Source organism: Pelmatolapia mariae, linkage group LG23, assembly GCF_036321145.2.
Source record: "Pelmatolapia mariae isolate MD_Pm_ZW linkage group LG23, Pm_UMD_F_2, whole genome shotgun sequence".
In the NCBI taxonomy this organism is placed as follows: domain Eukaryota; kingdom Metazoa; phylum Chordata; class Actinopteri; order Cichliformes; family Cichlidae; genus Pelmatolapia; species Pelmatolapia mariae.
The window spans coordinates 30,522,589-30,594,677 of NC_086246.1; the positions used below are offsets into that span (position 1 = coordinate 30,522,589).

Here is a 72,089-nt window from a genome sequence, read left to right on the forward strand (position 1 = left end):
ATGTCTCTGAGCAGTTTGTAAATTCATGTTTCGGGTCACTGCCGCTCAGTGATTCCTCTCAGAAATCAGATGTTTTCTCTGCTGCAGCAAACTAAGTGCACCTGACATGAACTGAAGTGTCTCAGCTGAATTGAGCTTCAGAGAAACCAAACACACAGATATGCACCATGAACTTGAAAAGACAGAAAAACAACATGTGAATTCTGGAATAATCTTCCATCTTTAAAGGACCAAATGCAAAACTTTTTTTTTTTTTACAAGGAATCATTTAAAACAGTTTAAAACATCAACTGATTAAATCCATGAATCTGAAAACGTGTTTCTGAGTGATAGAAACAGACTGAACTATCTGTTCAACAGTCAGTCCTTCTCTAACAGGAGGACACTCTGTACACTCAACTCAGCACAAACACACTGAGGAACCAGAAAACCAGACTGTAAATCCAGGATAAAGAGGTTCAGTGAATTTGGTGTTGAAGGTGTGGAGGTGGATCGGAGTGTCAGAGGAGACTCTGTAGAAGGACAGAGTGCCAGCAGGACAGTCCACATACACTGCTACTCTGTTAGAGACAGAGGACGAAGGGGGGTACAGATATGTTTCTCTGTTACTGTGTAAGACAGAGTAACCCTTAACATCAGAGCAGAACAGGCTCCAGGACTCATCATTCCTTCCAAATACGCAATGTTTACTGTTTTCACAGTCTTCACTATCTCCTTTCCTTTTGATTGTTCCGTAACTCACTGATATATAAACCTCCCCTCTCCACTCGACCTCCCAGTAACAGCGACCAGTCAGACAATCTCCACACAGCAGCTGAGGATACCCATTGTCAAATCTGTCTGGATGATCAGGATGTGACTGAACCTCCTCCACATGTGTCACCTTCCTGTTGTTGTCAGAGAGTTTAAGTTCTCTGTTTACTGTGTTTGTGTTGATTGTGAGTTGACAGGAATCTGATGGAGAGAACAAACACAATCCAGCTGCAGTTATTGATCCATCATCTGTTCATTGATTGACACTTTGATGATGACTCCTGACATCAGAGATGTGAATGAGTGATTTGACAGTCTGAAGATGGTTGAATGTGTGCTGCTTTGTTTTCATGAATCACATTAAAAACACACTTACACTTCCTCAGACCTGGTCTCAACCATTGTTCTCCAGCAGGCTCCACCCTGAAAGGAGGAGGGGGGTCAGACCAGCACAGTCTCTTTCAGCATGCACACATGGACATTACATCACTCTCATACACATACTGTTAGACACTGATAAAGGAAAAATCTGGACATGTCCACTTCAATCCATACATGGATTAAATTACTGATGAGTTGGATAATGACACAAATGTATTCATAAACAGTATTTATTCGGTGTGTGTATTGTACAGCCTGACTTGTTGTCAGGATGAAGGATCTGCAATTGCACTCAGTCCTGCACTGTGGCTGGAACAGTTACTGCTGGATGAGTTGCTCAGGGATTGAATCCATAAAGTCAAAGTATGGCTCCAGTAATTTCTTGATCAGTGCATTGATAAGATAAGCACTTCAATTGTGTGTGATCATCTCGATCCTTTATCTCCTTTGACCATGTATTAGAAAGTGCCTGGAAACTTTTACAAAGCTCTGAGAAAAAGGCTCAACTTTCATCAGCCTCTTAAATCAGCTGCTTCATATTTTAGTGCAGATACAGTAATTAGTTTTTTTTCCTTTAAAGGGGACAGATAGCATTAATCACTCTGTCACCTGTTCATTTGAAGTGCAGCAGAAATGTTCCTGTTTTAAACACAGTTTGGGAATTTTTTTGTTCTCATATCTTTGATGTGTTGCTCTGAGAGTTGTGGACAATCACTGTTGGAGTGCCCAACAGTAGGCAGGTTACTGCAGTTCCTGATAAAATGACTCATATTCATCACTGAAAGGTTCTGTTGTTTTAAGTTAATGAGATAAGAGCCTCTCTTGAAGTGAAAACTCAACTATATGGAAGCAATGATGTGCTTAGTTTAATGCAGTTTGAGCTGAGTTAGATTTGAAACTGTCTTAAATCTCCACGTAGCAGCCCACATGCATTTTAGAAGCCTTGTATCTCTCTGCGTCTCTCTCTGAAATTAGAGCAGAGCTTCAGCAGCTTGTCTAATTAACTTCATTCAGGCCAGACTTCTGAAGCTAAACATAATGAGACAGCAGACACTTCATGATGTTACAGTTCAAATGTCTTTTTACCCTTATGTTAAGTGTGATTAATATTTACAGTGAAAATGGCACAAAATACATCAAGCTGACCATTTTAAAAAAAATATATATATATCAATAAGGAATGATACTTTGGACAGATGTGAATCTATAAAAGGATCATTAAAGTGAAAATTACATGAACTGATTCATTCATTATTTTCAATTAAAATGATCTAAAAAGGTGGTAAAGAACTGTGCACGGCTGTATTGAATTAAACATTACTGATTAAAACTGTGACCTTCAATATCTCAACATTCCCGTTATGTTTAATGGTAAAGGGCACCCCCCTGTCTTTGATCCCACTCAGTTTTCTTCTAACATCCATAAACCTGAATGATCTGTTGGATCATGTTTGACAAGCCAGTACATTTAAGCAGCAACAGTCACTACGTCACTAAAAGACAAATTTAATGTCCTTTAATAAGAACATTAGACATGTAAATAATCCACACTGCTTTTCAGGCAATTAAATAAATTAATTGCTAAATTAAATAACTCTGTGAGTGTAATGTTCATCTGGAGTGAAATTAGTCTGTGGAAATGGAAGATTTTTTGTAATGGCGTTATTAATTCATAATTCATTAATATTTGAAATTTATGGGATTCTCACATGTTGTGCGCATCAGTATTTTTTGGTGATCTACTAAATCATTGATTACAGATCAAATTTATTGGCTAATGTGGAAATCACCAGAAGGTCCTTTTATTTTGAAATCAGGTCTTAGTTTCTCCTGCTGTAATACCTGGTACACACTGAGCAGACAGGGCATTAAGACCACCTGCCTAATATCATGTTGGTCCCCCTTTTGCTCCCAAAATAGCAAACAGTTGTGATGTGCTGTGTATTCTGGCACATAAAAACTATATCTAACCATATGTGGTTATATACCAGATTTAAGTTTTTTGGCAGTTCAAGCTACAGTGGTTTGTCCGTTAAATGGGACCACAGGGCCCAGTCTTTACCCAACATGCATCAGTGAGCTTTAGTCGCTCATGACCCTGTCGTTGGTTCACCACTGTTACTTGCCTGGACCACTTTTGATAGATATTGACCACTGCAGACTGGGAATGCCGAATAAGAGATGCTCTTATCCAGTTGTCCAGACATCACAATTTTGCCATTGTTAAGCTCTCTCAAATTGTTACATTTGCCCATATTTCCTGCTTCTAACTCAGTGTTGAAGACAAGGTATTCACTTGCTCCCTGATCTATCCCACCAACTAACAGGTTAGTGTTATTCACTTTACCTGATAGTGGTCATAATGTTTTGCCTGATCTGTTTAAACATATAATACAAAATAAGCTGTTTTGACTGCAGTGAAATGCTGGTTCAGATGCTTTTGCTCTTGCTTTAAAAGTTGTTGTTTTTTTATGTTTTTGTGTTGCTTTAAATCCCATTATTCTATTTTGTGAACTGATTTAGCAAAACCACTGACTTTTGTTTATAAAAAGTGCAATAAATAAGTAAATAAAAAATGTTTAATTCTGTAAGCTTGCATGCTTCAAAATGTGCAGAAAACATTTTCCTGTGGTTCTACCACAGTTCTGATTATAAATCTTTACTAATGACTCATTTTTAATCAAGCCAGGCTGAAATGTTCTCTAAATGGTGACCGCCAATCAGTGTAAGTTACTTTAAAAAAGTTATTAATTACTAATTACTTAAACAAGATTGTATTTAAAATACTTATCTAATTACTGTGTCTGGAAAGTAACTTAATTACTCAATAAGTAATTTAACTAAATACTTCTTAAAATCCCTATAAACCTTGAGTGGACAAACAATAGAAATTAAACTCTTTAAATAATTTTTTTTTTTTTTAAAGACGGAGACTCTACAGTACGCAGCGGTAGCATGTCTTCCACAATGTAGCCTGCAATCATTTTTTAAGCTCACCTTCAGACGCTTTCTGTGCTGCTGAAGTAAAATCAAGTTTTGCCTGCTTAGCAGGAGTTGCTGTGGTGTTATCCATGGATGATGAACAAGGATCACTCAGAAGTGTTCATCCATGCTCTCGTGTCATGCTATTAACAGCGGCCGATAGTTTTTTCTCCCCAGCACATAGCTTACATATTACTGTAATGTTCTTGTCTGCTTGTTTCAGAAAAGTGAAGAGACGGGAATATGTCCATTTCATAAAACAGCCACTTGCTTCAGCCCAGTCCGACATCTTTAGAATACGACTATGCAGCAAACTGGCCCGAAATGACGTGCACCTGCACTACAACGATTTTAAAGCGGCAGAGTTTACTTTTACCTTTAGAAGATAAATTATTGAAATTAAATAATGATATTCAGCGAGTTTAATTATTTTAAAATGTAACGCAAGTACATTGTAAGTAACTGTAATTAAAATACCTAAAAATGAACAGTAATCAGTTACTCTACTTTTTCAGTGGAAAAGTAATTTAATTACAGTAACGCGTTACACCCAACACTGCCGCCAATAAATACCTCTTGATCTTTGTTTAACGAGACTGGTGTTTTTGTTATAAGCAAAGGAAAGATTGTTCTTAATGTGTTATTGTCCATGTCACATCTACATGAAACAAACAAGAGCTGAGTGAAATACACAGAAAATGTTTCCAGCTCTTTCTCCTCTATCAGATATTCTTTCCATACCTGAGAGTGTCCAGTCTCAAGTGTGGCTCTTTTAGCAGCTTCATTCCTGAGTCTCCTGGATGATTGTAGCTCAGGTCCAGCTCTCTCAGATGTGAGGGGTTGGAGCTCAGAGCTAAAGCTATAGAAGCACAGCCTGTCTCTGTGATCAGACAGCCTGAAAGACTGCAGACACACACAATAACAATCCATATAAAATCATATCCATATTCAAGTCCATTGATTAAAACTATTTATTTTTTATAAAGTGAGAAACATGCAACGGATAACAACCTTACCTCATGTAAGGTGTAAGGAGTTTATTCCAGCATGACTAAAATGTGGTGGAATTATATAAAGTGGTCTTTAAGACAGGATGTTGCTTGATTATTCAAGACTACATACAGAGGGTAAAATAAGTATTGAACACATAACTTATTTTTGAAGTAAATATTTTTCTAAAGGTTCTGTTGGCATGACATTCTCACCAGAGTTCAGTAACAACCCAGTCAATCCACACATGCAAAGAAATCAAACCACTGAGATTCATAAATCAAATTACATGTGATAATGAGAAATGACAGATGGAAAAAAGGATACACCCTTACTGAAATTAATTTAATACTGTGTACAAAAGCTTTTATTGGTGGTGACAGCTTCAAATTGCCTCCTGTATGGATCTACCTGCATGCATTTCTAATGTGTGATTTTGACTTCCAAACAGTCTTCAAAATCCTGAAGGTTCTGTGGCCCCATCTACAAACATGGAGCTTTATTTATTTATTTATTTTTTGATAGATTTTCAGTTGGATTCATATTTGATATGTTTTTTAACATTTGTAAGACCCATTTTATATGTAATGTAACAGGATTGGAATTATAAGGAACAAATCAGAGTTAGCATTAGTGTTTCCTGTGACAAAAAGTGTTGGATACAATAGATTGTGAAAGTCAAGAATAAACATATTTATAAGACTAAAGGAAGGAAACTTTGAAATTATTTTGTCTTCTTTTAATAATATGAGTTCCACTCAGTGTTTATCACAGTGAAATTCGGCTGTGTTATGCATTTGCAAGGTTTAATACTATTAATAAGTGTGAATGTAAAGTTTAGGTAGCTCTTGTAAATTATGGTGACACATGGCATTGATGAAAAAAAGTAAAATCAATTACATCTAATTTGCGTTGCAGGGGATGTCACATTCGACATTAGGTGTACACCTGGATAGGTCAACAGTCTATCACAGGGTAATCAAACACGCTAAGTTTTTTCACCTTTCTTGGCCATTTTACTTTGTGATATTATGTTATATTATATTATATTATCCATTTTGCTTCCACTTATCCTTTTTCAGGGTCACAGGGGGCACTGGAGCCTATCCCAGCTATCCTAGGGCGAGAGGCAGGGTACACCCTGGACAGGTCGCCAGTCTGTCGCAGGGCTAACACCTATACACAGACAACCATTCGCACTCAAATTCATTCCCACTCCCACACGGGCAATTTAGAGTTTCCAATTAACCTGGAGAGTGTTGTTCATTATGTTTGCTGTTGTGAAGGAGTTTCTCCTCACCATGGATTCTGTGATCATCCACCACTGTTGTGTTCTTTTTGTGTTGCTGAGCTCAACAGTGTTTTTTTTTCCTCAGGATGTACCAAACTTTAGATTTTGCCACTCCTAGTATTGTAGCCATTTCTTTGATGGGTTTTTTTCTGTTTTCACAGCTTAAGAATGGCTTGTTTCACCTGCATGGAGAGCTCCTTTGACCGCATGGTGCTTGTTCACAGCATAGTCTTCCACATGCACTCACCACACCTCAAATCGGCTCCAGGCCTTTTCTCTGCTTAATTGATAATGTCATAATGAAGGAATTGCCCACACCTGCCCATGAAATAACCTTTGAGTCAGTTGTCCGATTACTTTTAGTGCCTTTAAAAAGATGGTGGCACAGGTTAAAGAGCTGAGATTCCTAAACATTTCATCTAATTTTAATGTGGATCCCCTCAAATGAAAATGGAGAGTCTGTACATTATGTCCATGTCCATTATATAACTATAATTTAAATATGTTTAGTAAACAGGTAAAACAAAACAAAACAACTTGTTTAGTGTCCAAATATATATGAACCTATCTGTATGGATTGAAAATACCCATAAATCTATACTAACTGGTGTATGTTCAGTATTGTGCATATCAGTAATTTTTACCAATCAAAACAAACGTGACCATGAAAAATATTTAATTGAAGTAATTCAGAGTCTAACAATATACTCAAATGTAATTGAAAAGTGACTTTAGAACTCTATATATGTTAGTGTTCATGCACTAATATTATTCAGATTAGGTCATCTCAAGTGGTTATCAGTGGACAAGTCTGAAACCTGACCTGAGAGTTTCCAGTTTGCAGTATGGACTGTTGAGGTCAGCAGATAAAAGCTTCAGCCCTGAATCTTGCAGGTTGTTGTTACTCAGGTCCAGGTCTCTCAGACTAGATGATGAGGAACTGAGAAGTGAGGCCAGAGCTTCACAGCTTCTCTCTGAGAGGTTACAGCCACTCAGTCTGAAAAACAATGATATTTGTGATTAAATTAAATCACTTCATGTGTCTGAAATTTGTTAAATATAAAACACTTCAAATTTCTCCAATGAAAACACAATTATGTATATATAATTAAATCAAAACTAGCGAGGAGCTGCTGGATTTAGTCATACTAGTCCAATACCCACTGGCGGACACACTATTGATGACTTTCCTAATCCTGATTTCTGTGAAAATAATTCTTATTTATCACATGCTGAAACTTGGTGGAATCCCCTTAGTTCATCATCTATCTTAAAAAAGCAGTTGTAACGCTTTCCCTTTTCAGTCTACGTTTTTCTGATTGGACAGTTTCAGGACGGTATGCTGAAGAGCAGGATTCAGCCGTGTAAACCTACTACAAACTTTTTAGCTTGTTATAGTAAATGAAGTCTTCTCAGATTCTTTTGTAACTTTTAGAATCTGTTTCTGAAATATGATAGTGGACAGCAGGAACATTCACAGCAATGAAGATCAAGATAGAATGTCTTGATACATTAAATATTACACCTTCAAAACACTAGTTATGAAAAAAGTGTCCCTATTAAATTGCATATGTGAGGGGAATAAGCTTAAATACTGACTGAAGTGGAAAACCTTTACTGTTAGGAAACACCAATGGTATCGCAATGTGTAAAATGTAGTTCTGTAAAGACTCTGGCTGTGGTAGCCATCCACTAAGATATGCTTTTCATTGTTCTGCTGCAATATCTGATTGGGAGGGCTGATGATTGTTTAATTCAATAAATTATATATAATAATATGTAATAGATCATTTTGAGTTTTTTAAAGGTCCAGCACCAATTGACTGGGTTTGTTTTACCCTATTTGAGTAAGTCCATGTTTCTGCTGCTTGTTTTATTCTGTTAAGTAAAATGACCATTTTAAACAGAAACAGATGAGTCCATATTTACTTACAGAGCTTTGTTGGAGGCTTTGACCACAGGCAGCAGTCTCAGAAGAGCCTCCTCTGAAGCATTGTATTTCTTCAGATCAAACACATCCAGATCCTTTTCTGATGACAGTAAGATGAAAACCAGAGCTGACCACTGAGCAGGAGACAGTTTATCTGTGGAGAGACTTCCTGATCTCAGAGACTGTTGGATCTCCTCCACTAGAGAACGATCATTCAGTTCATTGAGACAGTGGAACAGATTGATGCTTTTCTCTGCAGACAGATTCTCACTGAGCTTCTTCTTGATGTATTGAACTGTGTCCTGATTGGTCTGTGAGCTACTTCCTGTCTGTGTCAGCAAGCCATGTAGGAGAGTCTGACTGGCCTGAAGTGAAAGACCCAGGAGGAAACGAAGGAACAAGTCCAAGTGTCCATTTGGACTCTGTAAGGCCTTGTCAACAGCACTCTGGTAGAAGTATTTATCTGTTTCAGACCGATCAGATGTTTTTTGTTGCTCCTTAAGCAAGTTGACTCCAGAGTTGATAAATGTCAGATGGACATGAAGAGCAGCCAGAAACTCCTGAGCACTCAGATGGACAAAGCAGAACACCTTGTCCTGGTACAGTCCTCTCTCCTCTTTAAAGATCTGTGTGAGCACTCCTGAGTACACCGAGGCTGCTCTGATATCGATGCCACACTCTGTCAGGTCTGATTCATAGAAGATCAGGTTTCCTTTCTGCAGCTGATCAAAAGCCAGTTTTCCCAGAGACTCAATCATCTTCCTGCTCTCTGGACTCCAGTGTGGATCTGTCTCAGCTCCTCCATCATACTTGACCTTCCTCACTTTGGCCTGAACCACCAGGAAGTGGATGTACATCTCGGTCAGAGTACTGGGCAACTCTCCTACCTCTTTGGTTTTCAGCACATCCTCCAGAACTGTAGCAGTGATCCAGCAGAAGACTGGGATGTGGCACATGATGTGGAGGCTTCGTGAGGTCCTAATGTGGGAGATTATTTTGCTTATCTTATCTTGCTTATGCTGGAATCTCTTTCTGAAGTACTCCACCTTCTGTCGGTCAGTGAACCCTCTGATCTCTGTCACCATGTCAACACAGTCAGGAGGGATCTGATTAGCTGCTGCAGGTCGTGTGGTTATCCAGAGGTGCGCAGAGGGAAACAGGTTACCCCTAATGAGATTTATCAGCAGCACATCCACAGAGGTGGACTTTCTAGGGTCAGTTACGATTGTAGTTTTGTGGAAGTCCAGAGGAAGTCGACACTCATCCAGACCATCAAAGATGAACACAACCTGGAAGTCTTCAAAGCTGCAGATTCCTGCTTCTTTGGTTTCAGTAAAGAAGTGATGAACAAGTTCCACCAAACTGAACTTTTCCTTATTTAGCACATTCAGCTCTCTGAAAGTGAATGGAAATATGAACTGGATGTCCTGGTTGGCTTTGTCTTCAGCCCAGTCCAAACTGAACTTCTGCATTAGCATTGTTTTCCCAATGCCAGCCACTCCCTTTGTCAGCACTGTTCTGATTGGTTTATCTCTTCCAGGTGAGACTTTAAAGATCTCTTCTCGTCTAATTGTTTTATCTTCCCCATCTGATTTCCTGGATGCTTTTTCAATCTGTCTGACCTCATGTTCATCATTGACCTCTGTAGTCCCTCCCTCTGTGATGTAGAGCTCTGTGTAGATCTGATTCAGAAGGGTTGGATTTCCTTCTTTAGCAATCCCCTCAAACACACACTGGAACTTCCTCCTCAGAGTAGATTTAACTTTTTGTTGACAAATGTTCGGGAATTCTCAAAGAACACAAAAAATATACTCTTAAAATATAAACTTCATCATGTCATACTTTCAGAAATAGACAAGTAAATATAAATTTAGAAAAATCTCATATTGTTCTTTCAAAATTTTAAATATTTAGAAAAATCCTCTTACTGCTCTGTAGATACGCAGCCAACTCCTCCTGATTATTTTCCCTCAGTAGATTCAGCATGATCTTTAGAAAAGCCTCTGTGTTTTCCTTCATCTGTGCTTCATCCTCACCCTCCAACAACTCCTTATCATCTTTCTCACTATCTAAGAATTCTTGTTTACATGGATATAGAAGCTTCTGGATCTTATTTATCTCATTCTTCACAAAAGTGATCATAGTGTTCTCCAGCAGCTGGAAGAGATTATATGAATGATCCAATCAGACTAAACTAACAAAGCCAATCATCAGAAATATGGACACATTGACAATACTTTCTTCTAAAAAGTGCAGCTTGGAGATAACTCAATAGATTTAGAAGTAGTTTTACATTTACGGACCATTAATGTGGAGTCCTGATGTGTTTGATCTTGTTGAGCAGACTGAACAGTGGGAAACTCTGAGCTCTTCTGGTCCACTCTGGGGAGGAACCATTTAAAATCATTTCAAGCACAGGGGTGAAGTTCCAAGAAGTCATATTTGACTGTGATTCAGGCGACTCCTTGTCATGTTGTTTAAGTTTAGCAGTCCTACTGATCCCACAATCAACAGCTCAGTGATTTGCTTTGGGTGCTCGCTGTGTTTTGTTGTGCTTCAGTAGTCAGAGAATGATTTATTTACTGAACTTTTAATCCTTGCTGATGTCTGACAGTCCTTTCCTTCAACTGAAAATATGTTTTACTGTCCACCATTCATGGACATAAAGATTATTTTCCAGCTGAATTTTCATTATCTGGCTTTCTTTTGACAGAAAACATTCTGAAAGCCCTCAAGAAGTCACTTGGACATTTGCCCTAATTTTAATATATCAGATTAAAAATTTTCAAAATATTACGAAAACCCAGACACACAATAAATATCATCAACCATCCAAACTTTGAATAATCTATGACTGTCAACCAGAAGAAACTGAAACTACATGAAGAAAATGTGTTTTTCTTTCTTTATAGGGCTGTTCGATATAATGATATATATCGGATGACAATATAAAAACGTCTATCGTTTCATTTTACGCTATCGTTTGTTTTGTGGTGTCGCAAAATAAACTGTTTACAGCAATATTTTTTCATCGTTTTTATGGTCACTGTAGTGGCTATATTAATTTCTTAAAGTTCTCTCTTTCTCTTATATTTAATATAACCACACTATGGACGGACAAGCGCCTGTTTTTATGCGTTGTCGTTAGCAACAACGACGGTAAAACAATCGTGTGTCCGCTTGTTTATTTTCCACATAAACCTTTCACAATAAAGCTCAAGATCCTGTTGAGACTTTTCAAAATAAACTGAATCACGTGAAAGAGTATGCAGAGTATTTACGGATGAGAAGCAAAAAAGAGCCGTCAGGTGCTAAAAAATAAACCTTAGACTCAAACGTTAGAACAGGCTTTTTTTACAGCACGCTGTGTAATAAATACTCACAAAGAAAACGGCGGCCATTACAACTTATGTCTAAAAATGTATCGTTTCATGCATTGGTGAAAACACTCCAGGTACACAACGCTCAGCTGGAAACACTTCACGCAAGTCGAGCTGCCCGAGATTCATAGAATTTACATAAAATGTTAAATTTTTGTGATTTATATCGTTATCGGACGATAAATGTCTTATATCGGGATATGAGATTTTGGTCATATCGCACAGCCCTATTTCTTTACATTCAAAAAACCCCATGAAGACTCAAATAACCCAGTAAGTACATGGCTGCAAATAACAAATTGTGAAACTTTCAATTAATTTTTAAGTTAATTTAATTTTTAAATAGTTAGCTTTAATTAAGGCCGGACAAGGAGAGAACACAGAAAATCTGGAGAGACAGCAAGGAGAAGACATAGTAAAAAGCCTGGGGACGATTCATACGCAGACCTCTGCAATAGAACAAGAGTGGACAACAGAGGAAGATTATTTTTAATTTCCAGACATCCTGTGACCTTGAATTGGATCAGTGGAAGGAAAAGTTATTAATAATAAAAAAAATATGAGTGGGAAAAAGGGACATGGAATTGAACCAGCAACCTTTCTCTTGCCAACCAAATGAGTTAATTTCTATGATGACATATAAGCACTGGTACTCTGGATGTTTGATCCCTTTTCTAATAATTCACTGCTGCATTCTGGGTAAAATTTCAACGGTCCTGTCACCACATGAGATGGTGGTTGCTCAAGACAAGTTACATTATGAGGAAAGCACCCAGGTTCTTCTAAGCGAGATTCTTTCTGTGTTAAAATTATTTTCCAAAATAGTTATTTTTTAAAATCTTAAATCTAAATGAATTCTGCCCTAATAATTTTAAGTTCTTATTTGGGTTTTTTACTCTTTACTTACTTCTATCATCAGACTACAAACAATGATGACTCAACACAATCATAATTGTGCAGATCGTTTAAACTTCACTGTTTAGGGACAGGCAGCGGACTTCATGAAGTCTTTTTTTTTTTCATCTATTTATTTTTTATCTTTTAAATTCAATCTAAACTAAAGTTATCTTTTTTCATTTGTTTATTTTGCCTTTTGTCCATGTGAGAAAGTGTGAGAAATGAACACCATCCAGAGAGCAAAGGCATGAATTTAAATTTTATTGATAGTCCTCCCATGAGTAGCAGATTAAATATATATGTTCATGTTTTATAAAATGCAGGACTTTTACTTAGTGACTTCCTCTGAAATGAATTGTAGAGACCATCATCCAGCAGTTCATTTAAAACAGTCACCAACCTGACAGTGCTCAAAAAATAAATGTTAATAACAACTCACCTGTCTTTAGCAGAAGGTTGTTGTCCTTTAAAATGAATGAAGTAATTTTTAGACGTGTCACTCTTTAAGGACACACAGCTGGGTTCAGGTTCAGGTTCATCTTTACGTTTAGTTCCTCGTTGTTTCCTGTGAATAATGATGGGGCAGTGATGTGAGTGCTGAGCTGTGACATGGATAAGAGCCATGGCCAGTTAGAGATGGGCATCTCACCTCTTAGCTTTGTTCAGGGCCTTTATTAAAATATTTTAATGACTTTATATCTCAGTGTGCAGTGTGCTCTCTCTCTGCCGATATGAGTGGAGCTCAGTCTCTGTTTTTCTCACTTTCACTCATCTACACTACAGTAATCATTCATATAAGATATTTATGTATTTATATGTCTCTTTAAATATTTAATCACACTTTTGATTTTAGTGTTGAATTGATTGGTCTATATTAGTCCTCACAATCAACAGTAAAAATAATAATGAGATTGAGGGTATTGTTTTCTTTTACACATGTGCATCTAATAAATTGAAGTGGTAGTATCAAAAACATTAATTCAGGATTCGATAAGACTGAGGCCTTTACTCTGGTTAATAAAAAATGATAATTCTTGCACCTGGCAAAACTGAAAAGCAGCAGAAGCAGCCTCATGTGGAAACTGGGGTGAAATGCACCAAAAGTTGTGGTCATGTGACCTGGGTGTTTTGAACCACACTTTGGAGCAGTGTTTCGAAACATCTGTGCTTGGGAAGCTCAAGACAATGTTGAAACCTCTGTATCAAGCTTCCCATCCCTACAAATAATAAAGAAGGAACAGCTATGACTCAGGTTCTTTTCTGGCATGGGTAGGATGGCCTTTCCCCCCACTGTTTATTCACCATCCACACACTGTCTCTTAAATACTAACCAAAATGGTGTGTGTGTGTGTGTGGTTTTTGTTTTTGTTTCTTCTTCTTCTTCTTTTTTTGTGCTTTGCTTCCTTCTGTAGTGGCTTACTTTGCCCTAAGAGCTTGGTTATAAAAAATCCCTCCTTTCTACAGCGGCCTCATTTTGTCACAGTCCTGATTCTGACACCAGCTCCCTAAATTAGTATTTCATCTAGTCTTCCTCTGTTTGTATTGTATCCTATGAGCCAGGTTGTGAAACAAGAACGAGTATTTTGTCAAAGCACAGTATATATTGATTACCTCTCTACAGCAGAACATCTTCCTTCTTTAAAATCAGTAATAAAACCCTTGGAGTTGTCGCTCTTTAATGACACACAGCTTGGATCAGGTTCAGGTCCATGTTGATTCCTGTGAAGCAGTTAAATCAACTCCCAAAGAGCTCATGTTACTAAGAACTCACCTATCTGCAGTAGAAGCCTGCTGGACTTTAAAATCAAAGGGAAGATCTTTAGAGGTGTGAGATGAATCACTGGAATCTGAATATGAACTGGGGTCAGCTTCAGGTCCAGATTGGTTCCTGTGAATAATGACAGTGCAGTGATGTGAGTGCTGAGCTGTGACATGGAGAAGAGTCATGGACAGTGAGAGATGGTCATCTCACCTCTGAGCTTTGGTCTGGCTCTCTCTGTCTCTTTTAGAGGGAGGGACTCCCTCCTCTCTGTCCTCACACTGATCCATGCTGCTGAATTCACATCCACATCAGCTCACACACACTTTCTACCTTCACCTGCAGAGGAAACACAAATCATTCATGTGCACATCAACTGAAATCCTCCTTTCCATCATGTGTGCTGTCCAAATACCAGCTGCTTCTTTTCTGCTTCATCTCAGTTTCAGCTGAATGCAGTCAGACAGCAGTGTGAGGTAGAGGAAGCTGCCATCAGCTGCTCTACTTCTCCTATCAGTCCACTAGATTGAGCCATGAAACACACACGATGCATTCACTGTGACTGGAAGCTGATTCATGATTCAAAGAGAAACATCTTGTAGTGTTCTGTTTCTAATTTCTGTTATTAAAGTAGACAGCCAGGCACAGGTGTTACTAAGTATTATTTGGATTATCAATGAATCTTCTAACTTTTTTTTTTTTAACTTATTAAAGTTAAAAAAATTAAGTGTTAATGGAGTATCAGGCTGTTCGTGATAAAATGAATAATTTTTCAAAACCTTACAGCAGATATTTGTTTAAAAACAAATCATCAGTTGTGTAAATAGTAAGGGTTTATTTACTATCGATTAATCATCTGATCACTGCTCTATAATCACTCCTCCATGTATTTTCAATGTATGTCAGCATTGATAACACACAGACGTCACATAAACACTGACACCTATGATCATGTTAGTTAAACACTGCACACTAGCAATAAGTTCATCTATAGTTAAACCAGAATGATCATGGATTAAATGTTTGATGAATAAAATACATAAGTTAATAACCTGAACAAACTCACACATGATAACAAATGCTATTTTAGGACTGAATCAGCAGCACACTGTTGTGTTTGACTTTAATGGTGAGACTACAGTTTTCTTCTGGGAAACAAAAACACATAGATTCAGTGTCAGGATTAAACATTTTAATCTGATGGGACCGAGTTCTGACTGATGGAAGGTCCATGAATCCCACAGTACTCAGCTTTCCTGCATGCACAATTACAGGGATAACTTTTTCACTAAGCTGACTTTCAGACATTTCAAATTTTCTTTTGCTGCTCAAAAACAAACACAAAAAAATATGAACAATTAATCTGTTCAATCACTCACACTCATTATTTTAAAAAAGCTGAATATTCACAGCAAAACAATACAGTTGAAGAAAAAGAAAAACCTCCCTTTAATTAAGACAAAACAAATGAAGAGTTCCACTAAAAACCTGTTTGTGTACAAACTGACCGAAGTGTCAGTTCAGATGTAATTTAAGAGCTTCTTCACTGTAAAATCTAATTAGTTCCCAGAACTCAAAAAAATTATGGAAACTCGTTGCCTCAAAAAAATTGAGTAAAGCTTAGCTAAAAATGACTAAGTTAGGACAACTTATTTATTTTGAGTACTCTGTACAAGCTCATTTGTTCCCAGAACTCAAAAAATTGGATCGAGGTTACGTAAGATGACCAAGTTAGGACAACTTACTCATTTTGAGTACACTGTACAGCCTTGTTAGTTCCCAGAACTCAAAAAAATTATGGAAACTCGTTGCCTCAAAAAAACTAAGTAAAGCTTACTTAGGATGACTGTTAGGACAACTTATACATTGCAAGTCTGCAGTATTAAGAATAACTTGATATTTCTGACTTTCTGACAATACTAATTGTTTACCTACTGACAAACATTTCAAGTTCAACTAAATGAAAAAACAATTTGTGGTAACCTGAATATGATTAAAAATAATTAACAACAATTTTTGTAATGATGTTAAAATGAGCCCAACTTTTATTTTCAAACACAACAAAGTACAACAGCCAACATACTGGACACTGTTCTGCTGAACAACAAACAATTATGTTGCCATCACTGTTATAATCTTACAATGAAACAAAGTCTCAGATGTAATTATTCTGAAAATAAGTTTAGGCCTATCACAAGTTTGTTTTGTACTTACATTACTTATATAATCAAAACAAAATATTTGTTGTTCTGTCACAAGTGCAGTCTCTAATTTAAACAACACATTTGTTTTTCATTCCAACACAGGAGCTGGAATGTTGTAATATTTTAAGGACGCTTGTTTCCAGTCCAGGCATTACTGCCTGAATGACTGTCATGGATCGAGGTGATCCAAATGTAGGTGCAGAAGAAAGTCTTTAACTTCCCTTAAGCACAGTGGCAGTGGATGTGGGTTGGAGATGCAATGAGCTTGAACCTGCAGGCGACCATCTTCACTGACCACACCATCTGTGACGGAGGACTCATCTCTCCTGTTGTCCTGCAAGCAAACAATCATATTTTTGGAACATGAACTTAATTGCTTTCTTAAAACATTTTTTTCTGCATTTGGTATAGAACAGACTCCAATTTAGACAATCTCAGGCTCCCTCCCCACCGGAGAGGTGACATTCAATGTCCCAATTGTCAGTCTGGATAGCCGTGACCACCACGCAACACACAATAATGTCATGAAAGCATCATTTTAAAAAGGGCTATGCAAACATGGCCAATAACTTTCATTCTAATGATGTGCAAAATGATTTGGGCACAAAACAAATTTTGCTGTTAGAAAACTTGTAGACTTCACTATATACAGTGTAGATCCTCTAAACTAAGTTTGGGGGATGTGATCTTTCAAGAAATGCAGACCAAACTGTTGTTGTTTGTTTACTTACACAGCATGTCTTGTAGAATTAACTGGAGTCACAGCAACAGCATAGTGCAGTCATATCTCAAGTCTAATAACAGACAGGAAAAGATCAGTAAAGAAACAACTTCCCCAAATCAAAGCACAAACAAAACAATAAGTAAAACAGGCTGATCTAAAGTATGATTAAAGTTCTGCCTGATTAATATAAATGTCACTGACAGTTGCTAATATATTGGAAAACCAAAATACTTACTGATGTCTTTCTGTCCAACAACAGGAGTGCTGGTCCCGAGCCTCAAAGACAGTAAGAAGCAAGCAGAGGGAGAAAAAAACAGAACATTGATTTGATCCTTAATGGCTGTGCAATCACTGTAACATACAGTTTGCTTATGTTGTTAAATAAAGGCTAGATTTAACATTAATAGATGCAACAGATGTTCAAAAGCTGCCACAAAGCATGAAAAAATAGACGTCTCTGAAAACGTCGGAGCATTTTTGCAAATATGTGATGTCTTGATAAATCGAGCAGATATTTGAACTTTACACAGCTACATTCTCGCCTGAAAATATCTTAAAAGTTTATTTTGTGACCCAGAAAAAGTAATAAGTTTTTTAGCGGCGCTCCTCCGCCATTGCCGCGCTTACAAGTACGCACAGGCTCCGACAACCGTGGCCGACAAATGCGATCCTCCTTTTCCCCAGACTACCCTTTCTGGGTCACAAAATAACCTTTTAAGATATTTTCAGGAGAGAATGTAGCTGTGTAATGCTCAAATAGCTACTTAATTTATCAAAATATCACATATTTGCAAAAGTGCTTCCACATTTTCGGAGAGCTCTGTTATCCACCCCCCACACCCCACACCTACCCCTAACGGCTGCACCTCCCAAAGAATTTTGTCTGGGCTCTTATCTCACTTATTTATTTCAAACGATCAACAGAAAATTTCACAGACATATTTTTATATAAGGTTTTTAAGGCTGTGGTGTTAATTTTTAAGTAACATGAGCCCAGCGGCAGCAGCAACGCTAGGCTAACACTAACTAGCTAGCAAGATTAGAAACCTGGTGCTAAACTAAGAGAAGCCACAAAATCAGTTTGAATAAGAGTAAACATTTACTCACCAAGTCAGTAAAGATCCACAGCAATGACAACAATAATATCTTGAGCTGAAGCTTCTCCAGGTTTGCTCAACATATTCCATAAAGAATGCACCGTGAACATGCGGACTGATCCGCGAGGGAGGAGGACGGTAGTCACGTGGCATTTTCAAAACACATCTTTCATCCTTCCGCCCAGAGAAGCAAAACTTCCAGCTTACTTAGTTTTTCTAAGTTAGGACAACTCAAATTAATCGAGTTTATCAGCGTTTTTGCATAAAAAGTACTGGTAACTTATTTAAATTGAGTTCTAATAACAAATTGATAAAAATTGAGTTCAGCCTATTTAATATTTTTAATTAAACACAATATTACATTTTACAGTGTTGTCGTTTAACCTGTGTGAGCATAGAACACTCCCTTCATCGCTTCACTTGTAAATATGCTGTCTGACTGGTCAGACTGAGATGTCAGTTCACATACAAACGTGTGAAGACATGAAACCTTCTTCTAACTTTGCCAATGGCTCAAAGTCTGTGACAAAGGAGGGAAAACACAGTCTGTAGATGATAGACTGTTTTAATGAAGCCACTAAATGAAACACAAGTGTGTTTATGTCATCAAATTAGTATGTTAGCAGAGTCTGTATGAGTCCACGAATGAGACTAAACAAACTAAACACAAGAAGAAGTAGCAGTTTTTTTTTCAGGGCTGTGACATTATTTACACACATACTGAGAATCCTCTAAGAGAGCCAAAAAAACCCAACTAAAGGTTGAATTAACTTTTGACTTCGAGGAGGAAGTGCACTGTAAAAGTAGCAACTGGCAGCTGTTGATCTTAGTAAAGTTTTCCAATTAATCTGATTCAATAGGATTTGATAACTGTTGATCTCTGATCTGAAACAACACCAGAGAAGTTTAGGTTTGCAGCATAAGCCACAATAGTAATATAGCCTGGTGAGAGGTAATCTGCCTTTGCAGTACAGAAATTCCAGCGTTAACAACAAAATTACCTGAATGAGATCAAACCTGAAGTGTAGTACTGACCTCAGTAAGAAGACGTGTTCCAGAAGGACTCTCGACAAGTTGTGAGTAACAGGAGGACCAGGATGGACTGTTTCTCTGTCTGCAGCGTCTCCCTGCAAAAATGAGTCAACAGATAAACTACAGCTGATTATTTCTGCCACAGCTCCAGCGTTACAATATTCAACCAAATACATGGTGTAATGCTCGCACACACAGGCTATGCATTATTTCAGTCATACATGTATAGATAGCACACTCAGAAATATAAAATGTAGCCATGCTTATCAAAAGAAAATAATAATAATCATCTTTCTTAGGTTGCAGGTGACAAACAGGAGAGACATTTTCATTATGTACAGAAGTGGCTCAGTGAACCCACCACACAGTAAAACAGCTGACTGTCAGGACACAATATCCTCAACATGTTTGCATTTGTTTTTTCACTGTACAAGTAGGAGTCATGCTTTAAAGAGGATGTGAAACATTATATGTACATATAAAGAACAATTAACACTATGCTCTAAAAACAGTCCAATTCACCACTGTCTGTGTAGCTGGATTTAAGAAATACCTGTTCAATTTTAAGGTTTTTCAACTTTGCCTCTTTAGCGTGATCTTGTACTAGTACAGAATGTGACATCACTGCGTTTCTTGATTGCTCTTAACAGACTTACATTAGTTTATGTTAGCTAACTAATGACAGAACTAATAACTCAGAGAAAAAATAAAGACATTAAAACTAAAGACCAGTTTAAGGCTTCATCTTTATACTGCACCACCTGTAGTTCACCAGACCGACAAGCTGGAGTCAGATACAGATTTTTATTGTTTGTTTTTGAAAGATTGGTGCTAACAGTGTTCATCTTAAAGATGGTCCCTGAGGAGGGAATAAATGAGGATTTCAAACAAAAACTTCAGTAGATGAGTAAGCTTAAAGCACTGAGATAAAATCTTTATCATCAACTGTATGAATGAGGAAATGAGACTCAGCTCCTTCAAGCTCAGCACGAGGGACAAACTACTACTTTGATGAAATAAAAGTTGTGACTGGACTGATATATATTCATCTTTAAATGGTTTGTGTAATTAAAAGAAAGATACAAGTTTATTATAAATTCTGCTGGGTTTAATTTAATCTATTCTCTAAGTGACTCATCTGTCTGTGTGTAAATAGTCAAACGTTACTTTCTTTTGTAGGAGAGCCAACAGTATGTGCCGTAGTATTTTTAAAAAGAGGCTACATGATGAATATGTTTCGAGGATAAATCTATGTTAAATAATAACTTACAAAGTCTGCAGTTACCTCCAGAAACTTTTCCAGAAATGTTCCATATTTTACCTACTAGAAGTAACTTGTTGGTCATTAATATGTGAAACATGTGAAATGTATCCCTCATGACTGATATCATACCTGAGCAACAATCAACATTCCTGACACAAGGTGAAGTTTCAGTAACAGTTTTTGGAAATGTGACTTTTATAAAACCTTCATTTATCCAGGTAAAAAGTCTCAGTATATATATATATTTTTTTCTTTTTTTTTTAAAAGAGTGATCTGACCAAGAGGAGAAATTACAGCAGAAATGTTTATTGAAGCCTATTTACCTTCATAAGTAAAGACATTGCACATTAAAAACATAGAGAAACATTGGAAATCAGATTATCTTGAAACAAGAGCTGAACATTTTCTACAGGCATTACAGAGCAGAACAGTAAAGTTTCCAAAGGCAGACTATTAAAAGAGGAAACAAAGCAAACTTACAGTTTCTTCAGCACAAAGAATTTCCACTCCACAACTGACACTAAACACTGACACACAGGTGAGCTGAAAAACTGACCTTTTAGTTTGAGTTTCAGTTTAAGCTGAAAGGAGGCAGGACTTTACCTGAAACAGGTGGGAGGGGCTCAGAAGAAGTAGCAGACTACTACAGGCGTGTCAAACTCATTTTACATCATGGGCCACATACAGCATACTGTTAAACAGGTCGGACCAGTGAAACTTTCTTACAGTGTCCCAACTGTTTTTCTGATGAAGAAAAAACTGATGTGATAAGGAAAGAAATCTGTCAGCATGACGCTTTGGACTTACACTATAAGAAATAAATGTGTAAAATTACCCATTGTCCATTTTTGTTTTGTTTTTTAACTGTAGTCGTAAAAAAACAGAAATTTCTATAGTAAAAAAGTGAAAAATAGAAACTTTTCTGTTATTTAATTGTTTATTGCTTAAATTACTTTGTGTAGCACAAATGTCCATAAGGGAGGTTTTTATCAGTAGGAAAATGGCTGAAAATAACATCTATCATTTTAGCCAGCACCTAAATTCTGCACTTTGCAGTCTCCAATATTGTCATGATCTGGGAGGCAGATCATCAGGAGGAGGAGGATTTGGACCCAAACGCAAGCACAGACGACAGCGTAGCTGTGAGAAAGTTTATTAATAATGAAAGGCAAAATACAAACCAAAGCAGAGCATCACAGGGAACTACGCTAACAAAAACCTAAACTGGGAACACTGGGAACTACAAAATAATAATGAAAGGAACAAAAAACCCACGATGAGAAACCTGAAACCTGGAACATGGAGAAACACACGGCAGAAATACAGGGGAAGACACGCAGACAAACCAGCAACTAACAGAGGCAAACACAAGGCTTAAATACACAGAGGGATAACGAGGGAATGAAACACAGAGGAAGAGCACAGCTGGGAGTAATTGGGCAAGTCAAGACAAGGAAGTAAAACAGAATACACTAACATGAGACAAGACCTTCAAAGTAAAACAGGAAACAGAGACTGACAGAACTCAGAGACGCAACATTGACAGAGAACAGAGGGAACACAGGGACCAGAGTTAAATGAGACATTACTGACTGGGGAAAGGGCCAATAAACTCAAGGGCAGAACTAAACCTAAAAGCTAGAAATCACAATAATCAAAAGAGCACAACCAAGGACTCAGAACAAAAACCATAATATAAAATATTTCCAAAACACAAGAACTCAAAATGCTGGGTCACAAAGGCCCAGAACCGTGACAAATATCATTGAAATGCAGCCAGATATGGGGTGTTGGACTTCCCTGGTGCTGCAGGACCGGGGGTGGTCTGCTTGTCTCCACCCCAGAGTAAAGGGAAACATCTCCTGGGTCTAGGGGCAAATTGCCCCTCTGGGGGTGATGGTGCCTGGACCAGGGGGTATAGAGTATGTCTGGGGAGTGTGAGTGTGTGTACAGTGTTCATTTCTGTGTGTCTCCATGTTGGGAGAGTGCTGAGTATTTTTATATGTGTACATGACGGTGGGAATGCATGTTTGTGTCTGTGTGTGCCTGTTTGTCTATATTTATGTGTCAGGTCGGGTCTTAGACTCCAAATCACTTGGAACATCTCAGGACCCCCCAGGTGTGGGGACCTATCACCCCCAACCACACGCCCTGCCAGTGGCTGCTTGGTGGGGCCTGGCCCCTGTGGCTCAGTCGGGCCTCTTTCAGGGTGTGGAGAGCCCTCAGATCTCGGGTCTCTGAGCCAGGAGCTCAGTCCACTCTGGCGTAGCTGGCTGCCAACGGAGACTGCCAGCTCGACAATGTGGCCCCCTGTGGCTTCTGCACTGTGACCCCCATCTGGGGCTCTACTCCGCTCTTTTCTGGGTGGGTTAGACTGCCCCTCCAGTGGTCATCTGTGGGCTCTCATGCTCTAGGGGCCTCTGGATGTCTGAGGCTTGTATCTCCTCCATGCCTCCTGGGGGCCGGGGCTATGGCACCCCACACAACTATTAGATGGTTACATGAAGACCTTGTGAATGCAAGCGTGCTCACCCACATGGGTGTTCACACCTGAGTAGCTGTTTGTACACACCTGTAAATAAAAGTCTTGGGGAGTAACGGAATACATGTACCGCCATTACGTATTTAAAATACAAAATATGAGTAACTGTATTCCGTTACAGTTACCGTTTAAAAGGGTGGTATTTAGAATACAGTTACTTTGTTGAAATAAAAGGATTACATGGTGGTCTTTTCCTGTTTCATATGTTAGGCTATGCCCTCTCTATTTTTGGTAATTCCACACCGGTGGAAACCCAAACCAAACACGCATTAAGAGGCTCAAATGCCTGTGTCTCAATCTCGCGTCTCATAATGACGTGAAAAAAATATTTTTTAAAATGATTTAATATGAAGGCAATAGACAGAGTGTTACAGGCATAGTCTTAAAGCATGTAGCCTCATGGGCAGTGTAGTCCGTGCTGCAGGGAGAATGGACTGCCATACCCGTTATGTGTCTGTGAGCGAGGGAGGGAGAAAAAGGAGAGTGGAAAAGTACGTGTTGTCACCGAGCAGAAACGGGAGCTGGAAGCATGTAAATATAATAATAATCACTGCAGCCAAGGAGAGTGCCTGACGAGCCCAGTAAGTTCCGCTGGAGCAGCCTTTCAACGCCTCTGCAAAGTTGACCAAGACAACAAAGTAAAGTTAGTTTTCAGCTACGAGCCCGACACGGAACCCGACGTATTAGCCAGAGGTCCCTTTACTACGGTTTGGAGCCGCGGACCTGTTTTATATACGCGCGAATAGTTTTCTATATGAGATCGCTGCAAAAAGTGCTGCCTTGCCTAATGTCCACCCTACTGTTACTCATTTTATATTAAGATTTAAATATATAGTTGCTATTGGTATGGTGAGTAGCCTTCAGTAATAGTAATAAATCACACAGCAATAGGACATTCATTAGTTGTAAAAAAGCATGATAATATATTAAGTAATCCAAAGTATTCAGAATACGTTACTCTCATTGAGTAACGTAACGGAATACGTTACAAAATACATTTTGGGGCATGTATTCTGTAATCTGTAGTGGAATACATTTTAAAAGTAACCTTCCCAACACTGGTAAATAAGCAGGTGTTCACAGACTCACTATCTTAGTAGGCTGCTGCCTCTAAACATATCATGCATTTTCAGTCTTTCAGTAACATTCAACATTTATTATTTACTGTTACTTAGGCTCATGTGGTTTCCTACTGTGTTTTCTTTTTGCTTGTTTTTTTTGTGTTTGGTTTTTTTTTGTTTTTTAGCAAGTGATAAAACAGATTTTTAGTGGCTTTCCTCTCTGTCTCTCTTCCCCTCTGTTTTTCTTTCCCTCTTTCTGTTGAGTCTCTTCCCAACTTATCCTTTCTTTGTCTTTCCCTTTCTTATCCCCCAGTCCTGTCCATTTTGAATTTAATAACTTGAAAGACAATGACAATCAAGTGGACCAGTATTGCCATACTTTCCACTTGGGAAAGTAAATCTGTTGGGCATTTTTCATGGTCTTTACACAATAATTCTAATTTCTACCGTGCCAGACATGACAGGCAAAAAAGAAAGAAAGAAATGCAGCCAGATGCTGCTCATTTTGTTTGTTTGTGGTTTTTTTATGCCATATGTTTGATAAATATTTATTTCTGATTTTAACTAATTAATGACACATTTAATTGATCATTTAATGAAATGTGTAATTAATTCATTTTTTTCACTTCTGGCCTTGCAACTGTATTCTTGAATTAATTTTATCTGTCAACTTCACCCGTCAAAGTCAGGGGGCGGGGTTAATGCTGATCAAGTAAAAACCATTGCTTTGGCCTGGTGGCCATTCTTTTAGTAGGCATTTCTCACTATCAAGTAGGCGTTTGAACATCTGTAGACCCAAACTATATTTAACGTTTTTAAGAAGTTTGTGTGTTACCAACTACACTTTAAATAGTTTTTTAGCATCTTTAGAACGTATTGGCATAATCTTCAAATATCTGTTCAATTTGTCAAGAAAGAGCCTGTTAGCAGAAGTGCTTCGATGTTTTCTGAGATGTCCGTTCCTGCTACCACCTCACCTTCCAAATTGTGACAGAGTGGTTGGAGTTTCTATACCGATGACAACACGCAGCTCCCAGCACACCGCTTGCATAACCCCAACACTGGAGTTTATTTTTATATACTTCGGGTATTTATTTCCTGATGTTCACATGTGTTATACTTGTGACTTGTGTTTGAATTAACACTAATATTAAAAATATCTTTAAGGAGGAAAGATATGAAAAGATTAAATTATCTGTTTTTTCTATATTTTTTTGACTGTATTCTAAACACCAGCTGTCTGTTAGATGTTTTGGGAGTCTTTATGTGATAGATGATTATTACTAGAATAAAATCCAATTAACATCTGATCTTTGTGTTTTTTGTTCAATATACAGAGTCAACTGTATATACGCACATAATCTTTATTAAAAGAGATAACGATAAGTCATGTAGTAGCCATTAACATTAAATGAGCAAGGCTTGTTAGACACTATGAAACACATCGTTCAGATTTCTAGATGGTAGACTATTCTCACTGTGAATATTACTCATAGGGTAAAAAAAAAAAGCAGTCCAGCTTTTGTTTCTGAGCCCTGTACCATGAGGTGAGGTCAGCATATCCAGGATATCTAACTCTAACACTCTAACTCTGACTCTAACACTGGGACCAGGATAAGCAGTCACAAAAAAAGTTCACTCCGCAGTCTATTCACACCTACAGGCCGGTGGCCATTCTGCATTTCCATCAGCGTAAAAGAGACTCGGCAGCAGATAAGAATCAAGTAGAACAACATTCATTACTGAACGAATACATACACGCAGAGTTTGCTCTTCATTCAGTGATTTTAGTACAGTAGGCTTTACACACTGTTTATATAAAACATGTTCCCCGACAATATAACCAATTAAAAACTTTCTCTGAATATTCCTGTTTTGCAGTTAACATGAAAAAGGAATAAAGTTTTGACTACGACTATATTTTTGATGTTCATGACAGAAACAAAGACTTTATAGGCAGATCCCATTATTAGACATTTTCTAGGGAATTAATTGGTCACAGGTGGTGATTTCATACCTGTTGAACTGAGCCTTTCAGAGTTTTAGAGTTTCTAACAAGCCTTTTATGGTTAAACATAACAGTTACTGCATGACTGAGCTCTACAAAGAAGTATTAGGGCTGCAGTAATAAAAAATATATATATTGTCAACCGTTTTAAGTCAAAAATGTATTTTGAGCAAAAAGCTGAAATGTGGAGATTACAGTTGTTATTTCAAGACAAACTGCCACAGTTGCTGAACTCTGAGTTAGTGAAATCGTACTTCAGAATCAGTTTTAGTAACAAGGAAATTATTCCTGTTCAGCACATAAACACAGTGTGCTGTTTAGTATAAGGAAATTTAAAAGATGTTGCTGAAAGTTGCATCTGGTGAGACAGAAAAACAGAAACTCTGAAGAGTGGATTTGTACAAAAGGAAATGGCTGATCATGTATAGATGCGAGGTTAATGATGGTTACACCGTCGTGCCAAAAAGAGAATTTAGATTGTACCATAAGACAGCTGATCAGTTTTGTTTCACTAACTCATCTAATGTGACTGTTTGTTTTGAAATAGCAAAAACAGTGATCTCGGAATTTAGACTTTATTCTCAAAATGATCAACAATATTTTTTTTTCTTAATGTGGCCCTAATTAATACTCTGTAGTAGAAATCTGATAATTTAACAAAAAAAACAAAAAAAAAACACACAACTTGGATCTGAGTTTTATTTTTATTCTGGTAGATTTCCACAAAGTATAACCAGACATGATTCTGACAATACAGTTGAATTAACAATAAAAACTGATGATGTAATCATTTCTGGAGTAGGCTGGAGTCTTCAGTGTCCACAAGACATTAAGACATTTCTGCTCCCAGTGGAAATGCTCTCTTTCCACTGCCCACACTGTCATCTGTTCATAAGAAAAGATTATCTAGGTTCTACCCGTCTTAACTTTCTGTGCACATTAGCCAATCGGATGCTAGAGTCTGTTGACAAGCTGCAGTGGCAGCATAAACCCCACCCCTTGACCTTAATCACACTTTCAAAAAGGCATGATTGGTTGAACCAAAAGAAAAACAACATGTGTCTCCACCTGTCTTCATCAGACACTGTACAGTCTGCAGAAAGAATTAGCTTCTGCAACTTGAAAATTTGTGAATTAACCAGATTATGGGAACCTCAAATATTCCATTGTCTCACTTCAAGTCTAAAAAAACAGCTTCCTGATGCACTCCTGTAGTGCTAGACTTTTTTCCTTCTCCTCATTCTCACAGTCTTTCATGTTTGGAACTCTTTCAAGGTCGAAGGTGATTCAAAAATATTTTTTATTCTTGCCAGAATTTAGTCCTAATATTTAGAATTGTTCTCAGAAAATTATATGTGTGACATAATTATACAAATGTCTCTCTAAATTATGTCTCCAAACATGCCGTAATACCAGACACATTACCATCCAGAGAGCATAAAATTAAAGATGTTAAACCAGCTGTCCTGAAAACACAGCAACTCTGATTGATCTTTAATGTGTCTTCACTTGAACTCCTATTCAGTCAGACTTTGTGCAGTCAGTCAGCCTCGTCTTTTGATACATTTTCATATATATATGTGTGTGTGTGTGTGTGTGTGTGTGTGTGTGTGTGTGTGTGTGTGTGTGTGTGTGTGTGTGTGTGTGTGTGTGTGTGTGTGTGTGTGTGTACATTTTCAGCTTAAATTTAACTCCTGTCTGTACACCTCCTTTGTGCATCTCTTACATTCATTACTTTCTGAAAGACTGATTTGTAGCAGCCCACAGTACATATATTATAAATATAAAGAATTACTGAAAATAATCTGGGAAATAATAAAGAAAAGACCGAGATAGAAAGTAAAAATAATGCAGAACATGAAAGGAAAATAACCTTCAACGAGATCTCAGAGACAAAGAAACACAGGGCAACCAAGAAACAAGATAAAAACAGAGGAAAGAGGAACTAAATAAAAAAACAACGAATTCAAACTCAAATGAATTTACAAAGAACCCAAAGCTGCCTTAGCGTCCACAGACTTATACTGATATAAAGGTCAGACAGATCACTGGCTCTGGCTTTATGATGATGTTTTTACATTAATCATAGACCAATGACGTTAAAGAAAGTCTCTGGGGAGCCATATACCATGTAACTGTGATTTAAATGTGCTCTGATATGAGCTCTGACATCACCTATATCTATTATTAGGTGTTAATTAATGTGTTTTGAGATATAATCATCTTTAAATGGTCAGAGTGACTGACAGACAGATCTAAGTTTAATATGATTACTTTTGGTCGGCCTAACCTCAACAGTTTCTGAATAACACGACTCCTCTGAAGGTAAAACAGTCAACATTATGTCCTGCTGGAGGTGAGCCAACAGTTTGTGGCGCAATGTTTTATAACCTAGACCTACGTGTTGAATTCATATGTAGACTTCAATAGATCTATGATAAATAGTAGTTCACAAAGTCCTCTGTGACCTCCTGTCCGTCAGTGTATAATAACCCCTCCAACTGAGCTCACGTCATATTTATTTGCTCCGTGAGTGGGAGAGAAGTGGCTCCTCTCTGCTTCCTCCAGAGACTGAAGGAGGCAGGAAAAGCTGCCCTCAGTCATTATGAAGTGGATCCACAGTAACAATGACAGAGTTCATCTTCTCCAAACATTACAGAGCAGAAACAGACAGCAACATTTCTGAAGACAAATTGTTAAAGAAGGAAACAAAGCAAACTTACAGTTTCTTCAAACTGTGCAGAAGAATAATCTTCACCCAAACTCCACTGGACACTAAACACTACTGAGTTTCTTCCTGGAAGGAGGGAAGACTCCACCTGAGGCAGGACAGGTGGGAGGGGCTCAGCAGGAGCAGCAGCCTATGACACTGAAGTACATCCTTCAAGGTGAAGTTTCTGAACACCAGACTTTAATCTGAAAAATGAAGTTTTCCTCATCTCTCATTTTCACAATTTCATCCCTTTGAAAGTCTCCTTTGATTTTCCTCTATATCCCACTATCCCAGGGGGCACAGGAACACAAAGCTCCTCTGATCTCTGAATAATACAGATGTGTTCTCGTAAACACATTCATTATTATTATTGCTATTATTATTATTATTATTATTATTATTATTATTATTATTATTATTATTATTATTATTATTATTATTATTATTATTATTGTCATCATTATTATTAGTGTAGGGTCTTTACCTTACAATAAAAACCACCTTGAGGTGACTATAGTTGTGATTTAGTGCTACATAACTAAAATAGAATTACATCAGGTCAGTTTCTGTTAGTTTGTCTCTGATAAGAATGTTTAAACATGTAAGTGTCAGTGTTTGTATTTAAACATCACATTTGGTTCAGCCGGTTTCATTCGGATCATGTCTGCATGTCAGCAGGGGTAATAGGAGAGGTGGAGTGATTTAAATATCACCTGCTGTCCTCATAGACTTTACCACAATCCGGACTTCTTACTGTAGCAGGACAGGTGGGAGGGGCTTAGCAGGAACAGCGGTCTATGTCATTTAAGTACACCCTTCAAGGTTAAGTTTCTGAACAATAGACTTTCATGTGAAAAGTAAAGCTTCCACCTTTTCCCCGTTCCTTCCCTTTCAGAGTCTTCTTTGAGTTTTTTTCTAAATTACACTCTCACAGAGATGCAGTAACATTTCTATCCTTTCTTTCCTTTTTCCTTTGCATCAAATTTGCCCTTTGATTTCCCTCAAACTAACATGGCCAGTAGGCACAGCTTAACCAAAAAAAAGCCTCATCTGAGCTCTGAATAATACAGACATGTGCACATGAACAAGATCAGGTTGTTTTGTTTTTTGCTGTCACGCTGTGTCTCTGCACAAATAGAAAACACAAAACAAACATCAGTGTTTACACTGAAAGCACCGTGGCTGGTTCAACTGGTTTTATTCAGACTATGTCTGATGTCATGTTGAGGGAAGCTGGTAGAAGGATTTAAATCACCTACTGTGCTCAATCTAATCAAAGACAAGTTGTTGGATTTTAAGCATTCAGTAATGATTCTGGATGAAAATCAGAGATGGTAATATCATCAAGAAGTGTAAAATCGCACTGAATCTAAAAATGTGTGGTTAATGTCTTCTCCAGTCTGGTTTATTTTGTCTTACAGTAACCTGGTTACAGCAGGATGATAATGTTATTTTAAATGCATCAACACCCCCGAGTCATATTAACTGTCCTTGAAGCATATGCTGAGGAGGGGGGTTGGCAGCAATCCTCCACTTGAGCTAAACCATAGACCCAGACACAGTTTTAGTTTATTTGAAAGCCTGACCCTTGTTCCTATCAGGCAAACCCCCAAAACATCTGATCCTCCACTGTTATATTCTTCAATACCATGTGCCAACACAGTGAAGCTACCTAAACTTTAAAGCCACTGAGGTCAATTATCTCATCAATGCTGTTACAGTGGTGTGAAAAAAGTGTCTGCCCCCCTCCTTATTTCCCCTTACTGTACTTCCTGTATTTGCTTTTGTTGATCATGTCCCAGATACATCTGACCAATGAGTGCACTGAACATTCTCACATGGTTTGTGGTTTGTTTTCTTGCTTTTGTGTGCCACCTTCAGCATAATAGTTCACCAGGACACCATCTGGTGGGCAGGGTATCTTACTCACCACCAACTCACTTTGGGGATTTGGGTTTGTAGAATGAGTCTAGACTCAGAATAGCGATGGGAAGCCTTAAGATGAGGCTGCTGCTGTCTTTATGAAAGAAGACAACCTGGGTTAGTTAAGGTAAGCCCCTCCTCCACCCCCACCCCCACTGTTAACCTTGGTGGTGGCGTGCAGTGTTGTCTTGTTCTCAGCTACCCCCTCAAATATTCTGCATGGAGCAAAATAAAAATAAATAATTAATAAAAAATACCAGACTGCGATAAATGCTGTTTGTTTCATGAATACTGATACTCAAAGGAAGGGACCACTTATATGTGATAATCCAAATGTATTGTATTTATATACCCACGTGCTGCACAGGCTTCACAAATATTTAAACATGTATGTGATGACAGAACAACTGGTTTGGTCAGTTTCTACTTAAAGTATGGATAACATCAGGAGCATGTCATTATCCAATACAACTGTTTGTTTTCCCTCTTTCATTTGTTATGAGTCCAGATAGGACACCAGTCTTTTTCTCAATGTACAGCACTTCTGTCTCTCTCCAACACATCTGCCTCTTTCTGTGTTCCTGTATTGTCCTTGCAGATGGGCTTTATAGTCAAAAACATCCATTAGTCCTAACACTGTGACCCCTGTTCTCCCAACACTTCATTCTTTGTCTCCTATTCTTTGCTTTTTAATTGAATTAAATTAGCAAAGTAGATAAGTATACCTCTGTGGCACCTAAAAATTCTAGCCTGTTCTGTCACAGGTGACTATCTCAAAGTCCAGACGATCAGTTCACTATTTAATATTTTAGCACAAGCAAGTGTTTCACTGGTCACTGTTAGAAGCAAACAGCAGTGCAAAGGTCATTTTACTAAATGGCCAATTAGGTCAGTGAGTGACCTGTTAACACTTACAACACTTACTATTTCTAAACTAGGATAACAGCCTTCCCCTCTTTCTGGTGTTTGTGCTATGCTAGGCTAAACATATCCCGGACCTGTCTCTAACCCTCTAACCCACACAGATAAAACTTATCCAGTCCAAAATAACTGAGGTTTTCTAGGTATCAGTTTGAACAGGAGGAACTCTTGTTTAGTCCCCTTTGAGACATCATATATAAGCATCTACTGTCTATACTTGAACAGCATTTCTGATTAAAGGAAACTGAAAAGGTTCCAACATGTGTGATTGTTCAAATAACACTCAAAAGTAATATAAAGCATACAGTAATCAGACAGGGCAGGCATGAAGGACAGCCTCCTCCTCTATCAGACACTGTTTGTGAAATCAAGAAGTTCAAATTTGTATCTTTACCAATAAGTTTTAGTTCCTGTTGGAGAAGAGTTCATGATGCAGTATTTTTGAGATGAGTTCAGCTGCTGACCATCAACTGACTATTTTCTGCTATTTCTGTTAAAGCTAAGCTGCACAACTAGCTGATGTTAGTGAGGGAAACGAGAAAAACAAGATTGCTTCCATTAACTTCTCATAGAGTTCATAATGTCAGTGCTATTGTATACAGAGAGTTGTAGTTACTGACAGTGACCACTAGAGGGCACTGATTCTGATACTTTCATGGTATTAACAGTCCAGTGCTAACAGTCTGAATATAAATCTATATCAGTGTGGTTGAAAACAGTTATCAGTACAATTATTTGAAAAAGAAAAAAAAAACAATATTAAAACAGGTGTGATATATAAATACAATTTAATTGACTTATTGTTATAAATATCTTTTAATTAACACAAAAAAATGCTTACTTACAAACAAGATAAAAACATGGAAAATGGGAACAGCTCTCCTACTTACAGGTCTGTAGGTGATGTTTACTCAACATGAGACCAAGGTTAACATCAGGGTTATACATGTAACCAGTTATATATCACAGAAAGTAAATGAAGGAACGTTCTACATATTAAATGAGAGCCTGACATGAATATCAAAATCAGAATCAGAATACTTTATTGATCCCTACGGGAAATTATTTTTCGTTACAGTGCTCCATTATAAACAAACATTAACAACGACAGACAATACACTAACTAAGAATAGCACAATATATACAGGCATATATATACATAAAAGTCACTTATTAATAAATAGCTGAAAAAGAACATGTGCAAGAAGAGTGTAGCTGTTGCAGTAAACAGTGTGTTAAGTGGATGAGTTGTACAGAGAGATTGCCACAGGCAGGAATGATTTCCTGTGTCGTTCAATGGTGCTTTTCGGTAATCTCAGTCTTTCACTGAACGTGCTCCTGTGACTGACCAGCATGTCATGGAGTGGGTGGGAGGTGTTATCCAACATTGTCTTTATCTTGGACAACATCTAAGATATGAGAATATTGTTCATCTTTTTACCAGCAGTGAGTATCAAGAGATCATATTTTTCTTTCAGAGTTAAAGAAAATGCTGGTTTCATTGGAGCTTCAGTGAATGTTGATCATAATCTAAACTCAGAGTAAAGAGAAATTTTCTCTTCTGATGAAACAGGAAAGTCTCACTATAATCTGACATTTGGTCAAATTCTGATACTAACAAAATAACAATAAAACTAGAAAACTGTACAGGAACAAAATAACTGATTCTGAAAACGTGTTTCTGAGTGAAAGAGACAGACATGTATAGGCTAACAGGGCTCTAGACTAACTTTTTGCCATGGGCGCACCAGTGCGCCTAACTTTTTAAAGTTTGGTGCGCCTAACTTTTTAAAGTTAGGCGTATGGAATTGCAGTCCATACAGACAATATTCATTTCTAAATTATTAACTAACAATCTGTGCTTAAAGTGCTTTGTCAATATTGTAGAAAATGTTAAACTTAATCATCATCTTGGCTCCTCTGACGACCTGTTTGCTGCTGCCTGCTGCTGAAAGGCAGTGGGGAGAGGGGACACTTGGGCAGTGCATTTATCACAGCATATAATGTGTTTTCTGGATACACTGTGCTTTTTCAGCATTCAAAGATTGATGGCACCGTGTCAGAGCTGGCTATGAATTTCAGACGGATCAGGCCTTAACTTAACACAAAAGTTATCAATAGTTCTTTTCATCTTTTCTTATTACCCACAGCTACATCCACTTCTGTTGGGCCTAGGCTGCTCACTAGGGCTGGGTATCATCACTGATTTCTATAATCCATTCGATTCCATTTGATTCGATTCAATTTAGCCTCAGACAGTCAGAAATATTGTAATTCTGATCATTTATCAGTACTGATACATGTGAAACAGAACTGTGAACATCACAGCAGATGCCTTCGTGTGAAAGTAACTGAGAATAAAACACAGAAAAACATGAAGGAGATTTTTCTGGTCTGGCTGTTTATAGCAGATAACCTTAAAAATATTCTGCAATATTCTGTGATTTTGGATAATTTTAAAAAGTTTAAATTTCTTCAATATTTAACAGCAGAAACTAGGCTTTGGGTGGGTAATAAGCGAATGAATAATGCAGAAAACAGAGATTTGAGACGGGAAACTGTTCTTGAAGTACAGAGAGAGAGACAGAGAGAGAGAGACAGAGAGAGAGAGAGAGAGAGAGAGAGAGAGAGAGAGAGAGACAGAGAGAGAGACAGAGAGAGACAGAGACAGAGACAGAGAGAGAGAGAGACAGAGAGAGAGAGAGAGACAGAGACAGAGAGACAGAGAGAGAGACAGAGAGAGAGAGAGAGAGAGAGAGAGAGAGACAGCGAGAGAGAGAGACAGAGAGACAGCGAGAGAGAGAGAGAGAGACAGCGAGAGAGAGAGACAGAGAGACAGAGAGAGAGACAGAGAGAGACAGCGAGAGAGAGAGACAGAGAGAGAGAGACAGCGAGAGAGAGAGACAGAGAGAGAGACAGAGAGAGAGAGAGAGAGAGACAGAGAGAGAGAGAGAGACAGAGAGAGAGAGAGAGAGACAGCGAGAGAGAGAGACAGAGAGAGAGAGACAGCGAGAGAGAGAGAGCGAGAGAGAGAGACAGAGAGAGAGACAGAGAGACAGCGAGAGAGAGAGAGAGACAGCGAGAGAGAGAGAGAGACAGCGAGAGAGAGAGAGAGACAGCGAGAGAGAGAGAGAGAGAGAGAGAGAGAGCGCTGTGCATGAAGTCTGATTTTTATCGTGGTGGAAGCAAAACAGCAAAACTCAGAGGGAATTCATGACGACATTGAGCAAATATGAAGCGTAGTTTGCTGCTTCTTTTGCTGCTGGCTCGGTGAATTTTGGTTGGAGAGAGAGACAAAACCTGCAGCTCAGAATCAGCGCAAAAAGACGTAAACTCAGAGCGGACCCGACGCATCAGAATCGGTGAGCTCCGACAGCGTGTCCGTCTACGTGCCATCGGGTGAGAAAGCCGAGAAAGAGAAAGTCGGGTCCGCTTTGTGTTTACGTCTTTGTGTGGAATCCGTGTGCCTGCTCTCATTTACTGTTTGGTGGTTGTTGAAATAGTTTTGTGAGCTTTAATCTGAGAATCTGGCGTTTCTGGCAAAACACATTTATATTTAAAAGTCGATTCAGGATTTAATGAATCGATATCGCTTGATTCAAGCTACTCACCTCCCTCTTCCACCTGCACTTTCAACTGGACCACGGCCAATCAGAGAGGTCCCGCCCCTGACTATCTCTGATTGGTTTAGTCCACGATAGGGGCATAATGTGTGTCTGTTGTTGACCACACGGAGAGTTGCAGAGATTTTTTATTTCTTTTTTTGTTACCCGAACATTTGGTCGCACCGGTGCGACCAACTATTTTCTTTTAGTTGCACCATTGAAAAATTTGGTCGCATTTGCGACCAATTTGGTCGCACTCTAGAGCCCTGACTAAACTATCTGTTCAACAGTCAGAGTGTTTCTCTTTACACTCAACTCAGCACAGACACACTGAGGAACCAGAAAGCCAGACTCTGAACCCAGGATAAAGAGGTTCAGTGAATGTGGTGTTGAAGGTGTGGAGGTGGATCAGAGTGTGAGAGGAGACTCTGTAGAAGGACAGAGTGCCAGCAGGACAGTCCACATACACTGCTACTCTGTTAGAGACAGAGGAGGAGGAGGAGATAAATGTTACTTTCTTATTGTGACTGACAGAAGGAGGGCCGTCATCACAACAGCTCAGACTCCAGGACTTTTCATTAAATCCAAAGGTACAGTCTCTACTATCTCCTTTCCTTTTGATTCTTCTGTAACTCACTGATATGTAAGCCAGTCCTTTCCACTCGACCTCCCAGTAACAGCGACCAGTCAGACCATCTCTGCAAAGCAGCTGAGGCCAGTAATCAAATCTGTCTGGATGATCAGGATATGACTGAACCTCCTCCACATGTGTCACCTTCCTGTTGTTGTCAGAAAGTTTGAGGTTTCTGTTCACTGTGTTTGTGTCGATTGTGAGTTGACAGGAATCTGATGGAGAGAACAAACACAATCCAGCTGCAGTTATTGATCCATCATCTGTTCATTGATTGACACTTTGATGATGACTCCTGACATCAGAGATGTGAATGAGTGATGTGACAGTCTGAAGATGGTTGAATGTGTGCTGCTTTGTTTTCATGAATCACATTAAAAACACACTTACACTTCCTCAGACCTGGTCTCAACCATCGGACTCCAGCAGGCTCCACCCTGAAAGGAGGAGGGGGGTCAGACCAGTACATTCTTTTGAAAAGGACACATCAACATAACACTGACATCCCATGAAATGTTACTTTTTTCAATTTTAAAAGTCTTAATCCACAAGGAGACTTATTTATCCCACATTCCAAAGTTGGGACCAGCAGAACAATCTGCATATAGTGCATAAAATGTAATGCAGTGATTTGCAAACCTCATAAACTTATATGTCTTATTACAATAGAACAAAGAAAAAATTCACTGTTCAAACTGGGAGTCTACCATTTAAAAAAAATGGCATTTTTGTTGGAAGTGACATCTCAAAAGAGTTGTGATAGTGTCATGTTTGTCATTGTGTAGCACCCCCTCTTCTTTTAACAACAGGCCTCAGATTCACAAACCACCTCAACCGGCTCTTTCGGATATGGAAAAGTAGCAGCTCTACTATTATTCTCTCTTTAATGACCAAATTCCTAACCCCAACTCTAAAAGAGAGCCCAGCCAGAAACTCATTTCTGACGCTTCTGTCATTTCTGACACCAGTCTGTAGGTGAGCATACGAACATAGACTGACCAGTAAATTTACAGCTTTGCTTTTATGCTCAACTTTCTCTTCATCACACCAGATTGATTAGGGCAGACCAATCTGTCAGTCTTATTTTAACTCCCCCTACCCTAACTTTGGAACAAGACCCAAAGATTTTTAAACTTCTCCGCTTAGAAGTGCTGATTCTCACTCACACCATTTTACACTTGTTTAAAGAGTCTCAGTAGCTCCAGTGCAAGCTGAAGTTCACTAACCGGTGAAGCCAAAAGAAAAAAACTCAATTGGTGACAAAGGGTAGCCCTGGTTGAGTCAATGCCCACCAGAAATTAATCCAACTGACTTTCGGCAATATAAACCAAGCTCTCGCTATGGTTGCCAAGGGCTACATGGCCTGTAACAATGGACCAGACATCATACTCATGAATTACCCCCCCACAAGACACCCCTAAGGACCCTGTCACAAAACACATGAAGACTGGTTGGGCACCCTCGAATATCCTTGAGAGGATAAAAAGCTGGTTCAGTGTTTTACAATAAGGACTCTTCCTGAATCCAATGTTCAACTAACAGATGGACTCTCCTCTTTAGTACCCTGGCATAAACATTACTGTGATTGTAAAAGATAAAGACATGTTTTTAAAATATATATTTAGAGCTACTTTTTATTAATGTCACAGTGTGGTGCAATATAACAGGATATACTAACACACACACACAAATAGTGAAAGTCAGAAAGTTTTTTTTTTTTAAATCACAAAGCTGATTATTTTAAGTAACTTTCTGAATGAAAGAGCATCTTGTTTAAAGAGTCTACCTCTTTGATGTTTGTATAGTCAGGCTGCAGCAATTTAGTTTTTTTGATACTGAAGGTAAAAACACCTGTCCTCCCGCACTAGGCATTCCTTCTGTACCTGAGTGTTTCCAGTCTCCAGAGTGGATCCTTCAGTCCAGCTGAAAGCAGCTTCATTCCTGACTCTCCTGGATGATTGTAGCTCAGGTCAAGCTCTCTCAGATGGGAGGGGTTGGAGCTCAGAGCTGAAGCCAGAGAAATGCAGCCTCTCTCTGCAATAAGACAGCCTGAAAGACTACAGACACATAATATAATTAATTCAAGGTTTTAAATTAAAACAGAATGCAATGATTTACAAAACTCATAAAACTATACTTTTTAAAAATAGAACTCAGAAATATATTAAATGTTTCAAAAGAGACATTTTACTATTTCATGAAAAATATTAGCTCATTTTGAAATTAAAGGCAGCAAGACAGCTCAAAAAAGTTGGAACAAGGGCAACCAAAGGTTGTAAAAGTAAATGGTACTAATAAGAAACAGCTCAAGGAAGATTGCAGCTAATCTGGCAACAGGTCAATATCGTTACTGGGTATAAAAAGAGAATCTTAGTGAAGCAGTTGCTAAGATGTAAGAATGAGCAGAGGTTCACAAATCCAGTGTCTTCAAATTGTGGAACAATTTCAGAAAAAGTTTCTCAACATAAAATTATGGAAACTCAGAATATTTATTTTTCTTTTTTGTTTTACAGACATAATGCACTTGATCTATTCAGTTAAATCTAGTATTATTTATAAAGTGACAATTCCAACGGATGACAAAAGCTGTCTCAGATTGCTTCACAATGTAAGATAAGAGCCTACAACATTAGAGAGAACATCAGGACAGTCAGGCTTAGAGTACTGGCTGGTGATGGAGACACGAAACCTGCTCATTGTATCACGGGAAACTGCAGCAACCTAAACTAGTTAACTAAGAAGATTCAGAGTCACCTGATCCAGTCCTAACTATATGCTTTATCAAAAAGGAAATTATGAAGCCTAATCTTAAAAGTAGTAAAAGTATATTTCCTGAATCCTAACTGGTCTTAAAGATTTGATGGGGAGTAATTATCCAACAGTATGAATGTGAGGAGAAAGCTTTTAAATTAAATTCTCAATTTGACAAGTAGAAAATAGAGACAAGATGACATATGATCCCCCTTTCTAATCTTTCTCAGAATGCTAGATCAACAGTTTTAGTTCAACTGACGGCTCCTCAAGCCTACTAATAAGGAATTACATTAGTACACACTTGAGTTACACAATGGTATAAGAGTAACAGATGAATGAACATATATAATGAACATCTGTATTCTGTATTTATAAATGTCATACTAAGAAGATGCAATGATACATAAATGACTTGCTCCTACATTACTAATAGCTTACTAATGTTTAACAATGTGACATTATTATAAAGTGGTACCAAATAAATCAATAAAACTAAATTATTAACAAGGGGAGCCTACAGTGAGTCTACAGTGCCACAGGTTAAAAATAAATGGTATGTAGTTTGAAGTCTGCACTTTCAATGGGAAACTTAGCTTCTATGTCATCTTAAATTAGTCATTTGATTTCGATGCATTGGTGTGTCCATCGACTCAAGAGGGGTACATAATCAGTGGTAATATCTAAATCCTGACCTGAGACTTTTCAGTGTACAGTGTGGATTTTTCAATCCAGCAGACAGTAGAATTCCACCGGAATCTTGCAGGTCATTGTTACTGAGGTCCAGCTCTCTCAGACGAAAAGACTGGGAGATGAAAACTGAGGACAGAGCTTCGCAGCTTCTCTCTGTTAAGTAACAGGAAGTCAATCTGAAAAATAAAACCATGAGGAGCTACTAGATTTAGAAATACTTAATTCATTTTTTAAGGATTGATTCTAACTTAGAATCTGCAACAATTAAGTAAGCTTTCTCAAACAGGAGGCAGCAACAATGCAGTATATCATTTGACCTCACCTGAGACTTTGCAGGTTACAATATGGACTTTCTAGTCCTGTAGATAGAAGCTTCAATCCTGAATCCTGCAGGTCATTGCTGCTCAGGTCCAGTTCTCTCAGATTGCAGGATTGTGAGGTGAGAACTGAGGACAAGACTTCACAGCTGCTCTCTGAGAGGTTACAGAGATTCAGTCTGAAAAAAAAAAATCATATTTGTGATCAAATGAAATCACTTATTTATTGATATTGAACAAGAAAAATTACTATTGCATCTAATGAGCTTGGAAAGAAAAGCGGCTGGACTTCTTTAAGTTGCTTGAAGACACAGGGCTTACATCGGGGATTCTCCACCATTTGACCCTAGGATTGAAGAAGCTTCTCGGATGAGAGGTGAAACGTCTTCAAGCAACTTATAGAATTCCAGACGCTTTTCTTTCCAAGCTCCTTACACTACAATGACCTGGATGACTGAGAACCTTCACAGACATACTGACTATTGCATCATTACAATTTAAGGTTAAAAAGAGATGAACACATATTTACTTACAGAGCTTTGTTGGAGGCTTTGATCACTGGCAGCAGCCTCAGAAAAGCCTTCTCTGAAGCAGAGTATTTCTTCAGGTCAAACACATCCAAATCTTTTTCTGATGAGAGTAAGATGAAGACCAGAGCTGACCACTGAGCAGGAGACAGTTTATCTGCAGAGAGACGTCCTGATCTCAGGTACCATTGGATCTCCTTGACTAGAGAGCGATCATTCAGTTCATTCAGACAGTGGAACAGGTTAATACTTTTCTCTGCAGACAGATTCTCACTGAGCTTCTCCTTGATGTATTGGACTATTGTCTGATTGGTCTGTGAGACACTTACTGTCTGTGTGAGCAGGCCTTGTAGGAGAGTCTGACTGGTTTGCAGTGAAAGACCCAGGAGGAAGCGGAGGAACAAATCCCAGTGTCCATATGGATCCTTTAAAGCCTTTTTTACAGCATTCTCGTAGAAACGTGTTTCTTTTGTTGTTTCAGAAAACCTGTATGTTGCTTCTTGTACTTCCAGAAGACTGACTCCAGAGTGGAAGAACATCAGATGGACATGAAGAGCAGCCAGAAACTCCTGAACACTCAGATGAAGGAAACAAAAAACTTTTTTCTGGTACAGTCCTCTCTCCTCTTTAAAGATCTGTGTGAACACTCCTGAGTACACTGAGGCTGCTCTGATATCGATGTCACACTCTGTCAGGTCTGATTCATAGAAGATCAGGTTTCCTTTCTGCAGCTGATCAAAAGCCAGTTTTCCCAGAGACTCAATCATCTTCCTGCTCTCTGGACTCCAGTGGAGATCTGTCTCAGATCCTCCATCATATTTAACCTTCTTCACTTTGGCCTGGATCACCAAGAAGTGGATGTACATCTCAGTCAGGTTTTTGGGCAGCTCTCCTCTCTCTCTGGTTTTCAACACATCCTCCAGAACTGTAGCAATGATCCAGCAGAAGACTGGGATGTGGCACATGATGTGGAGGCTTCGTGATGTCTTGATGTGGAAGATGATCCTAGAGGCCTGTTCCTCATCTCTGAACCTCTTCCTGAAGTACTCTTCCTTCTGTGTGTCAGTGAATCCTCTGATGTCTGTCACTATGTCAATACATTCAGGAGGAATCTGATTGGCTGCTGCAGGTCGTGTGGTTATCCAGAGGTGAGAAGAGGGAAGCAGCTTCCCCCTGATGAGGTTTATAAGCAGCACATCCACTGAGGTGGACTTTCGAGGGTCATTTAGGACATCAGTGTTGTGGAAGTCCAGAGGAAGTCGACACTCATCCAGACCATCAAAGATGAACACACCCTGGACATCTTCAAAGCTGCAGATTCCTGCTTCTTTAGTTTCAGTAAAGAAGTGATGAACAAGTTCCACCAAGCTGAACTTTTTCTCATTCAGCACATTCAGCTCTCTGAAAGTGAATGGAAATATGAACTGGATGTCCTGGTTGGCTTTGTCTTCAGCCCAGTCCAGAGTGAACTTCTGTGTTAACACTGTTTTCCCAATGCCAGCCACTCCTTTTGTCAGCACTGTTCTGATTGGTTGTTTCCTTGCATGTGAGGCTTTAAATAGATCTACTAGTTTGATTGTTGTTTCTGGTCTGTCAGGTGTCATGGATGCTGTTTCAATCTGTCTGATCTCATGTTCACGACTGACCTCTGTAATCCCTCCCTCTGTGATGTGGAGCTCTGTGTAGATCTGATTCAGAAGGATTGGGTTTCCTGCTTTGGGAGTCCCTTCAAACACACACTGGAACTTCTCTCTCAGGCTAAATTTAAGTGCACGTTGACAAACTGCAGCATGTTCTGAATAAAACAAATGTAGACATGAGTATGTTGGTCCTCTAGAGTGACTACATGTTGATCCTTTTCTCGAGACACTAGTAAACATTCATTACATCTAGCAGCTCACATGTTTTAAGAAATCATCTTACTGTTTTGCAGATAGTCAGCCAGCTTCTCCTGCTTCATTTTCCTCAGGAAGTTCAGTGTGATCTTCATAAATGCCTCTCTGCTGGTTCTTATCTGCTCTCTAGCCTCACTCTCCAGCTCTTCATCATCCTCTCTCTGACTCTTTAGGCATTCTGGGTAATCTGGATTGAGAACCATCTGGATATTCTTCAGCTCACTCTTGACAAAAGTGATGATGTTGTCCTCCAGCAACTGGAACAGAATACTATATGAATGACCAAATCAGACTAATATCATGGAATCAAACTGAAATTATGGAGCCAAATATCAGATCCATGTTGGACACAGTTCACTGGTCTACAGAGTGCAGCATGAAGAGGGCTGTGTGCAGAATATGTAAAACATGCAAATGTAGTTGTTGTACAGACCAAAAATATGGAGTCCAAGTGATGCTGCTGGGTAGACTTGCTACTGGGAGTCTCTGAGCTCTCTTGGTCCCATCTGTTGAGTAATGACACAGATTTTGTAAGTAGTAGTAAATAACAAAAATGATTTAGCAACCATATTTAAACACAGTCTTAACTTATCAAAGAAAATGAATGAATTTGCTTGTCAAATCAAGGCTACAGTAAAAAAAAAAAAAAAAGTATTTTCGGTGAGACCTAATATACAAGTGAGACAACCTAAATTGCTGAAAACTGTGTGTCTAGATTTACGACCAAAGTAAATTGTTCCAGTTAAGCAGTTTCATCACTGCTTAGCTGGAGTTAGTTAGTAGTCATCCAGCATTCAATATCTTTAAGACAGATGGCAAACAGAACAGTATAGCTAGTGAGAGGACTGAAAGAAGAGTTAGAGAAGTTGTGGAAGGTAAAGGCAACAGTAATTACAGCACTCTGGGCAATGACCAAACAAAAGTGGGAGCAATTAGCTCCAACAGATTCCAGGAACAACATCTGTGATCTCCGTCCAGAATAGTGCTGTTGTTGCAACTACTAAGATATTGCACAGGACCTTAAAGCTCCCACATCTCTGGTAGAGGTCCTGAGCTAGTGATTTTTCTACTCTACTTGAGCACTTAAAACCCTTCATGCAACATGCCACTTTCACACCCATGTTTTTTCTACCTATGTGCTTTTTATCTAAATTAACACACATTCAAACCCTAACAATTTGGGGTTCAGTATCTTGCCTGAGAATACGCTGGCATGAAATTGGAGCAGACCATAATCAAATCAGCAATCTTACAATGTTTGTCTGAGAAGGTTCTCAGCCATCCAGGTCATGGTAGTTTAAAGAGCTTGAGAAGAAAAGCTTCTGGACTTCTTTAAGCTGCTTGAAGCCATTTCACCTCTCATCCGAGAAGCTTCTTCAGTTCTAAGGTCAAATGGTGGAGAGTCCTAGATTTAAGTCCTAGCAGAGTGTCCCCCAAGGGGGTCATGAACCCCCTGTTGATCCTCTACCTAATTACACAAGCCAAGGTGTGAAAACGGGTGTAGGTCACAATCAGCTAAGGTTTTGGGTGAACCTGCTGTGAAACCTAGCCCCACCATGTGAGCTCAGATGATTTCCTGAGGGGCAAGTCTTTTTTTCATTTGGCAACTAGGTTTGGATAAATATTTTTCTCCCTAAATAAATAAAATAACTATTTAAAAACAGCATTTTATATTCACTCGGGTTATCTTCGTCTGAAAATAATATTTATTTGGTGATCTGAAAAATTTAAGTGTGACAAAAAAAAAAAAAAAAAGGAATCAAGAAGGAGACAAGTATTTTGTCAAAGCACAGTATATACTGATTACCTCTCTACAGCAGAACATCTTCCTTCTTTAAAATCAGTAATAAAACCCTTGGAGTTGTCGCTCTTTAATGACACACAGCTTGGATCAGGTTCAGGTCCATGTTGATTCCTGTGAATAATGATGGAGCAGTGATGTGAGTGCTGAGCTGTGACATGGAGAAGAGTCATGGACAGTTAGAGATGGTCATCTCACCTCTGAGCTTTGGTCTGGCTCTCATGTTCCCCACACAGAGTGGTTTTAGAGGGAGGGACTCCCTCCTCTCTATCATCACACTGATCCATGCTGCTGAATTCACATCCACATCTGATTATATCCTCTTATGTTTGGAAACTAAAATAATAAGTTTGACACTTAAAAAACACAGACCAGAGTTTAGAGAAAACAAAAGTTGAAATCTCAGAGTTAACTGGTCCTTGAAAATAACCCTAAAAATTAACCAAATAAAATATTTTACTAAAAAACTATTAAGAATACTTTTTGTTCTTAACCGTATGTACCAGCTATAGTACAGTTTTGCACGAGCTGATGGTAGTTTTCATACATCCTGTGATACAAATACAGTACATTTACTTTTATCAGTGTAAACAAAACAAGTATTACCAGTACTACCACCACCCCCTCCCACAGAGCCCTGAACACAAAATGGCAGAAACTGAAAATTCAAACGGGAAAGAAGACCAGAAGAACCAAAGAATTGCTGCACATCGTGCTAGTCTGTATGGCACCATTACATATACCAAGACCTTAGCAACCACAATTCTCTCTCTATTTCCTGCTCATGCCGACACATGAGTGCAACCCCCGTTTCTTCGAAGTACTTTCTAATGTGTATATACTTAATGCCAATGAATCACCATTACAGGCACAAATAAAAGAATACAGCTGTTAGTCGATTTACACAACACAAAATTGAAAACTTTGATTTACAATTGCAAATGTAACCTACCTCTAAAGTGCAAATGAAAATTAAAAGACAATACAGATGCTGCTCTTCCGGGACTCTGCGCAAACAAACGTAAACTACTAAATTGCGGATAAACAATTACTGTAAGCCTCCTTCGTCCCGAGCTCCCAGTTCTAGCTGTGAGTCCGTTAACGTCTGTTGTTTGTAAGCTGCACACAGGTCATGTTAGCGATGAAAACATTACCTTCACACGCAGCTTTAAACGGAAACGATCATCTGCGCCACAACCTTCAAAGAAAAAAAAAGAAAACGGAAAGTTTTGTAAACACCCAAAGATGCGTTTGAGAGCTGCTTCACAATCAGGGAAATCAGAGACTGGCCGGTATAGGATTTAATTCTAGAAATGTTAAAGGTTTTGCAGAAATCAGTCTCACTGCCCTGTTATTGAATGTACACTCCAAAAGGATCTGTTTATACTGGAGTGTGACACCGTGTTTTTGAATTAAACCTAGTTTTAATTTAGGAGTACAATAAAAACAGGTTGGAATGTCCTGATGCTTCCGTGCTCTTACACAGAGGCCTTGCAGCTTCAGCAGCAAGTTTGTCAGTTTAGCTAATATAGTATAGGATAGATCATTAGACATTATTAGGTAATGTCAGCTTTTAGAGCCATTTAGAGTCTATCTATATATTTATTTAGCTAGCTAGCTAGCTATCATTAGTCTGCTGGTGTATCACTAATTTGCAGCCAAGTACATGCTGTACTTTATAATTTTATTTTGATTTCCATTCCTATTCTGGTCGAATTAAACTTCATTGTTTCCAGGTGAAAGCAATTCAAAAGGATCTCACCTTTTATGATTCAACTTGTATTGTCATTATGCAGTCACATGTCATGTCTTTGGTGTTTTAATGCATGCGAGGTGTCTGTGCATGCAGGAGGGTGACAGAGTTCACAGCTCTGGAGAAGAAGTTGTCCCTCAGTGCCATGGTTTAGGTTTTTATAATCCGACCTTTCCCAAATTTAAGAGTCCTTCCTTGCTTCACTACAGCTTCATGTACCGAAGCACATTCCTCTCAGGGCTCTAGAGTGCGACCAATTTTTCAGTGGTGCGACTAAAATAAATATTTTCAGGTAACAAAAAAAAAAAGAAAAATCTCTGCAACTCTCCGTGTGGTCAACAACAGACACACATTATGCCCTATCGTGGACTAAACCAATCAGAGATAGTCAGGGGCGGGACCTCTCTGATTGGCCGTGGTCCAGTTGAAAGTGCAGGTGGAAGAGAGAGGTGAGTAACTTTAATAAAGCGATATCGATTCATTAACGGATTCCACACAAAGACGTAAACACAGAGCGGACCCGACGCATCAGAATCAGCTTTGTCTTTCTCGGCTTTCTCACCCCACGGCCCGAACACGGACACGCTGTCGGAGCTTAGCGATTCTGATGTGTCTGGTCCGCGCTGTGTTACCGTCTTTTTTGCGCTGATTCTGAGCTGCAGGTTTTGTCTCTCTCCAACCAAAATTCGCCGAGCCAGCAGCAAAAGAAGCAGCAAACTACGCTTCACATTTGATCAATGTCGTCATGAATTCGCTCTGAGTTTTGCTGTTTTGCTTCCGCCACGATAAAAATCAGACTTCATGCACAGCTCTCTCTCTCTCTCTCTCTCTCTCTCTCTCTCTGTACTTCAAGAACAGTTTCCCGTCTTAAATCTCTGTTTTCTGCATTATTCATTCGCTTATTACCCACCAGTCTACCGTTGTTTACAGCGCTGTCGGTCGCTGTCTTTTTCTTTTCTTTTTCTTTTTTCACTTAAATGACCTCGGACAAGAAAGCCTAATTTCTGCTGTTCAATACTGAAGAAATTTAAACTTCTTAAAATTATGCAAAATTGCAGAACATTGTAGAATATTTTTAAGGTTATCTGCTATAAAAAGCCAGACCAGGAAAATCTCCTTCATGTTTTTCTGTGTTTTATTCTCAGTTACTTTCACACAAAGGCATCTGCTGTGATGTTCACAATTCTGATGAAGTCTCACATGTATCAGTACTGATCAGTGGCGGTCCTAGCCTGTTTGGCGCCCCGGGCGAACACGCCCTCTGGCGCCCCCCCCCCACCCCCCCCCCCACCCACCCACACACACACACACACACACACACACGCACACACACATATATGACCCTATATATGAAGAGAGAGAGTATGCATAGTATGCAAACGGCTACCAAACAGACATCATAATTCGTCATACAATGGGAACAGGACAAATCAACAATTGACACTGACTAATTAATATTATATTATTGTATATATTGTTTGGAGTTTAGTCTCTTACTGTTACTATTTTTACCATTTCTTCTTGGAGGACCTGTAACCCACATAATTTCCTTAGGGATTAAGAAAGTATTCTGATTCTTAATGTTTTAGGATACATGACCTGCCATTATCCAATGACACATCTGCTTACCTGTATCTTTTGCTCGTTTCTCCTTGTAGGAGCCATAATTAAATGTATTGAATTTTAATGATCACTGGGTTTTCATTTGTTTGGTTGCTATGGTGATGTGTAACGGGAGTCACGTGGGTGCTAGCGGTGACATTAAGAGGGCGTTGTCAGTCTGTCTTCCACTGGTTTGATTTTGACAGAGAGGAGGGCTGGGTAGCCGTAGTTTTTGTTGACCACAGCACAACGAGTTTCCCCTTGTTGCATTAGAGCTGTGATGTTTTAAGAGTTTGAATCGCGAGCCGATCACATTGCTCTGTAAACTTTTCAAGCACTTTAATAAACAAGCAAGCAATTCCACCTCTCGCATTATTGCGTAAAGTTGACAGCGCGTCAGGCAAATAGGCAGGCTCAATCCCCGGCCTCTAGCGACTGTGGAAGTCGCTACACTCCTCCTCTTCTTTTCTCTTTTTTTAATCCAGAAGTAAAAAGAGCATCATTTCAACATAAACTGACAATGACCAGGTGCTCCCCACAAAATTTCAGACAGAAGAGTGAAAGGAATTATCAGAAGAGTTATCCAAGATCCAACAACCACTTCTGAAGAGCTATAGAAAGACCTGGAAACAGAAGGTATAATTGTTTCAAAGAAAACTATGAGAAATGCACTCAACCACCATGGCCTGTATGCACACTGACCACTCAAGACTCCATTGCTGAAGAACCGCATGATTCAAAGTTTGAGGAAAAATATTTAGACAAGCCTTTGAAATACTACAAGAATATAGTCTGTTCAGATTGGATCAAAATTAAAATGCCATGTTTGGATGCCATAATTTACACCATGTTTGGAGGTCAAAGGGAACTACATATCACACCAAAAACACCAACAGCGACCTTTGGATGTGGGAACATCATAGTGTATCACTATTTTTCAGCACAGAGCACTTGCACCCTCTTATTTTAATTGAAGGAAGGAGGATTGGAAAAATGAAACCGGACATTCTTGATAAAAATCAGCTGCTGTCTGCCAGAATGATGAAGATGAAATGAGGGTGGATCTTTCAGCAAGACAATGATCCCAAACAGCCAAGGAAACTCTCAATTGGTTTCAAAGAAAGTAGAGCTGCTATAATGGCCCAGCCAACCACCTACCCCGAATCCAACTGAAAATCTATGGCAAGAACTAAAGCTTAGAGTTTGTAGAATGGAGCCTTCAGGATTTGAAGACTATTTTTGATGAAGGATGGGCCAAAATCACACCTGAGCGATGCATGTGACTAATTTCTCCATACAGGAGGCGTCTTGAAGATGTCACCACCAACAAAGGCTTTTAGACAGAAGATCAAATAAATTTTAGTATGTTCAACACTAGAAACATTTTCCCTGTGTCACTTCTAATTATAACACAAAACTCAATTTAAGGACATCTATGCTTTGATTTCTTTGCATGTGTGGATTGGATGGGTTGTTATGCATATCTGGTGAGAATTTCATGCCAATAGCACCTTTAGAAATATATTTACTAAGAAAATACATTATGTGTTCAATAATTATTTCACCCTCTGCATGTAGTCTTGAACAATCAATCAACATTGTAGCTTAACGACCACATTGTATCACTCAAATGGAGCACTTGACACTAAGACTGCAGACTTACTTATGGCTCATAGAGTTTGTGTAACTAGTATCTGTACAAACTAAACACATGGAGTCGGAGATCAAAACAGGGAACACAGGAGCCCAGAAAATAACCAAACAAAAAACACTCCCAAAAAGTTCAGGGGGCCAGCCCGGAGGTCGACGGCACAACAGTCCAAACCCGGGCAGTTCAGGGGGCCGGTCCAGAGGTCGACAACACAAAAGTCCAAAAAACAGTTCAGGAGGTTGACCGTGAAGCCAGCGACTGTGACGGAGCAGGTCTGGAGGCCGGCGGCGACAGTGATGATGTCCAGCTATTGGCCTGGAAAGTGGCCGGACCGGACGAGGACGTGCAGGCCGGACCGGACGAGGTGAGGCAGGACCAGACGAGGTGAGGCAAGACCAGACGGTGTGGAGACCTCAGGCGCAGACGAAGCAGGACCAGATGGCAGCATGGCAACCGCAGGCGACGGAATTGGTGGTGGCACTGCAGGCGGCAGTGTGGAAACTGCAGGAGGTGGCGGTACAGGCAACGGCGTGGGAGCCGCAGATGGAGCAGGTGGTGGCGCTGCAGGCGACGAAGGCTGGACGGGCCCCTCGGAAACTACAGCGGAGGCATGTTGCTGGACGGGCCCCTTGGAAACTCCAGCGGAGACAGAGGGCTGGACGGGCCCCTCGGACCCCCCGGAGACAGAGGGCTGGACGGGCCCCTCGGACCCCCCGGCGGAGACAACTGGAGCAGGGACAAAACTGGGCCCTAGCCCCCCCTCACCCGAGGAACTGATATGGGTGCAGGAGATGGCTGGACTGCAGCTGCCCTGGGCAGAGGAGCACAAGAAGGCAGAGGAGCAGGCTCAGCAAAAAATGACTCAGCTAAAATAGGTTTTAACCCCTTTTCACCATGATTAACAGTTTTCAAAATCCTAGGTTTAACAGTCTTAGAGTGAGCTGACTTGGGGATGACTGAACCAGACTTGACAAAACCCGAACTGAATGTCTTAGTACTAGTAACATTGCTCACAGTTTTAACAGGGTTCATAGTCTTAACATGAGGATTATTGTCCTTGATTCCTCCCTGCTCAGAGGGAGCAAAATGAAAAAACTTTTCATCATCCAAAAGGGAAGTTCCCCACGGATCAGAGGTGAGTTTATTACTCTTAACGTCAGATGGGACGTGAAAATAAAAGTCATTGTCACTCACCACCGTGAGTTGCTCAGCAATGTCCAGTTTATGGTGGACCAGTGTGTGAATGGGTGGATGACTGGATATGTAAAGCGCTTTGGGGTCCTTAGGGACTAGTAAAGCGCTATATAAATACAGGCCATTTACCATTTGGAGTGTGCGCCGCTTCCTTTGGGCAGAGGAAGCTGGCGACGCGAGCAACTGAGTCTCTGGTGCACAGAACGGTGACGCTGAGGCTGGAGCGTGAGCACCTGAAGCCACACAGAGGACTCCCAACTGAAGCGGCTGCATCTTGAGTGCCAGCGGAGCAACAGGTGGAGACTTTTGGCAGCTCCGGGGACCACCGAGAGCCAGCCGAGTACCGTGGAAAATGCGCCCAATGTCAGGGGTGAGCCGTGGCTTCTAGTGATGTGTCGGTCGCGAACGAAATGGCTCTTAGAGCCGGGTCTTTGACGTGAACGACGCGAGCCAACTCCTTATTGCGAGCCGTGTTTTTTTTTTTTTCTTTTTTCTCCTTTCTCTCACCCTCTGTCTCGCACTTTTTTTCCTTCACTCCGCATGCGAGCTAGTGATGTGCGGATCGATCCTGAAATATCGATTCCTCCGATACCAATCATTTATGTTCTAGAATCGATTCTCACATTAAAATATCGATATTTTAGTAATTAAGGGTAAATTTGTAGTTTATCATTAACAGGAACGCAGTGGAAAGAAACTATAACATTCGGATTGTCTACATTCAAAGGAACTACTTCCTCTTCCGCCTTTCATAGTCATGTGCGAAATATGGCTGTATAAATGTCTCGCAGCCCCTTGGCGTGCGCACTCACAACAATGGCTGAGCATAATTGTGCGGACATGTCTGTGAGGGTTCTCAGTCATCCAGGTCATCGTAGTCAAAGGAGCTTGCAAAGAAAAGCGTCTGGACTTCTTTAAGTTGCTTGAAGACGTTTCACCTCTCATCCGAGAAGCTTCTTCAGTTCTAAGGTCAAATGGTGGGGAGTCCCAGAAGTATTTTACCTCCATAAACAGCTGAGACGTGGTTTGCGATACATGTGGCAAAAAAGTGAGGTGTTGTGGCCATACTTGCCAACCTTGAGACCTCAGAATTAGGGAGACATTCAAAGGGGCTGTTGGGGGGGGGGATAAATACATTTTACAGTGTTTGTTTATCGGATAAAATACGTTAAATGTCACCGTTATTATTGGCCGGCCCGGAAACAGCGGGGGTGTCCAAATTCTGAGGCTGCTTCCACCTGAGGACCCGGCCTTCATGGTCTAAAGAAAGCCGGGTAGTAAGTCACGAGCTCCCTCGGTGGACTGAAATCTTCCATCTGCTCCTTGCTATCTAAAATATAACCGGGCGCTGACGTAAACTCTCGACCGTCTCACACTTTGTTTAATTAGTTTTCTGTTTAACGTTTATTCAGCTGTGTGAAAACCCCGGAGGAACCCTCCCGAGGGATTAATAAAGTTTAATTTAATTTAATCTAATCTAATAACTTTTATCTCAGTCAAACCGATTTACTCACGAACAAATAAAACACTGAAAAAGCCAAACAATAGCATTTTTAAGTTATCAAAGTGACTTATATATCATGTTTAACCCAATTAGTGAAAGACCGCGGGGGTTTGAAAACGATGTGTCGATTGGCTCAGATATTTGAAGTTTACACAACTACATTCTCACCTGAAAATATGTTAAAAGTTTTTTTGCGACCCAGAAAGAGAAATAAGAGTAATATTAAAACTAAGTAGCTGCCGTCGTTGTTGGAAACTGGAATTGGCTGGGCCGCGCTATGAATTCTGCGATATAGTTTTTCAATTTTGTTGCCCGGGTGGAAAATCGGGAGAAATTCGGGAGAGTGGTGGCTCTGGGAGATTTTTGGGAGGGGCACTGAAATTCGGGATTCTCCCGGAAAAATCAGGAGGGTTGGCATGTATGGTTGTGGCAACATCACTAACCTTGTCAAACACCTCAGAGTAAATCATATCACAGAATATGACGAACCCTGAATATTACTTGGTATCGGATCGGAAAGGAAATCTGTAGTGATGTGCGATACCACCGATTTCCTTTCCGATCCGATACCAAGTAATATTCAGGGTGGTATCGACGATACTGATCCGATACCGATACTTTGTACAAAAACTTATTTTATTTATTGTATCTCAAATTATAGCGTCATAATGATTACAGGACATCAGATTACTTGTTCTTATCACTTAATAATGCAGAGTTCATCATATAGAAATAAAAAAACTGAAGTTGTGCGCTATTTGAACACCTTGCCTGCCTGCAGCACTAAAGGACTCCGTGAGAGATGTCTGTCTCGCCCTAGCAGCACCTGTCCCTCTCCTCCTCTTCAGTTCGTCTCAACATACGCTCGTCATATTCTGTGATATGATTTACTCTGAGGTGTTTGACAAGGTTAGTGATGTTGCCACAACCATACATGCCAACCCTCCTGATTTTTCCGGGAGAATCCCGAATTTCAGTGCCCCTCCCAAAAATCTCCCAGAGCCACCATTCTCCCGAATTTCTCCCGATTTTCCACCCGGGCAACAAAATTGAAAAACCATATCGCAGAATTCATAGTGCGGCCCAGCCAATTCCAGTTTCCAACAACGGCGGCAGCTACTTAGTTTTAATATTACTCTTATTTCTCTTTCTGGGTCGCAAAAAAACTTTTAACATATTTTCAGGTGAGAATGTAGTTGTGTAAACTTCAAATATCTGAGCCGACCGACACATCGTTTTCAAACTCCCGCGGTCTTTCACTACTTGGGTTAAACATGATATATAAGTTACTTTGATAACTTAAAAAGGTTATTGTTTGGCTTTTTCAGTGTTTTATTTGTTCGTGAGTAAATCGGTTTGGCTGAGATTAAAGTTATTAGATTAAATTAAATTTGATTTGATTTGATTTGATATACCTTTATTAGTCCCACAAGGGGAAATTTAACTTTATTAATCCCTCGGGAGGGTTCCTCCGGGGTTTTCACACAGCTGAATAAACGTTAAACAGAAAACTAATTAAACAAAGTGTGAGACGGTCGAGAGTTTACGTCAGCGCCCGGTTATATTTTAGATAGCAAGGAGCAGATGGAAGATTTCAGTCCACCGAGGGAGCTCGTGACGTACTACCCGGCTTTCTTTAGACCACGAAGGCCGGGTCCTCAGGTGGAAGCAGCCTCAGAATTTGGACACCCCCGCTGTTTCCGGGCCGGCCAATAATAACGGTGACATTTAACGTATTTTATCCGATAAATAAACACTGTAAAATGTATTTATCACCCCAAAACAGCCCTTTTGAATGTCTCCCTAATTCTGAGGTCTCAAGGTTGGCAAGTATGGCCACAACACCTCACTTTTTTGCCACATGTATCGCAAACCACGTCTCAGCTGTTTGTGGAGGTAAAATACGTCCCCACAATTACGCTCAGCCATTGTTGTGAGTGCGCACGTCAAGGGGCTGCGAGACATTTATACAGCCGTATTTCGCACATGACTATGAAAGGCGGAAGAGGAAGTAGTTCCTTTGAATGTAGACAATCCGAATGTTATAGTTTCTTTCCACTGTGTTCCTGTTAATGATAAACTACAAATTTACCCTAAATTACTAAAATATCGATATTTTAATGTGAGAATCGATTCTAGAACATAAATGATTGGTATCGGAGGAATCGATATTTCAGGATCGATGGCACATCACTAGAAATCAGTGGTGTCGCACATCACTAATGCGAGCGATGTGCTTTGCGCTGGGCAGAGGGGGAAGGGGCGGTAGTTACACTGGCAGTAGCACAGGAACAGAGCGGGAGGGAGAGACAGAGAAAGGGAGCCAGGGACAACAACGTCACATTAAAAAGGTATAGTAATCATCCACAACTATTTTCAGTTGCAGATGATAAAGGATTCAGAAAGTTTATTCATGCAGGCCCATATGACAGAGAATGTGCATCTTCTTTTTGTTTTCATATTGTAATTTATATTTAATTGTGTTGTGGTTTGCAGTGTTTTGTGTTGTTCCATTTTAAATTTGTTTAAAAGGAAAAAGCGGAAAATTTAAATAGATAAAAGTTAAACTGTGACTAGTTGGTTTTTGTATTATATGATTTATTTATTACATTTTATGTGGAGTGAATAAATAAAAGTATATTTACGGTGGCCGCTAGAGACAAAGCACTTACAAACTCCAAAACACGTACAAAACACAACAGAAGTGCTCCAGGATGCTAGGTGCAGTGTTGAGCTTTTGTTACCTAGTGGCTACATAAGCCAGCAAGTACCAACGACCGGATTTGGTGTGTGGTAGTAACAGGTAAATGAACATTGTTTTTTTTTAATTATTTGAATATATATATGAGTGCTTGTGTATAAATACACATATGCTTTCAATTGTGTAATTTAAGTGATCTAGGTAGCTCTGTTTTGGAAGTTCAGTTAAAGCTAGAAATGTGTTTTGGAATTTGTACGTGCTTTGTCTCTAGGGGCCACCACATATATTTATATATAAACATATATAAATAAAACCACTTTTTTTTTACATTAGTAATTCCTTTTGTGCATAATTTTATATTATTGTTAATAATAAATTAATTAAAGCAACAAAACAACCTGAAGAGCTGGTTCGGAGCCGAAAGAGCCGGCTCTTTTTAGTAAGCCGAGCCGAAAGAGCCGGTTCTCTAAAAAGAGCCGGAAATCCCATCACTAATGGCTTCCAGCGGAGTTCCTCCTCCAGCTGGGCAAATGCTGCCCGGTGTCGCTCCTGAAGTTCAATGTCTGTTGGTTCCATAGTATGGTCACGATCTTCTGTTATGAAACGGCTGTGTGCAGGCAGGAAAAGGACCCTAAGTGCAGACTCCGGAAACAGACGTGAACTCAAAAAACAGCTTTAATGCTGAACTCAAAGTAACAAACTTCCAAAATACAAACAATAAACACAGGCAGGCTGACAGAACGCACAGCATAGTAAACAGTAGATCACAACACAAACACAGAGAAACACAAGGCTTAAATACACAGAGGGAGCAATCAGGGTATGGGAAACAGGAGGGAAACACAGCTGGGGCAAATCAGGCCTAACGAGACAAAGGAAGCAAAATCAGACGCATTAACATGAGACACAGACTTTCAAAGTAAAACAGGAAACATAACACAGAGACGCGGACTTGACAAGGGGATACAGCTGACTGGGGAGACAGAGCAACTAGAGAACACAGAGACATAACCATAAGACAGAACTCTAGCAAAGAAACCAAAGACTAGAAATAATAAATAATATCAAAATCAATTTCAATATCAAGTTCAATAATATAATAAACTCAAAACTCTGGGTCAACGACCCAGGCACCCTAACAGTATCAAGGTCTCTCTTCTATGGAATCAGCTCCAAATTTGGATTCAGAAAAAAAAAATCCTTTATTGAATCAAATCACTTTTATTGTCACGTCACATGTGCAGGTACACTGGTACAGTACATGCGAGTGAAATTCTTGTGTGCGAGCTTCACAAGCAACAGAGGTGTGCAAAAATACAATAACATAAAACAAGCAAAATATAAGAATGGCTAAATCTGAGAGTAATAAATATATGTACAATATAAGAGTGTATGCATTACTGGATGTGTATACTAAATATGTTTTTCTATGTTTGTGTGTGTGTGTATACATATTTTACAAATTAAATAGAGTAAACAATAAAATAAAATATATAAAATATACAGAGGTTGGTAGCTGGACATGTGCAAAACAGTGGCATTTATATACAGTGTGGAGTGCATAATGTTGAAGTTCCAGTAGTGAAGGTGAGGTGTCTATGAAGTGTTCAGCAGTCTGATGGCCTGGTGGAAAAAGCTGTCTCTCAGTCTGCTGGTACGGGACCGGATACTGCAGAACCTCCTTCCTGATGGAAGTAGTCTGAACAGTTTATGGCTGGGGTGACTGGAGTCCTTGATGATCCTTCCCGCTTTCCTCAGGCACCGCTTCCTGTAGATGTCCTGGAGGGAGGGAAGCTCACCTCCAATTATCCCTTCAGAGCACCGCACTACTCTCTGGAGAGCTTTGCGGTTGTAAGCGGTGCTGTTGCCGTACCAGGTGGTGATGCATCCAGTGAGGATGCTCTCAATGGCACAGCGATAGAAGGTCCTGAGGATGCGGGGGCTCATGCCAAATCTTTTCAGTCTCCTGAGAAAGAAGAGGCGCTGCTGCGCCTTCTTCACTGTTTTGTTTATGTGTACTGACCACGTAAGATCCTCAGCCAGATCTACACCAAGGAACCGGAAGCTGCTCACTCTCTCCACAGCAGCGCCGTTGATGGTGATGGGGGTGTGTACTTCTCTGCACCTCCGGAAGTCCACTATCAACTCCTTTGTCTTTGCGACGTTGAGGGTGAGATGGTTGTCTTGACACCAGTGGGTCAGGGCGCTGACCTCCTCCCTGTAGGCCGTCTCATCACCTTTGGTGATAAGACTCACCACTGTGGTGTCGTCCGCAAACTTCACAATGATGTTGGAGTTGCTAGTGGCCGTGCAGTCGTAGGTGTAGAGTGAGTACAGGAGAGGGCTCAGTACACACCCCTGTGGAGCACCAGTGTTCAGTGTGATGGGGGATGAGGTGATGCTGCCCAGTCTGACCACTTGGCGTCTGTCAGACAGGAAGCTAAGGATCCAGCTGCAGAGGGAGCTGCTCAGTCCTAGATCCTGCAGTTTCCTGTCCAGCTTCGAGGGAACGATGGTGTTGAATGCTGAGCTGTAATCTACAAACAGCATTCTCACATACGTGTCTCTCTTCTCCAGGTGTGACAGGGCAGTATGTAGTGTCAGGGCTATGGCATCATCAGTGGACCTGTTGTGGCGGTATGCGATTTGTAGAGGGTCCAGTGAGTCGGGTAGTGCAGAGCAAACGAAGTCCCTGACCAGCTTCTCGAAGCATTTGCCCACGATTGGGGTCAGGGCTACAGGTCGCCAGTCATTCAATGAGGAGATGGTGGAGGATTTGGGTACAGGGACGATGGTGGCCATTTTGAAGCAGGCTGGGACTACAGACAGAGAGAAGGAAAGGTTGAAGATGTGTGTAAAAACTCCAGCCAGCTGATCCGCGCATGACTTGAGGACGCGGCCGGGAATCCCGTCCGGACCAGTAGCTTTGCGCGCGTTCACCTTCCTGAAGCACCTCCGCACATCCTCCTCAGACACAGTGTGCGCACTGACGTCATCCGCGGTGCGCACACTGTCCGGTCTCATGAGCTGTGTCCAAATTCATGGGCTGCATCCTCCTGAGGACCCGGCCTTCGCGGTCTACGTGGGCCGGGTCCTCAGAAGGTCGGGTAGGCCGGAAGTAAACGGCTGTGGAATTGGACGGTCTAGCCTTCTGATTAGCGTCACCGCTGTCTCGGTGGAGTTTAATAAACTCGGCCGTCTGCTCCTTGCTATCTAAAATATAACAGGACACTGGCGTAAATTCTCGACCATCTCACACTTCTGTTTAATCAGTTTTCTGTTTGACGTTTATTCAGCTGTGCGAAAACCAAGGAGGAACCCACCCAGGGGATTAATGCAGTTTTATTTTATCTAATCTAATCTGATAACTGTAATCTCAGCCAAACCAATTTACTCACGAACAAATAAAACACTGAAAAAAGCCAAACAATAACATTTTAAGGTTATCTAAGTGACTTATCATGCTTAACCTGAGTAGCGAAAGTCCGCGGTGATCTGAAAATGATGTGCCGGGAGTTGTGCCATTCTCAGCGGCTCCAGTGACCCTGGAGCTCTCCGCTAGCTATCGAGCTGGTGGGTAACAGACGTCTCCGAAAACGTCGAAGCACTTTTGCAAATATGCAATATCGTGATAAACTGAGCAGATATTTGAAGTTTACACACCCACATTCTCGCCTGAAAATATGTTAAAAGTTTATTTTGTGACCCAGAAAGATTAATAAGAGTAATTTTAAAACTTAGTAGCGGCCGCCATTGCCGGAAACTGGAGTTTGGCTGGGCCGCACTATGAATTCTGGGATATGGTGGACCACGAAGGACACACCCGACCCATCCTTCAAATTCGGGGAAAAGGAGGACGCATTTGTCGGCTGCATTCGGAGGAGTCTACGAATTTGGACAGCCTTCGGCGTGTCGCTGTGACGTAATCGGTCTACAAATGCGTCCTCAGGAGGATGCAGCCCTTGAATTTGGACACAGCTATGGTGTTCGCTGTGTCGAATCTAGCGTAGAATACGTTTAGATCCTCACACAGAGAGGCCGTGGTCTGCGGTGTGCTGGGTTTCCCTCTAAAGTCTGCGATTGTGTTTAGTCCCTGCCACATACTCCGAGGGTTGTCAAACTGTTGCTCCACCCTGTCCCTGTACTCACGTTTGGCTGCTTTGATCGTCTTCCGGAGTTGGTAATGTGCATGTTTGTAGTCCGATGTGTTCGCGGAGGCAAAAGCGGTGCTCCGTGCCGCCAGTGCCGTGCAAACATCTCTGTTAATCCAGGGTTTTTGATTTGGGAAGGATTTAACTGTTCTGGATGGGACGACATCTTCCACGCATTTCCTGATAAATCCGCAGACTGAGTCTGTGTACTCATCGATGTCATTAGCAGCCACGTGAAACATTTCCCAGTCCGCGTCATCAAAACAGTCCCGCAGCGTAGACTCCGATTGGTCCAACCAACGGTGCACCGCCCTCAGGGTTGGAGCTTCCTGTTTCAGCTTCTGCCTGTAGGCGGGCAGGAGCAGGATGGAGCGGTGATCTGATTGGCCGAATGGGGCGCGGGGGAGGGCTTTGTACGCATCCCGGAAAGAGGTGTAGCAGTGGTCAAGTAGCCGGTCTCCACGAGTGTTGAAATGGATGTGTTGGTGGAGTTTTGGTGAAACTTTCTTCAGGTTTCCCTTATTAAAGTCCCCGGTCGTGATAAACTCCGCCTCTGGGTGTGTGGTTTCCTCACTGCTGATCGCGTTGTACAGTTCCCTGAGTGCTCGGTCAGTGTCGGCTTGTGGGGGAATGTAAACAGCCGTAATAATCACTGCTGTGAATTCCCTCGGTAGCCAGAATGGCTGGCACTTAATCATCAGGTACTCCAGGTCCAGTGAGCAGAAGGATTTGACCGGGTGCATGTTCGCATAATCACACCAGCTGTTGTTGATCATGAAACACACACCACCGCCTCTGCTTTTCCCAGTAAGATCCTGTGAACTGTCCGCGCGGTGCACAGAGAACCCCGGTAGTTGTATTGCGGAGTCCGGTACCTTGTCCGATAGCCAGGTTTCTGTGAGGCAGATCACGCAGCAGTCCCGCATCTCTCGCTGGAATGAGATCCGTGCCCGAAGCTCGCACAGCTTGTTCTCCAGAGACTGCACATTAGCCAGTAATAAACTAGGTAGCGGTGGTCTGTTAGTGCGCCGTCTCAGTCGAACCAGAACGCCAGATCTTCTCCCTCTGCATCGGCGTTTGCAGCCTCCACGGGCCCAGAACAAAGGCGTCTCAGGTGAGATGAATGGGGGGTCTGCAAACGGAGGGTCCGTGTTGCAAAACTTGAACTCCGGAAAGTGATGAGAAAGTCCGTCTTTTATGTCCAGTAAAGTTTGTCGGTCGTACACAAGGAGACATGTGCTACTCGTGAAAAAATAAAGGAAAAATAAAATTAAACACAAAAAACAGCTGTTGCTTGGGGGGAGCTCGCGACGAGGCTGCCATACTCGGCGCCATCTTGATTTAGATTTATACTTATAGCTTAGAGTTAGGACTGGATCAGGTGACTCTGAACCACATTTTAGTCATGCTGGAATAACTCCTTACTAGGGATGGGTATCGTTTAGGTTTTATCCGATACCGGTGCCAAATCGGTACTTTTGAAACGGTGCCGGTGCTTAAACGGTGCTCGAACCGGTGCTTAAAGAATGGAGAACACAAACTTTGTCCAAAAACCTCTTATGTTTTTATTTTTAGCAGTCTCTTTTTTTCTGCAAAATGATAAGAACGTACCAACATATAAACATGATCAGTGCAAAGATTTATGTTTTTAAAGTGAAACAGTGAAAAATTACAGCGCTGTCAATACATGCATATCCAGACGTACAAAAATGTCCAATTTTGGCACACAATTGGACATCATGCCAGTTGAATTTTTTAGGTATTTAAGAGCAGAAATTAATTAATTTTATTAACATGCCTAAAAATGCTTTGTTTAAAAAATACATTTTTGAAGAATTAAACACACATTTACATGGTACTGGGCCTTTTCTGATAATCACGTGGCTACCGGCGAAAATAACGGAGGAAATCTGGACGGTAAGCCAATTTCTGTCTTAGCGCATTTGCGCCGCTGTGTGTTTTTGTGGTCTTCTTTTGCGGCTCATTCAGTGAATTTTGGTCAGAGTGTGGTGAAACTTGGTGTTTGGAATTGGTGATAGGCTGGTTATCTTCCAGAGCTATCTTTAGCCGGTTACATGAATCTGGAGAATTTCTGGTTCGCCTTGTTTGTTTAGCGGACTTGTGCGCATTTACATAACTGCTCGTTTAATCATGGCTTGTTTTTGCTGAATTTGTCGGTTGTAAAAATGGTTTATATGACATTTTAGCTGAGATTCAGAAGTTTCTGTGGATACCACACGTCTGGACTTATATTTCTCACCCCGTGTTATAACCGATTAAACGTGATCTCCTCCTTTTTGCTCGCGGGGGTGTGGGGCTTAAGGCACTTGTTGCAGGCTGCTGAGTTTGCATCTTTTGCTGTGAAGTACAGCAAGACTTTTGACCGCTTCGCCTTGGGTATTTTTAATCTGTAGCTCTGCCCACGTACGTACCTGGGCCCGCCTACTATCCATGTAAACGTAAAATGATTGGCTAGAATCCAAAGTGTATGACATCTCAGTAAAAAAAGCACCGAAATAAAGCACCGAAATGTGCGCTGCTTTTCGGTCTGGTTACTACCGTTTATGTCAGGCACCGGATACCGGTACCCATCCCTACTCCTTACACAATTTAAGAACTTGAGACAGCTGTTGTTGTCTGTTGCATGTGGTCACTGTAAATAAAGATACATTGATTTAATGGATGGACATGAATATGGATATGATTAAAACAAACTAAAAAACAAACTTTGAAAATAAAGTATTCACAGATGGATTGCTATTTTGTGTGTTTGCAGTCTTTCAGGCTGTCTGATCACAGAGGAAGGCTTTGCTTCTATAGCTTTAGCTCTGAGCTCCAACCACTCAAATCTGAAACTGCTGGACCTGAGCTACAATCATCCTGGAGACTCTGGAATGAAGTTGCTAAAGGATCAACACTTGAAACTTGACACTCTCAGGTATGGAAAGAATATCTGATAGAGGAGAAAAGCTGGAAACATTTTCTGTGCCCTTCTTTGTTTCATGTAGATGTGACATGGACAATAACACATTGAGAAAAATCTTTCCTTATTTTACAACATAAACACGAGTCTAATTGAACAATAACAAGAGGTATTTATGTAGATGGTCACCATTTATTCAACATTTGGATAGATCTCTGTATGTTTAACTATTTTCTCATTTTCAGTAATTCTGTGGTTTTTGAGGGGTTTTTTTTTTTTTTACAGAGAGAGGTTTAGGTCATGTTTATTCTAGCTTAACAGAAAGACTGTAAGCAGGAAATCTTTTAGCCTGGCTTGATCAAAAATAAACCATTAGTAAATGTTTATAATCAAAACTGTGGAAGTACCTGACAACCACAAGAAAATGTTCACTGTATATTTTAAAGCATGCAAGCGCTCAGAATTAAAAAAAAAAGTTTTTATTCATAGCACTTTTTATAAACAAGAGTCAGTGTTTTTCTAAGTTAGTGCACAACATAGAATAATGGTATTTAAAGCAACACAAAAATAAATTAAATAAACTCCGGAACTGAAAAAAAACTGGAATTTTAAGTACTCAAAGTCCTCTATACAACATGCCACGTTCACCTGTTCACACAAGCACTGTCTTCTGTCTGTTAAGTGCTTATTGACTACACACATTCATCCTGGATGGATGCATCAGAAAGCAACTTGGGGTTAATATCTTGCCGAATATCTGGCATACAGACTAGGGGAAACCAGGGATCGAACCACCAACCTTCTGATCAATAGATGACCTGCTCTACCGCCAAGCTACAGCCACCCCTCTTAAATAGCACTCTTAATATAATCTTTGTGCCAATCTGACTAACCTTTAGAATAATCCTGTTAACAAAGCGAAACACCCCAATCACAATCATAACCTACTTGGGGAAGAAAATAACTAACCTATAATTAACATATACAGGTACTATGAAGGCTACGTCCACACGTACCCGGGTATTTTTGAAAACGCAGATTTTTCTATGCGTTTGCACCTTTCGTCCACACGTAAACGGCGTTTTCGGTCACTGAAAACGGAGATTTCTAAAAACGCCTGCCAGGGTGGATATTTTCGAAAACTCCGTTTTTGCATTTACGTGTGGACGAGAAAAACGGAGAAAACGCAGCGTCAACGGTGTGCGCCTTTTTTGACGTCACACTGTGCGCCACGTTATTATTTCGGTGAAATGAATTTCTAAAATACTGTTACTGTTAATTGTACTCTCTGCAGTGTTTAAATGCTTACATATACACACACAGTTACTGTCCCTCCACATATACGACTCAGTTCTGCTTCTATGCCCCATCTTTGTTTACTATTTCCCACCGAGGCGTCTAGACTTCTGATTGGCCAACATTTCTTCATGGTTAGGAATATATCGCCACCTGTTGCTTTGGCATGTTCCCAGCAGCGTTTTCCTTCATTTCTGCATTTACGTGTGGACGGGATTATTTTTTAAAACGAAAACGGAAAATCTCCGTTTTCAAAAATACCCGTGTACGTGTGGACGTAGCCTTAGACTGCCACACACTGCTTCTTTTTGTCTCTTTTAGGTAACATTTAAAAATATTTTAATCCAGGGAGGAAAATGAAAATATTTTTAAAGAGAGCAAAAGCCTCTGAACCAATATTTCACTGCAGTCAAAACAGCGTATTTTGGATTTTTTTTTTTTAATACACAGATCAGGCATAACATTATGACCACTAACAGGTAAAGTGAAAATCACTCACGTGTTAGTTTGTGGCATACAATAGGGAGCAAGTGAATAACTTGTCCTCAACATTGAGTAAGAAACTGGAAAAATGGGCATGTCAGAAATGTCAGAATACACAGTGCACCACAACTGTTGCTGTTTTGGCAAGGGGGAACAACACAATTAGGCAGCAGGTCTTAATGTCCTGCCTGATTGGTATATATCAGGTAAGATATATGGTAGGAGAAATGAAGACCTGATTTCAAAATTGAAAGGACCTTCTGGTGATTTCCCTATCCATCCACTCCCTTCCGCTTATCCTATACAGGGCCAGCTTTGTCCTGCCCAGTCCCCGAGACCCATAGACCCATTATTTACCTTTTACTATTTTCACATTTCTAATATCTCTTTAAGTAATCTTTCGCCAGTGTGGGATTAAATAAATTCTCTGTCTATGTGTATGTTTATCCAGGATCAGTTGAAATCATCAGAAATTTCCTCCATGTATGAATTACTTCAATCCATATGTGCCCAAATATTCCTTTATCAGTGTCTAACAGTATGTGTATGAGAGCGATGTAATGTCCAATTGTGCATGCTGAAAGAGACTGTGCTGGTCTGACCCCCTCCTCCTTTCAGGGTGGAGCCTGCTGGAGAACAATGGTTGAGACCAGGTCTGAGGAAGTGTAAGTGTGTTTTTAATGTGATTCATGAAAACAAAGCAGCACACATTCAACCATCTTCAAACCGTCACATCACTCATTCACATCTCTGATGTCAGGAGTCATCATCAAAGTGTCAATCAATGAACAGATGATGGATCAATAACTGCAGCTGGATTGTGTTTGTTCTCTCCATCAGATTACTGTCAACTCACAATCGACACAAACACACTACACACAAACCTCAAGCTTTCTGACAACAACAGGAAGGTGACACGTGTGGAGGAGGTTCAGTCATATCCTGATCATCCAGACAGATTTGATTACAAGTATCCTCAGCTGTTGTGTGAAAATGGTCTGACTGATCGCTGTTACTGGGAGGTCGAGTGGAAAGTAGAGGTTCAAATATCAGTGAGTTACAGAAGAATCGAAAGGAAAGGAGACAGTAAAGACTGTGTGTTTGGAAGAAATGATCAGTCTTGGAGTCTGTTCTGCTCTGAAGTTAAGGGTTACTCTGTCGTTCACGGTAACAGAGAAACATATCTGCACTCCTCCTCCTCCTCTGTCTCTAACAGAGTAGCAGTGTATGTGGACTGTCCTGCTGGCACTCTGTCCTTCTACAGAGTCTCCTCTGACACTCTGATCCACCTCCACACCTTCAACACCACATTCACTGAACCTCTTTATCCTGCATTTACAGTCTGGTTTCCTGGTTCCTCAGTGTGTCTGTGCTGAGTTGAGTGTGAAGAGTGTCCTTCTCTTAAAGATGAACTTACAAACTGTTCAGAGACATTTACACATTATTGTCCAATAGATACATGTTTGGGTAGCAGCCACGATTCACTGTGATTTTTACTTTTGCTGTTAGAATGTGGAAATGATGGCTGGACATTAGCTTGCCTATAGTTGCATTAGATGATCCATTAGAAAACAGTTATAAGTGTAGTTCCCAACACTGTACAATGCTGAATCATTATTTTCTACTTTAATTCTAAACTAAAACTGAGTCTGAGTAGCCAGCATATTACATTGAGACTCTCCAGTCTGATCAGCAGAGAAAACAGATATCTTGTACATGGTCAAAATATTAATTTTCATTTTCATGTTTAAAATATGATGAATTTTCTGGGAGTTTTTAGTCTTTAAAACTGCCATCTCTAACTGTGAAAGAGTTTGACTCTAAGTTGATGATTTGTCCCTCTGCAGGTAAAAAATAAACTACATTCTGATATTCACGACTGGCTCTCATTAAATATGTCACGGTTCTTCAACACACACACACACACCCCCCCCCCGCCGCTCGCGGACTTCTCACTGCTCAGGTTAAAGAAACTCCAGCAGCTGTCTATAGTATTGAGTGTCCACTAGAATAGAAATAAAAGCGTTCTAACATCTCACCTGCTTGTTTTTATTAAGGTATGTACACGTATGTACATGTACACTATTTTTATTAATAGAGGTTTCACTACTGAGGTTAAAATGATATATAAGTCACTTAGATCACGGAGCAAAACAAACAGGTGCACAAGAGGGACAAAAAACAAAACACGAGCCAGCACCAAAAAACAACAACAAAAGAAATACACCGGAGCCCAAGAAAACAGATACCAAAACAGAAGAGTTCAGGGGGCCGGCCAGGGGGCCGACAGCACAGGAGTCCAAACAGTTCGGGAGGCCGGCCGTGCGGAAGGCAGCGGCGGCCACGTGGAAGCAGTTCAGGGGGCCGGCCGTGAGGACGGCAACGGCGGCGACTCAGGCGAAGGGGGTCCGGGGGCCGACCGTGCGGACGGCAACGGCGGCGACCCAGGCGACGGAGGTCCGGAGGCCGGCCGCGCAGAAGGCAGCGGCGCCGACGTGGACACAGTTCAGGGGGCCGACCATGCGGAAGGCAATGGTGGCGACTCAGGCGAAGGGAGTCTGGGGGCTGCCCAAGACGGCGATGGCGCCTGGCCAGTGGCCCGGAAAGTGGCTAGCTGCGGCGCCAGACGAGGCAGGGCCAGGCGACACCGAAGGCGAAGGCACGGAGGCCGGACCAGGCGAGGATGAAGACACGGAGGCCGGACCAGGCGAGGATGAAGCAGAAGACACGGAGGCCGGACCAGGCGACGCTGAAGCAGAAGACACGGCGGCTGCAGCTGGCGTGGATGATGCGGCTGCAGCTGGCGTGGATGATGCGGCTGCAGGCGGCGAGGCTGAAGACTCTGAAGCTGGACCAGACGAGGCTGCAGGCGGCGGCGTGGAAGCCGGAGACGGAGGCACTGCAACAGGCTGGACGGATCCCTTGGACCCTCCAGCGGAGACTAGAGACGAAGGCCGGAGCGGTCCCTCGGACCCTCCAGCGGAGACTAGAGACGAAGGCCGGAGCGGTCCCACGGACCCTCCAGCAGAAGCCATAACTAAGCCAGCAGTCATGGAGGCTACTAGCTGACACAAAGGCGACTGGCAATGCACTGAGCACTGGCTCCGCCCAGGCAACGCTGACATGGTGTGGTTCTCAGGGGGCTGCTTAAACTTCAGGGGTCCAGAATCAGCTGGGGACTGAGACCTAGCCTCTGGGGAAGCCCTGGAGTGGCAAACTGTGCCAACGGCGGCTAAACCATGAAAAGTAACCTGAGTAGACGTTAAATTACCTCCCTGCACGGAGTGAATGAGTAAAACTGGCGACACAGGAGCCTGCGCTGAGGGTGACACAGGAGCCTGCGCTGAGGGTGTAATATTTAAAGAAATTAGGTCACTGCTGAACTGTATATAACCATCATCCTTAACATTACATTAATTATCATTTCATCAAAGTGTTTATTGAAGCTGCTGGCATTATGTTATAAGTTATATTATAGGGGTTATCATAATCAAATATTAACATGTTTATTACAGGTGCAGTTATAACTACTTTAAAATGATTGAGTTAATATATATATATCATAACTCAGAGCCTGAGTATATGGTTACAGTAAAATAGTAGCTGAGCAAAGGCCTGAATGTATTCAGCTTCTTGTGGTATTTGAGTTTGCTTAGTTACAGGTGACGAAAGGATGTCCAGTCCATGGGGACCTCAAAGGCCTGAGATCTTCACCATATTTGGATGGATGGGGAACTTCTGTGTCTGCAGTTATCTCTTAAAATACATGGATGTTTTGTACATGCAAATTATGTGCTTGTAAACGCAAGAAGGGGCGTTACAATACCCTGATGTTATAAAAGCAATCTAGAGTGTATTTTGGGTAGAGATGTACAACTGATGTTTTGCAGTTTGCACCTCTCCACGCTGCGTGCATTCATTAAAATCAATTGTTTGACCGACCTCTTCTGGACCATCATTGTTTTGCTCTCGTCCTCAATTTCGAACCCGTAACATTTGGTGCATTGGCCGAGGTTGAGGGAGAAAGTTGGAGAATGAGACTGAGAGGGTCCAAGGTGCTCAAACAGGCAGACACGAGTCAGTGGTCGAAGTGAGTGGACATAAGCCGGCTTATTCAAAGGTAAGGCACTACCTGTTGAATTATTTCCAAACAGTGCTGAATTGGATCTGACAAAATTGAAAGTCTACTCACTGAAAATTACTGGTAAAGGTCTGTTTTGATTTTGGTGAAAATCTCATGAGAATTGAAGTTGAAGTAATGATAATGTAAGGTTAAGTGACAGTACTGATTAAAGGAAAAGCAGTTGGACTGCTAAGGAAAGAGAATTTAAAGTAGTTGGACTACTGAATAGGAATAGGTAAAAGTAACGGAAATAGGAAAAGGACAAGTTAAAGTAGTTGGACTACTGAATTTAGGATATAGGTCATTTGAAATCTGTATATGGTCATACAGTTATAATTGAATATAAAGCTGGGCTTGGACATCAATAAAGTCGGTTTGGTGGTTTCATAGGATGTCTTTAAAACACAATTAAATTTCTGTAGGACGGAACTGTGGGAAGTTCTAGGAAGTGCATCGCCCAGAGGTAACGCTTGCCGGAGTCGGGGACGCTTAGGCTCCGTCCTCTATGAGGGATAGTCAGTTGGTCACTGTGGAGCTTGGGGCACTCCAGAATAACTAGTGGTTGGACCACTTTGCCGTTTGGAACGGTTTATGCACTTTTTTGGGCAGTAAAGCTTGGAGCTTGGGCGTTGGACGCTTTTAAATTTACTTAGGATATTTAGGGATTAGAGCAGATACAGTTTGGAACTGAGACTGTCATTGATGATCAAAAACTTAGAGTTTGTCCCTTGGAGGGTTAATTCAAATTTTGTCTAAATTATGTAGGTTGTGCAATTTAAGGCCTTGTAAATATTATTTAATTTATCAGACGTCTCTGTGTTATAATTTCTATGTTTGTATATAGGCTCTGTCTGCCACAGGCACTGCAGCAGGCTGGTTATTTTGAGAGTGTGTCTGTGTCTATGTAAATGAGATGCCTGTGACTTATTTCGAGTGACATTTCCTGTTTACTAATGAGTGGCTAATGACTGACTGCAGAGCCTGGGTGAAGGACGACGTATATTGGTGTTTTAAGGGAAGAATTGCTTTTATTTCTACTTTGTTGGCATTACGGTTGTTAAATACGATGACTACTTTATGATACATGTCTGTCTCATTTTGCATGTGTGCGATTGGCTTTCAAATGTAGTTTTGTAATGTAACCTGTACACTCCATGGAGGAAACAGACCATGGAGTTTTGGAAGAAGATAGCAGAGATATGACTGGCTTTACGTTTAGTCTTGTGTTGACTCCAATAACGGATGGTCAGACAGGGCTGGTTGAAACAGAGGTGCGTGTTTGCTGTGAAATAGGGGCCACTGACCATGACTCAAAACACAAAGGCTGTGAGATTAAAAATTACTGTGAGTAACGGTTTGACTTTTGACTAGGGAAATAATATGCTTACTTTTGGGTCTATGAAGATATTTGACCTTGAGTGATGTTATGAGAGGTTGAGTTTATTTTTTTTATTTTTATTTTTTGTTTAAAAACACATAAGTATATGCACTCAGTACACCCACTCAAGAAATGATTGTGTGACAGATGCTACAAAACTGACCTAAAGAATGGTGATGTGTGTGGAGAAGTGTTAGTTGTCCTGATGTGTGAAAGAGCGCTATTAAAATGTGTGTGAGTGAAATGAAGGCATATTGGTTTTAGATAAAGATTTAGTAGAATTACTGATTATTTGTAGACTGTGAAATTAAAAGGAAGTCTCTGCCGAAGCTGTAGAAACAGGAAACTGTGTGTGTGTCTGGGACAGGAAATGCATGCCCATAAAAGGGAAGCTCACGGTGACAAGTGTGCACCCAGAGTCGAGAGAGAGAGTTAACTGTGGGCAGATGAAGCAAAAGGGAGGTTTTAAGATAAACAATGAATATGATACTAATTATATGCTTTAGTGTGTTAATACAGGTGAACGTCTCTAAACCTGGAACCCTTGAGCACAGCAGCAAAAGCATAGATTAACACAATTGGGAAAAACAGGCCACTCTTTGGCTTAAAATTATAGCTTCACCTGGCACTTTGTCCTTGACTCTGAGAAGAAGCTCAAAGGCCAGCTAATCTCCTGATGAAGACCGACAGAACATCGTGGATCAACAGCAGACAAAAGGAACCGAACTATTAACACTGACGACGCCAGCAGCAGCATGTATGCAACATGTACTGTGAATTGCAGGCTGGGCAGTTGAACAGTGGGATAAAGAACTGTGGAAAAGCATTGGGCACTGAGTTTCATGTTTGCCATGCTTGACAGAGAAGACTGAAAGATGGCTGGAGAAGAACAAGAGAGTAAATGAAAATAAGATTGACTGACGACTCCAGAAGCAGAATGGAGGAAACCCCATGATAAAATATGCAGGGGGAACTGGAGGCTGGTCAAGAACAGTGTCAAATGACTGGGGGGCACTGAGGCGAAGGAACTGAATGTGGTATTTTGCCAGACTGGAACTTAACGTAAAAGAAGAAGACGGAAAGATCAAGACAGAGAAGAAACAGACTGTGTTTGCTTTGAAGGCCGAACAGGACAGTGGGAAGAGAGGGACCAAGGTCAGGTGAACCAGGACAAGTTTGATTGCGAGCATATAGGATATGATTGGGTTGAAGTTGAACGCTGGACTCTTGAGGTTTTAGGGATGTCCACCACATCACAACAAAGAGGTAAACAATACAAAAGGTAAAGATAATCAAAATAACTGACAATTATATTAATGAATAGAAAACACACATATACAAACTGTTACAGGTGAGATTATTTTCGAAACGAATCAGAAGTGAGATAGTTTGAATGCAGAGCTCAGTGAAAAGATGCATAAATTAAATATGAATACATGAAAATGCAATGAATACATAAGGATGCAATGAAGAAGCAGCTTACATTCATGCAATGAAGAAACTGCTTACACTTAATTAAGATCATCACCTGGCATGCAATGAAGAAAACAGCTTACACTGCATTTACATGACCACATAACGCAAGGAAGAACACGCTTACATACATGACATAATTGGTATTTTTGACTAAGAAAAAGAGAAATGGGTGGTTTAGTGGGTCGTTTAGGCACCCGTGATAATAATGCAAATGTCTTAGTTTGTTATTTTTAGGAGCAAAGCAGACCCGGACCAACTCTCCAGATCCAGCAGTTGGAAGAAAATTGTAGGTTAACGCCAATGGATATGTTAAGGCAAGTTTCTGGTTGAATTGTTCACAGAATCATGTGTCCATGAACCTGGAAAACAGGCCCTAGCTCCTGGCTGAAGATTAGGAGTGCTTATTTAAGGTGGGAAATTAAAATAGAGGGTTAGTAATTCGGGGAAAGAAAAAACTGACTGCTTAACTGGAGAATTGGGAAGGAGTTTGAAAGACTGCGAAGCCATAGATGCATAAATAACACACACAAACAGAAAATGCATTAACTCTACAAAGACAAGCTCATGAAGTTTAATGCATAGAGACATTGAATAAACCTGGCTAAGAACATAAGCATATGCAATGAAGATCTGCTTGCTGCTTGTATGAGTGAGAGAATGGTGTGAATGGTTAATAAAATTGATGGAAAGATTTAAAGAGATGGAAAAAACACAAGAAAAGTATTAAAGCAGTTTTAAAAGGGTGACTTAGGAGCGCTGTTGCACTGATTGATAAAAACAAGTGATTAGTATAGAAAGAAAATGAAAATAATTGAATAATGTGATAAGGTTTAAACATGTATTTATCTTGTGACTGAGTATGAAAATTAGTTGGAGAGCTAATGTGAGTGATGACAGAGGAGCTTGCTGTGTGTGTGTGATTGAGGCCTTGAGGAAAGGAAGCAAAGTAGACTGTTACGAGGTGAAAATTTGATTAAGAGGTTTATAAATTAGTGTTGACACATTGTTATAACGTGTTTATATCTTAGGTTGAATGTGAGTTTGGTAAAGTGCTTAAAGGGGGATATTGTGTACGAAACGGTGTAGCTTTTTACGTTTTGGGTGTGTTCTATGGCTGAAATTTAAGATTGTTGAAGATTTTTGAGGTTGTTGTTTTATTTTTAAAGAGGGAGTTTTAATAAACATGGACATGTTTAAGGGGTTTTGTAACAGTGCACTTATAAAGAAAAAACCTGTCAGGTGATTTTGTTTTGTACTTTGATGAGCTAATACTCAGCTCTCTTTTTTCTCATTTTTGTTCTAAGCAGGCCTGCAAAAGACAACAATGAATAACGGCGCCGACAATAGTCTCAGGAAAACAAAAAGTAAGGTGACCTTTTCCGAATTACAATGGGTCAGATTGTGGGTCCCTGTCTAAGAGGATTGCAGCGAGCCAATCCAGTCCAAAAGTATAAAGAACTATCTTCTTAAGAAACGAGTAAAAAGAAAATAAATGATTATATAAATAAACTGAGTTTGCTGAAGGTGGTAAATCTGATTATTTGTGTGGAGGTATACAAACACCCGATGTTAATGCGTGTGAGTGAATGTGTGGGAATGGACAGGATACATAAGAACATCCCTACCTCCTCCTTTTTTCTGAAACAAGACCCCATTTACAATCTCATTTGTTTCAGAAACATCAAGATAAAATGGTTCGTCATAGTTGGGTGTGGCCAGATCTGTGGCTCTTGACAGATCTTGTTTCAGTGAAATGAATGCTGTCTCTGTGGGTGGTGTCCA

The 72,089-nt window shown here is 40.3% G+C and overlaps 2 protein-coding genes across 2 annotated transcripts; both read right to left on the reverse strand.

Moving 5' to 3' along the window:
• Positions 1 to 400: 400 nt before the first annotated feature.
• Positions 401 to 19,438, reverse strand: LOC134621220 (protein NLRC3-like). Its single transcript, XM_063467650.1, has 10 exons — positions 19,424 to 19,438; positions 14,577 to 14,702; positions 14,216 to 14,323; positions 10,631 to 10,709; positions 10,256 to 10,484; positions 8,331 to 10,116; positions 7,221 to 7,394; positions 4,858 to 5,019; positions 1,130 to 1,176; positions 401 to 954 (listed from the first exon to the last, which is right to left on the reverse strand). The coding sequence occupies exons 2-10, from the start codon at positions 14,651 to 14,653 to the stop codon at positions 401 to 403; spliced, it is 3,216 nt and encodes a 1,071-aa protein (XP_063323720.1). The 5' UTR covers positions 14,654 to 14,702; positions 19,424 to 19,438.
• Positions 19,439 to 32,649: 13,211 nt separating this feature from the next.
• LOC134620327 (NLR family CARD domain-containing protein 3-like) lies at positions 32,650 to 45,251 on the reverse strand. Its single transcript, XM_063466443.1, has 11 exons — positions 45,025 to 45,251; positions 44,271 to 44,408; positions 44,079 to 44,186; positions 42,705 to 42,777; positions 42,300 to 42,528; positions 40,383 to 42,171; positions 39,855 to 40,028; positions 39,535 to 39,708; positions 37,972 to 38,145; positions 36,479 to 36,525; positions 32,650 to 36,303 (listed from the first exon to the last, which is right to left on the reverse strand). The coding sequence occupies exons 2-11, from the start codon at positions 44,357 to 44,359 to the stop codon at positions 35,774 to 35,776; spliced, it is 3,387 nt and encodes a 1,128-aa protein (XP_063322513.1). The 5' UTR covers positions 44,360 to 44,408; positions 45,025 to 45,251; the 3' UTR covers positions 32,650 to 35,773.
• Between the last annotated feature and the right edge of the window lie 26,838 nt (positions 45,252 to 72,089).

Coding starts and splice junctions, on each gene's coding strand:
- LOC134620327 (XM_063466443.1), bottom strand. CDS start 44,359: ATGGATCAGTGTGATGATAGAGAGGAGGGAGTCCCTCCCTCTAAAACC. Junction 42,529..42,704: donor ACTTGGACTCCATATTTTTG/GTCTGTACAACA, acceptor ATTCTGTTCCAG/TTGCTGGAGGACAACATCAT. Junction 36,526..37,971: donor TGGAGACTGGAAACACTCAG/GTACAGAAGGAA, acceptor TCCTCCTTTCAG/GGTGGAGCCTGCTGGAGTCC.
- LOC134621220 (XM_063467650.1), bottom strand. CDS start 14,653: ATGGATCAGTGTGAGGACAGAGAGGAGGGAGTCCCTCCCTCTAAAAGA. Junction 10,485..10,630: donor ATCAGGACTCCACATTAATG/GTCCGTAAATGT, acceptor AATCTCTTCCAG/CTGCTGGAGAACACTATGAT. Junction 5,020..7,220: donor TGCAAACTGGAAACTCTCAG/GTCAGGTTTCAG, acceptor GTGTGTCTGCAG/TCTTTCAGGCTGTCTGATCA.